Source organism: Strongylocentrotus purpuratus, unplaced genomic scaffold (genome assembly GCF_000002235.5).
Source record: "Strongylocentrotus purpuratus isolate Spur 01 unplaced genomic scaffold, Spur_5.0 spur5_scaffold_13, whole genome shotgun sequence".
Classification (NCBI taxonomy): Eukaryota; Metazoa; Echinodermata; class Echinoidea; order Camarodonta; family Strongylocentrotidae; genus Strongylocentrotus; species Strongylocentrotus purpuratus.
Window position 1 is genome coordinate 22,194,329 of NW_022145598.1, and position 72,089 is coordinate 22,266,417.

At 36.9% G+C, this 72,089-nt stretch overlaps 3 protein-coding genes and 2 long non-coding RNA genes across 6 annotated transcripts in view; 1 reads left to right on the forward strand and 4 right to left on the reverse strand.

Annotated features, from left to right (window-relative positions):
• The window catches only part of LOC115917930 (putative RNA polymerase II transcriptional coactivator), a 2,924-nt gene extending 2,156 nt beyond the window's left edge, over nucleotides 1-768 (reverse strand). For both annotated transcript variants that reach the window (XM_030983163.1, XM_030983162.1), the window contains exon 1: nucleotides 1-768. This exon is cut by the window's left edge and continues 387 nt beyond it. The gene's annotated coding sequence lies outside the window, so the exon portion shown is untranslated.
• Nucleotides 769-15,474: 14,706 nt separating this feature from the next.
• LOC100889229 lies at nucleotides 15,475-18,654 on the reverse strand. The gene is made up of 2 exons (XR_004063854.1): nucleotides 18,564-18,654; nucleotides 15,475-15,820 (listed from the first exon to the last, which is right to left on the reverse strand). It is a non-coding gene; the product is annotated as an uncharacterized LOC100889229 (long non-coding RNA).
• A 3,036-nt stretch (nucleotides 18,655-21,690) lies between these two features.
• On the reverse strand, nucleotides 21,691-26,571 carry LOC115923323. Its single transcript, XR_004063855.1, has 3 exons — nucleotides 26,328-26,571; nucleotides 25,447-25,530; nucleotides 21,691-21,717 (listed from the first exon to the last, which is right to left on the reverse strand). It is a non-coding gene; the product is annotated as an uncharacterized LOC115923323 (long non-coding RNA).
• Nucleotides 26,572-41,892: 15,321 nt separating this feature from the next.
• Nucleotides 41,893-52,488, forward strand: LOC105444479. The gene is made up of 8 exons (XM_030983616.1): nucleotides 41,893-42,043; nucleotides 43,286-43,531; nucleotides 44,103-44,186; nucleotides 45,748-46,047; nucleotides 46,831-47,052; nucleotides 49,030-49,128; nucleotides 49,385-49,484; nucleotides 52,086-52,488. The coding sequence occupies exons 1-8, from the start codon at nucleotides 41,962-41,964 to the stop codon at nucleotides 52,486-52,488; spliced, it is 1,536 nt and encodes a 511-aa protein (XP_030839476.1). The 5' UTR covers nucleotides 41,893-41,961.
• Nucleotides 52,489-58,680: 6,192 nt separating this feature from the next.
• Nucleotides 58,681-65,539, reverse strand: LOC575050 (adhesion G-protein coupled receptor G2-like). The gene is made up of 8 exons (XM_030983617.1): nucleotides 65,491-65,539; nucleotides 64,347-64,468; nucleotides 62,913-63,098; nucleotides 62,142-62,257; nucleotides 61,001-61,290; nucleotides 59,759-59,825; nucleotides 59,154-59,412; nucleotides 58,681-58,969 (listed from the first exon to the last, which is right to left on the reverse strand). Exons 1-8 carry the CDS (start codon nucleotides 65,537-65,539, stop codon nucleotides 58,859-58,861), a joined length of 1,200 nt encoding a protein of 399 aa, XP_030839477.1. The 3' UTR covers nucleotides 58,681-58,858.
• Between the last annotated feature and the right edge of the window lie 6,550 nt (nucleotides 65,540-72,089).

A 72,089-nucleotide genomic window follows, 5' to 3' on the forward strand; every position in this document is an offset into this window, starting at 1 on the left:
GCCCAATCACCACCAAGCATGGGTCTTCTTTCACCAATCAAAAGCAAGACGATTAATTGAAATCATCCATTCGCAGCGTCTGAAAACTTCCGCTCTTCTGACAATCAAAGAGGAAAAATTGCTAATTCAAGATGGAAATGGGGGAAGGAGCTCTTAATTAGTCTATTGTTCTTTTAATTAATGCTAATTAGCTATGAATGGCTCATGCATGATTCACTAATTTAGCGCTGATGTCTATGATACAAAATGGTGCGAATCCTCCGACGTTTATACCTTACCTCACCCCTTAGGTTACGCCCTCTCAGTCACCCCATCCTTTTTTCCTCATCCAATCACAAGCACGCACAATGGTGACGTCACTCCAACAAGAAGGATACTCGCATTCTCATTGGTCGGAATACGTACCTGCGTACAAGCAACATAACTGGCACAGGCCCATTGTTTTGGTCATTTGGTCATTGCCCGTCCTATCAGTAACACGTCCATCCCCAGACCTCTCCCATGATGATGACTCCATGATGTAAACACTTCCTCCAGAGGAAAGACCCTCATAATTCAAGTTTTATGACCCAGATGCCCCCCTTTCCATGAAAAAAACTACCTGCATTAATTCACACACATCCTGACAGGAAATACCTGCATTAATTAACACACATCCTGACCGGAAATACCTCGTTAAATTTCATTTCCTCTTCCCTATTGTTTTATGGAAGTCATTAAAAAGGATTAAGGATTAAAAGGGATTAATACCCCCGGATTAAAAACTCCCTCAAAGGCCCTATACAGCTGCTGTAGTATCAATCACCTCCCATAGGCATAAGACGCATATTAAGCAAAAATCTAATGACGTCATCAAAATGAATAAATATTGGTAATAATCTTGTGAAGAATTGTCTCACCTACAACAATTTAGAAGAAAATTGATCAATATTTGCAGAGATACAATAATTTTCCGTAAACATGTTGACGTCATAATATGCAAATTCGTATTTTGAGTTCCAAGGTCAATATGATTATGTAAAAATATACTTCATGGCCAAATGAGACATGAAGTCATATCTCCAACTCATACTATATCTAAATATGAAAAAAAAATGGCAGTCCTTATTCATCCCGATGTACTTTTTATAGGCATGTTTTTGCCCATATATGCTCTGTAATACATGAGCTCGCACGCACGGATATTTATCTTCAACGGACGCTCATTCCGTTATTAATAGTGATAAAGAGATACAAATGGTATCAACTTGTTCAGAAAAATATGAGGAATATCCTGTCAAAACAACGAGGAATTATTTTTCGTTCGGCCGTGACAAACGAAAACGTGCAAAAATGCGTGTTTTGCGCGATTTTTTATGAAATGCTTATAATGGCCTAAAACGTATGCAAATTTTTTTTAAACGATTTAGAGCAATTTAAAATTTTACGCGCGCGTTAACGCGCGCACTTACGCGTACGCGCAGTTTTGCGCGCATTTATTGACCTGAAATTGACCGGACGGATATTGACCTTGTTCATGATAAATATGAATGAGAAATTCCTTTCCGTTATGAAGATATGATCATAAGTTGATTTTCACAAAATGGCGCCTGGATGACGTCACGATAATTTTGACTCTCTAAAAAGTCACGCAGTTCTAAGTTAGACTAAGATCTATCATAGTGGCAAGTTTCATGATAATGGCTTTATTCAGTCTTGAGATATCCTGCGAACAAATTCGAGGAAGAATAATAATAAATAAATAAATAAATAAATAATAATAAAAATCTTGACGAAATCAAAAGGTGATACGTATATTTCATACGTATCACCTAACTAGACTTTAATTCGTCACTTAGACGAATTAGGTGATACGTATGATAATGGTTTACATAACGAATAATGCATTACACGATATATTATTTTGTAAAATGCTTCTCCCATTTATATGCTTCTCCCATTATGATCTATTCATATGTCAAGATTAAATTGTGTCTCCTTGATCATCATGGATCTAGGGAAGATAGATTGAAACAATATATGACCTTTGACCCTGTGCAGTAACCAGTTACACATTTGACTCTAATTTACATCATGAAGAACACCTTTTGACGATTTTATCTTATTCAAAGAAATGAAAATGTGATTGATAAATGATTATCATCATTATGATAATGATGATCATGATGATAATGATCATGATCATGAGCGCGATCATGACATCTTATTGAAAAAATGAGGGTTGATTTAGATAGCATATAGTCTCAACTACAACTTACTCAAAAGTCAACAAAATCCAAGCAGAAATAACGGCGATATTGCTCGCAAAAGACAGGAATGTAGACTCCAGATTTGAGAAAAAGTCATCTCCCATAGAGATTACACGCAAAAAGTAATGGATTAAGTGAAAATAGGGTAATAATAAAGTAAAAAGGGTTGTTTGTGACATTATTTGCGATTCTACGTGTTTTAATAATCAAAGGAGATGGTACAGTGAAGGTCAAAAGGAAAAAAAAGTGAAGAAACAAATTGTTGGAGACACCCGGACTCGAACCAGGGATCTCGAGATTGGAAGTCAAGTGCGTTACCGATATACCAAAACATTTCCCATAGCGATTACACGTAAACGGGAAATGGAATTCTGAAATCCTACTTTGCAAGTGAAATATGAGCATGATCCCGGCATCTAATCGAAAAATAAAGGGCGCACTTGTGATAGCTCATTGTCTCAGCTACAACATATCCGAAGTTCAGCGAAAACGAAGCTAAAACAACAGAGATTTTGCTCGCGAAAGACAGGAGTGTAGAATCCAGTTTTGAGAAAAAGTCATGTCCCATAGAGAATACACGTAAAATGTGAAAAATTGACATGCCTTCTTTGATTGCAAAAATACGCCATGATGCCTTTGTCAAAATGGAAAATTGTGGATTATTTATTTGTAGAAAATTGTCTCAGGTAGAACATATCAAAATTTAAAAGAAAATCAATCAATATTTACAGAGATACAATCAATTTTCCAAAATTATGCTGACGTCATAATATGCAAATTGAAATTTTGAGTTTGGAGGCCATTATGATGACGTTATGAGTTAATTGAGGGTCAAATGAGACATGAAATCATATCTCCAACTTATAACCTATCTAAATATGAAAAAATATAGGGAGTTTCTATCTATTCTGAAGAGTTACAAAGAATTTTGTATAGACATGTTTTTGCTCATGTATTGTGGATAAAGATAACGCAGGTCCGCGCGCGCTGTCAACTTTGACGGACGCTCATTGCGTTATTAAAAGGTGAACAAGTTATCAAAATGCTTGGAAAGATGTACCAAATATGATGATAGAGAACATTCGGCGATTCTATGTTGCAAAATGCTAGTACGCGCAAAAAACGCGCGCGCATGCGCGTTTGCGTGATTTTTTGTCAAATGCTCCATATGGCCTGAAACGTATGCAAAAAAAATTTGGGATGATTTGGAGCATTTTAATTTTTTTCGCGCGCGTAAACGCGCGTACGAACGCGCACGCGCGCATTTGCGCACGTTTATTGATCTGAAATTGACCGGATGGATATTGATCTTCTTCCTGATAAATATGAATGAAAAATTCCTTTCCGTTATGAAGATATGATCATAAGTTTATTTTCACAAAATGGCGCCTGGATGACGTCACGATAATTTTGAGTCTTTGAAAAGTCACGTAGTTCTAAGCTAGACTAAGATCTATCATCATGGCAAGTTTCATGATAATGGCTTTATTCAGTCTTGAGATATCCTGCGAACAAATTCGAGGAAGAATAATAATAAATAAATAAATAAATAAATAAATAACTAGACTTTAATTCGTCACTTAGACGAATTAGGTGATACGTATGATAATGGTTTACATAACGAAGAATGCATTTAATACACGATATCATATTATTTTATAAAATACTTTTGCCATTATGATCTATCCATATGTCAAGTTTAAATTGTGTCTTTCCCTTGATCATTATGAATCTAAGGAAGATAGATTGTAACAATTTATGACCATTGACTCTATGCAGTAACCGGTTACACCTTTGACTCTAATTTACATCATGAAGAACACATTTTGTCGATTTTATCTTATTCAAAGAAATGAAAATGTAATTGATAAATGATTATCATCATTATGATAATGATGATCATGATGATAATGAAGATGATCATGATCATGAGCGTGATCCTGATGTTTTATTAACAAAATGTTGGGTGAATTAGATAGCATATAGTCTCAGCTACTACATCCTCAAAAATCATCAAAATCCAAGGAGGAATAACGGCGATATTGCTCTCAAAAGACAGAAATGTAGAATCCAGATTTGAGGAAAAGTCATCTCCCATAGGGATTAGACACAAAAAGTAATCGTTTAAGTGAAAATAGGGTAATAATAAAGCAAATAGTTTATTACATTATTTGCGGATCTACGTGTTTTAATAATCAAAGGAGATGGTACAGTGAAAGGTCAAAAAGAAAAAAAAGTGAAGAAAAAAAATTGTTGGAGACGCCCGGACTCGAACCAAGGACCTCGAGGATAGAAGTCAAGTGCGTTAACGATATACCAAAACAATTCCCATAGCGAATACACGTAAACGGAAAATGGGATTCTCAAATCCCACTTTGCAAGTGCAATATGAGCATGAACCCGGCATCTGATCAAAAAATAAAAGGCACATTTGAAATAGCTTATTGTCTCTGCTACAACGTACTTGAACCTCAGCGTAAACAAAGATAAAACAACAAAGATATTGCTCGCGAAAGACGGAAATATAGAATCCAGTTTTGAGAAATAGTCATGTCCCATAGACAATACACGCAAAATGTGAAAAAATGACATGCCTCCTTTAATCGCAAAAATACGCCATGGTACCTTTGTCAAAATGGAAAATTGTGGACACTGCATTTGTAGAAAATTATCTCAGCTAGAACATATCGAAATTTAGGAGAAAAACAATCAACATTTACAGAGATACAATCAATTTTCAAAAAATATGCAAATGTCATAATATGCAAATTTAAATTTTGAGGTTCGGAGACCATTATGATGACATCATGAGTTAATTGAGGGTCAAATGAGACATGAAATCATATCTCCATTTCATAGTTTATCCACATATAAACAAATATTGGGAGTTCCTATCTATTCTGAAGAGTTACAATGAATTTTGTATAGGCATGTTTTTGCCCATGTATTGTGGATAAAGATAACGCAGATCCGCGCGTGCTGTCAACTTTGACGGACGCTCATTGCGTTATTAAAAGGTGAACAAGTTATCAAAATGCTTGGAAAAATGTACCAAATATGATTTCAGAAAAAATTCGGCGATTCTATGTTGCAAAATGCCAGTACGCGCGGAAACGCGCACGCATGCGCGTGTGCGCGATTTTTTTGGGAAATGCTTAAAACGGCCTGAAACGTACGCAAAAAAAAATTTAAGACGATTTAGAGAATTTTAAATTTTTGCGCGCGCATTAACGCGCGCACGGACGCGTACGCGCAGATTCGCGCACGTTTTTTGATCTGAAATTGACCGGTAGGATATTGATCTTATTCATGATAAATATGAATGAAAAATTACTTTCCGTTATGAAGATAATATTATAAGTTGATTTTCACAAAATGGCGCCTGGATGACGTCACGATAATTTTGAGTCTTTGAAAAGTCATGCAGTTCTAAGTTAGACTAAGATCTATCATCATTGAAAGTTTCATGACAATGGCTTTTGCCATTCTTGAGATATCCTGCGAACAAAAATTGAGGAAGAATAATAATAATTTCCTCTATACAGACACAAAATAAATACTAGACTTTAATTCGTCACTTAGACGAATTAGGTGATACGTATGATAATGGTCTACATAACGAATAATGCATTACACGATATATTATTTTGTAAAATGCTTCTCCCATTCATATGCTTCTCCCATTATGATCTTTTCATATGTCAAGATTAAATTGTGTCTCCTTGATCATCATGGATCTAGGGAAGATAGATTGAAACAATATATGACCTTTGACCCTGTGCAGTAACCAGTTACACATTTGACTCTAATTTACATCATGAAGAACACCTTTTGACGATTTTTATCTTATTCAAAGAAATGAAAATGTAATTGATAAATGATTATCATCATTATGATAATGATGATCATGATGATCATGATCATGATCATGAGCGCGATCATGACATCTTATTGAAAAAATGAGGGTTGATTTAGATAGCATATAGTCTCAGCTACAACATACTCAAAAATCAACAAAATCCAAGCCGAAATAACGGCGATATTGCTCGCAAAAGACAGGAATGTAGACTCCAGATTTTAGAAAAAGTCATCTCCCATAGGGATTACACGCAAAAAGTAATGGATTAAGTGAAAATAGGGTAATAATAAAGTAAAAAGGGTTATTTATGACATTATTTGCGAATCTACGTGTTTAAATAATCAAAGGAGATGGTACAGTGAAAGTCAAAAGGAAAAAAAAGTGAAGCAAAAAATTGTTGGAGGCACCCGGACTCGAACCAGGGATCTCGAGGTTGGAAGTCAAGTGCGTTACCGATACACCAAAACATCTCCCATAGCGATTACACGTAAACGGGAAATGGAATTCTCACATCCTACTTTGCAAGTGAAATATGAGCATGATCCCGGTATCTAATCGAAAAATAAAAAGCAAAATTGTGATAGATTATGGTCTCAGCTACAACATATTCGAAGCTCAGCGAAAACTAAGCTAAAACTAAGGAGATTTTGCTCGCGAAAGGCAGGAGTGTAGAATCCAGTTTTGAGAAAAAGTCATGTCCCATAGAGAATACACGCAAAATGTGAAAAATAGACATGCCTCCTTTAATCGCAAAAATACGCCATGATGCCTTTGTCAAAATGGAAAATCGTGATAACTATGTTTGTAGAAAATTGTCACAGCTAGAACATAGCCAAATTTGGAAGAAAATCAATAAATATTACGAGAAATACACTAAATTTTCAATGAATATGCTGACGTCATAATATGCAAATTGAAATTTTGAGTTTGGAGGCCATTATGATGACGTCATGAGTTAATTGAGGGTCAAATGAGACATAAAATCATATCTTAGACTCATAATCTATCTAAATATGAAAAAATATTGGGAGTTCCTGTCTATTCTGAAGAGTTACAAAGAATTTTGTATAGGCATGTTTTTGCTCATGTATTGTGGATAAAGATAACGCAGGTCCGCGCGCGCTGCCAACTTTGACGGACGCTCATTGCGTTATTAAAAGGTTAACAAGTTATCAAAATGCTTGGAAAAATGTGCCAAATATGATGATAGACAAAATTCGGCGATTTTATGTTGCAAAATGCTAGTACGGGCAAAAAACGCGCGCGCATGCGCGTAAACATAATTTTTTGTCAAATGCTCCATATGGCCTAAAACGTATGCCAAAAAATTTTGGGATGATTTAGAGCATTTTAATTTTTTGCGCGCGCGTAAACGCGCGAACGAACGCGCACGCGCGCATTTGCGCACGTTTATTGACCTGGAATTGACCGGACGGATATTGATCTTAATCGTGATAATTATGAATGAGAAATACTTTTCCGTTATGAAGATATGATCATAAGTTGATTTTCACAAAATGGCGCCTGGATGACGTCACGATGACTTTGAGTTTTTGAAAAGTCACGCAGTTCTAAGTTAGGCTAAGATCTATCATCATGGCAAGTTTCATGATAATGGCTTTAGCCATTCTTGAGATATCCTGCGAACAAAATTGAGGAAGAATAATAATAATTTCTTCTATACAGACACAAAATAAATACTAGACTTTAATTCGTCACTTAGACGAATTAGGTGATACGTATGATAATGGTTTACATAACGAATAATGCATTACACGATATATTATTTTGTAAAATGCTTCTCCCATTCATATGCTTCTCCCATTATGATCTATTCATATGTCAAGATTAAATTGTGTCTCCTTGATCATCATGGATCTAGGGAAGATAGATTGAAACAATATATGACCTTTGACCCTGTGCAGTAACCAGTTACACATTTGACTCTAATTTACATCATGAAGAACACATTTTGACGATTTTATCTTATTCAAAGAAATGAAAATGTAATTGATAAATGATTATCATCATTATGATAATGATGATCATGATGATCATGATCATGATCATGAGCGCGATCATGACATCTTATTGAAAAAATGAGGGTTGATTTAGATAGCATATAGTCTCAGCTACAACATACTCAAAAATCAACAAAATCCAAGCCGAAATAACGGCGATATTGCTCGCAAAAGACAGGAATGTAGACTCCAGATTTTAGAAAAAGTCATCTCCCATAGGGATTACACGCAAAAAGTAATGGATTAAGTGAAAATAGGGTAATAATAAAGTAAAAAGGGTTATTTATGACATTATTTGCGAATCAACGTGTTTAAATATTCAAAGGAGATGGTACAGTGAAGGTCAAAAGGAAAAAAAAGTGAAAAAAAAAAAGTGTTGGAGACACCCGGACTCGAACCAGGGATCTCGAGGTTGGAAGTCAAGTGCGTTACCGATATACCAAAACATCTCCCATAGCGATTACACGTAAACGGGAAATGGAATTCAGAAATCCTACTTTGCAAGTGAAATATGAGCATGATCCCGGCATCTAATCGAAAAAAAAGCCACACTTTTGATTGCTCATTGTCTCAGCTACAACATATCCGAAGCTCAGTGAAAACAAAGCTAAAACAACGGAGATTTTGCTCGTGAAAGACAGGAGTGTAGAATCCGGTTTTGAGAAAAAGTCATGTCCCATAGAGAATACACGCAAAATGCGAAAAATTGACATGCCTCCTTTAATCGCAAAAATACACCATGATACTTTTGTCAAAAATAAAAATTGTGAATACTACATTTGTAGAAAATTGTCTCAGCTAGAACATATCAAAATTAAAAAGAAAATTGATCAATATTTACAAAGATACAATCCATTTTCCAAAAATATGCTGACGTCATAATATGCAAATTGAAATTTTGAGTTTGGAGGCCATTATGATGACGTCATGAGTTAATTGATGATAAAATGAGACATGAAATCATATTTCCGACTCATAATCTATCCAAATATGAAAAAATATTAGGAGTTTCTATCTATTCTAAAGAGTTACAATGAATTTTATATAGGCATGTTTTTGCCCATGTATTGTGGATAAAGATAACGCAAATCCGCGCGTGCTGTCAACTTTGACGGACGCTCATTGCGTTAATAAAAGGTGAACAACTTATCAAAATGCTTGGAAAAATGTACCGAATATGATGACAGAAAAAAATCGGCGATTCTAAGTTGCAAAATGCCAGTACGCGCGAAAACGCGCGCGCATGCGCGTGTGCGTAATTTTTTTATCAAATGCTCCATATGGCCTGAAACGGATGTAAAAAAAAATTGGGATGATTTGGAGCATTTTAATTTTTTTCGCGCGCGTAAACGCGCGGACATAAGCGTACGCGCATTTTTGCGCGCATTTATTGACTTGAAATTGACCGGACGGATATTGAGTTTAATCATGATAAATATGAATGAAAAATGGCTTTCCTTTATGAAGATATGATCATAAGTTGATTTTCACAAAATGGCGCCTGGATGACGTCACGATGACCTTGACTGTCTGAAAAGTCACACAGTTCTAAGTTAGACTAAGATCTATCATCATTGAAAGTTTCATGATAATGGCTTTATTCAGTCTTGAGATATCCTGCGAACAAATTCGAGGAAGAATAATAAAAATAAATAATAATAATAAAGAAAAATCTTGACGAAATCAAAAGGTGATACGTTGACTTCGTTACGTATCACCTAATAAAAATCTTGACGAAATCAAAAGGTGATACGTCTACGTACGTATCACCTAACTAGACTTTAATTCGTCACTTAGACGAATTAGGTGATACGTATGATAATGGTTTACATAACGAATAATGCATTACACGATATATTATTTTGCTTCTCCCATTCATATGCTTCTCCCATTATGATCTATTCATATGTCAAGATTAAATTGTGTCTCCTTGATCATCATGGATCTAGGTAAATAGATTGAAACAATATATGACCTTTGACCCTGTGCAGTAACCAGTTACACATTTGACTCTAATTTACATCATGAAGAACACCTTTTGACGATTTTATCTTATTCAAAGAAATGAAAATGTAATTGATAAATGATTAGCATCATTATGATAATGATGATCGTGATGATCATGATCATGATCATGAGCGCGATCATGACATCTTATTGAAAAAATGAGGGTTGATTTAGATAGCATATAATCTCAGCTACAACATACTCAAAAATCAACAAAATCCAAGCCGAAATAACGGCGATATTGCTCGCAAAAGACAGGAATGTAGACTCCATATTTGAGAAAAAGTCATTTCCCATAGGGATTACACGCAAAAAGTAATGGATTAAGTGAAAATAGGGTAATAATAAAGTAAAAAGGGTTATTTATGACATTATTTGCGAATCTACGTGTTTAAATAATCAAAGGAGATGGTACAGTGAAGGTCAAAAGGAAAAAAAAGTGTTGGAGACACCCGGACTCGAACCAGGGATCTCGAGGTTGGAAGTCAAGTGCGTTACCGATATACCAAAACATCTCCCATAGCGATTACACGTAAACAGGAAATGGAATTCAGAAATCCTACTTTGCAAGTGAAATATGAGCATGATCCCGGCATCTGATCGAGAAATAAAGGGCACACTTGTGATAGCTCATTGTCTCAGCTACAACATATCCGAAGCTCAGCGAAAACGAAGCTAAAACAACGGAGATTTTGCTCGCGAAAGACAGGAGTGTAGAATCCAGTTTTGAGAAAAAGTCATGTCCCATAGAGAATACACGCAAAATGCGAAAAATTGACATGCCTCCTTTAATCGCAAAAATACACCATGATACTTTTGTCAAAAATAAAAATTGTGAACATTACATTTGTAGAAATTTGTCTCAGCTAGAACATATCAAAATTAAAAAGAAAATTGATCCATATTTACAGAGATACAATCAATTTTCCAAAAATATGCTGACGTCATAATATGCAAATTAAAATTTTGAGTTTCGAGGCCATTATGATGACGTCATGAGTTAATTGAGGATCAAATGAGACATGAAATCATATCTCCGACTCATAATCTATCCAAATATGACAAAATATTAGGAGTTTCTATCTATTCTAAAGAGTTACAATGAATTTTATATAGGCATGTTTTTGCCCATGTATTGTGGATAAAGATAACGCAAATCCGCGCGTGCTGTCAACTTTGACGGACGCTCATTGCGTTAAAAAAAGGTGAACAAATTATCAAAATGCTTGGAAAAATGTACCGAATATGATGACAGAAAAAAATCGGCGATTCTATGTTGCAAAATGCCAGTACGCGCGAAAACGCGCGCGCATGCGCGTGTGCGTAATTTTTTTATCAAATGTTCCATATGGCCTGAAACGTATGCAAAAAAAATTTGGGATGATTTAGAGCATTTTTAATTTTTGCGCGCGCGTAAACGCGCGGACGAGCGCGCACGCGCGCATTTACGCACGTTTATTGACCTCAACTTGACCGGACGGATATTGATCTTAATCATGATAAATATGAATGAAAAATTATTATTCGTTATAAAGATATGATCATTAGTTGATTTTCACAAAATGGCGCCTGGATGACGTCACGATGACTTTGAGTCTTTGAAAAGTCACGCAGTTCTAAGTTAGACTAAGATCTATCATCATTGAAAGTTTCATAACAATGGCTTCGTTCAGTCTTGAGATATCCTGCGAACAAATTCGAGGAAGAATAATAATAAATAAATAAATAATAAAAATCTTGACGAAATCAAAAGGTGATACGTCTACGTACGTATCACCTAACTAGACTTTAATTCGTCACTTAGACGAATTAGGTGATACGTATGATAATGGTCTACATAACGAATAATGCATTACACGATATATTATTTTGCTTCTCCCATTCATATGCTTCTCCCATTATGATCTATTCATATGTCAAGATTAAATTGTGTCTCCTTGATCATCATGGATCTAGGGAAGATAGATTGAAACAATATATGACCTTTGACCCTGTGCAGTAACCAGTTACACATTTGACTCTAATTTACATCATGAAGAACACCTTTTGACGATTTTTATCTTATTCAAAGAAATGAAAATGTAATTGATAAATGATTATCATCATTATGATAATGATGATCATGATGATCATGATCATGAGCGCGATCATGACATCTTATTGAAAAAATGAGGGTTGATTTAGATAGCATATAGTCTCAGCTACAACATACTCAAAAATCAACAAAATCCAAGCCGAAATAACGGCGATATTGCTCGCAAAAGGCAGGAATGTAGACTCCATATTTTGGAAAAAGTCATCTCCCATAGGGATTACACGCAAAAAGTAATGGATTAAGTAAAAATAGGGTAATAATAAAGTAAAAAGGGTTATTTATGACATTATTTGCGAATCTACGTGTTTAAATAATCAAAGGAGATGGTACAGGGAAGGTCAAAAGGAAAAAAAAGTGTTGGAGACACCCGGACTCGAACCAGGGATCTCGAGGTTGGAAGTCAAGTGCGTTACCGATATACCAAAACATCTCCCATAGCGATTACACGTAAACGGGAAATGGTATTCAGAAATCCTACTTTGCAAGTGAAATATGAGCATGATCCCGGCATCTAATCGAAAAATAAAAAAACACTTTTGATAGCTCATTGTCTCAGCTACAACATATTCAAAGCTCAGTGAAATTAAAGCTAAAACAACGGAGATCTTTCTCGCGAAAGACAGGAGTGTAGAATCCGGTTTTGAGAAAAAGTCATGTCCCATAGAGAATACACGCAAAATGCGAAAAATTGACATGCCTCCTTTAATCGCAAAAATACACCATGATACTTTTGTCAAAAATAAAAATTGTGAATACTACATTTGTAGAAAATTGTCTCAGCTAGAACATATCAAAATTAAAAAGAAAATTGATCCATATTTACAGAGATACAATCAATTTTCCAAAAATATGCTGACGTCATAATATGCAAATTGAAATTTTGAGTTTGGAGGCCATTATGATGACGTCATGAGTTAATTGAGGATCAAATGAGACATGAAATCATATCTCCGACTCATAATCTATCCAAATATGAAAAAATATTAGGAGTTTCTATCTATTCTAAAGAGTTACAATGAATTTTATATAGGCATGTTTTTGCCAATGTATTGTGGATAAAGATAACGCAAATCCGCGCGTGCTGTCAACTTTGACGGATGCTCATTGCGTTAATAAAAGGTGAACAAGTTATCAAAATGCTTGGAAAAATGTACCAAATATGATGACAGAAAAAAATCGGCGATTCTATGTTGCAAAATGCCAGTACGCGCGAAAACGCGCGCGCATGCGCGTGTGCGTAATTTTTTTATCAAATGCTCCATATGGCCTGAAACGTATGCAAAAAAAATTTGGTATGATTTAGAGCATTTTAAATTTTTGCGCGCGCGTAAACGCGCGGACGAGCGCGCACGCGCGCATTTACGCACGTTTATTGACCTCAACTTGACCGGACGGATATTGATCTTAATCATGATAAATATGAATGAAAAATTATTATTCGTTATAAAGATATGATCATTAGTTAATTTTCACAAAATGGCGCCTGGATGACGTCACGATGACTTTGAGTCTTTGAAAAGTCACGCAGTTCTAAGTTAGACTAAGATCTATCATCATTGAAAGATTCATAACAATGGCTTCGTTCAGTCTTGAGATATCCTGCGAACAATTTCGAGGAAGAATAATAATAAATAAATAAATAATAATAAAAATCTTGACGAAATCAAAAGGTGATACGTCTACGTACGTATCACCTAATAAGATATAATATCATTCAAAAACTAAGTATAATCAACACTGTGATCAACACTATGACAATATAGACTGGATTAATTTTTGACATCATTATTAATAGTACATTAATATTACCATCTGCATACTACTAGAAAGTTCATCTGTTTTTTATTTAGGTAAACTTGCCATTCACATAAATATTGTAATTGTTCTAACCTTAAGAAATAGGCGTGGATTAATAATGTGCCGGGGACGCCAACTTAATCTTTACAAGAATCTTGACACCCAAAAATAGACAATATAGACTGTATTTTTTTGTTTTCATGATTAGATGTAGAAGAGTATATCCCGCGTACTAAGAATCTTACAATCTGATTGGTCAAAACGAGGTCACATGATCAATGATAGATAAGTACTATCTCCCTGCGATAGGCCTTCTGTACAGATTTTTTTTGCTGCTGCCCCACTTGCCCATTGAATAAGCATAGCAAAGTAGGTTACGCGAAATGGCGATGTCAAATGAGCGCGCATCGACTTTATTACATGTATGCATGTTGTGCTTTGTAAAATATAGCTGAAGATAAACTGTCTGCAGAATCAGTTCTTTTAATTATGTAAAATTCACTTTAAATAGACCTTATTGCTGATGTGGGATATAAAAAAAATATTAACCTCCTTTTTGTACTCGGGCAATGGATACAAATCATCGCCTCGGTGATGACTGTTTGTACCATTACCCTCGTAATCGATAACCATCGGCATACTACTAGAAATAACACCTGCAGTTCATTCAAGTATACTTATACTATACTACTATACTTTACGTGTAAGGACCATCTCAAAATATAAAAGCGACATGAACTGATCATTTTTCTGCCCCATCTCAATGATCTCGAAAGATCACACTTCGTTTTGGAATGTTTCGGGCTTGGCATTTCTGCCGGTAAAGCGTAGTTGCCCTTGGTAACATCGCGGTCAGGCTCCGATTTGGCATTTTTTGGCGTGTTTGGAAGACAGTGTAAATGGTCGACTTACCAACAGTGCGTAACCCAATATCCAATTAAGCGGACGGAGGACTCGATGCGAGAACCAACAGCGCAGCTAGGGAAGCAGCGACTGACGCGACCATACCGCATAACATCAAAGTGCAATTTTGCTTTGGCTATATACTATGATGATATACAATCAAACTCCCTCCTTCGAGATCAGTACTAATAAAACTAATCCTACTCTTGTTTATCACAGTTGTAATCTCTATCTTATCCGAAACCTTGATATTTTACAGGCCTAGCGCTCCCTATATACTATTCATTATAAAAAGGATGAACAAAATTAACAAAAACAACAACAATTAATATTCTCAAGTAACGGCCTATAATATTATGACAAACTCGCTACATGTATAACTTCATATAGAGCTCATGCTATAGAGTCAAACTTGTCTTCGTGGCCACCTCTCTATTAAGGCTCCCTGTCTGTTATGTATTGGGCTATTGGCTATGTATTTTGTCTACCTAGAAAAGGACAAGTGTGTTGTAGAAGCTATCTGCAGCTAGTGGCCGTTTTGGGGTTTACAATGAGTGACCATTCTAGACAGGTATGACTGTACTTAAAACTCGTTCTGTGTCCTACTTCATGGAATCAATTTTAATTCAGCATCTCGTATACCGGCTCAGTATTCTCATCGGCCCCTCCCAAGTTTGATTTCTTGACTTTAGCTGTTTGCTCCACTATTCTTTGATTTTCATATTCTACCCCCTCGATTGCATTTGTGTGGCCTCTATTTCCGTGTCTAGTTGCTTTGATGTCCTCGTAGGCTGGTTGCTTCATAGTTGTTGTATCTAAGGACGTGTAGGGATCGAGTTCCTGGCCCTCCCTTTCACATACTGACTGCCTCAGAGCGATGTTAGAGCGTCTGAAATAAAAGAAATAAAGATCATTAGTGTGGTATAGCGTTGTATCCTCTAGAAATTAAAAGCGCTGTATATACAATAATCATTAGTATTACTTATTTTACTAGCAGTAGCAGTAGTAATATTATGATGATGCTGATATTGATGCTGATGATCTCGAAGATGTGGAAAAGGTAAGGCACGTTTCCGACGACGTCCGAAAAGCGAAAGTCGCGATGTCGTAGATAAGAGTCAGGTTTAGACCTTCAAACGACGAAACGAAAATCGAAGACGCGGAAGGAAAGAAAGAGGTTCTTACCTTCAAAGTTCAAACGTTGATACGCAAGTCGACGACGACGACTTGTGGATTGCGGCGCTGACGAGTGACCTGTGTTGCTGATGAGCGGCAGGCTTTCGCTTTATAAATAGACTACCCTTTTATATTATTTATATGTGATTGTATTTGGAATATTTCCAGGCTAGACTTCATCACGGTTTGAATAAACGCTCATTTAAATTATATATCTTGTTCCACTGTTGTCTGTCTTGTCTCTCGAAAATCACAACAGAAAAAAGCAAGACTTGGATTGTGTTGTTGGTGATTATCAAACCATCAACACCCCTAATCAACCTTTTGCTAAATTTGAGACCGTGCAGGATCCCGACACAAGGGTCGCTGGTGGAAATAAAAACTTGAGTTCGTGAAGACTGAAAAACAGAAGGCGAAGGTCAAACAACCAAAGTAAGGTTTTCAGCAAAACAGCAAAATAGAAATGATGTGAATGGTGGCGCTGACGAATGGCGTGTTGTTGTTAATGACGAGTGGCAATGTTGTTGATGGATGATGGCGCTGACGAATGGCGATGTTGTTTTTGATGACGAATGGCGACGTTGTTGCTGGATGGTGGCGCCGACGAGTGGCGTGTGTTTCTGATGATGGACTACTGATGATGCTGATGAAGATGATGCTCTATACGTGCTCTAAACGTGTGTATGTAATTGGTTCATGTGTCTCTTTCCTAGTTTTGCGCAAATTGTGTATAAAACTGTCAATAGCGCGTATTCCACCTTCTTTTAACGGTTTTGTTAGTAATTCCCGAAAATGGCGAAATTCATTACTTCCCAACAAAGTATGATAACGTCTTCCAATTTATATCATGAAGTAAGGAACTTTTTGGTCTACATGTGCATGCAATAGGTTCATGTCTCCAATTCCTAGTTCTCGCACAAATTGCAATACCATGTATAAAACTGTCAATAGCACGTATACCACCTTTAGACACGTTTTTGTTATTTTGTTCCCCCAGATTGCAAAATGCATAACTTCTCAACATTGTATGATAACGTCTCCCAATTCATATCATGATGTAAGGAACGTCGTGCTCTTCGTGTGCATGTAAATGTAATAGGTTCACGTTTCCCATTTGAAGAATTGCGGAACTTGCAATAATATGTGTAGAACTGTCAATAGCGCGTATACCAGCCGCCTTTTTAAGACTGTTTTGTTATTTTTTCCCAAATGGCAAAGTGCTAAACTTCCCAACAAAACATGATGACGTCTCCCAATTCATACGATGATGTAAGGCATGTCGAACTCTACGTGTGCACGTACATGGTTCGTGTCTCCAATTCCTAGTTCTCGCGCAAATCGCAATACCATGTATAGAACTGTCAAAAGCACGTACATGTATACCGCCTTTTTTAAACGTTTTTATTAGCTCTTCCCCAAAATGGCAAAGTGCATAACTTCCCAACATAGTACGATCTCTTCTCATCTCATCTGTCCCGTAGTCTGGCTGACCGTTGGGACACCACTGTAGATTTTACAACCAGCTTCCTCAAATCCTCGTGGTTCTCAGCTTTCCGCCGTATGATGTTCCAGTCAAGGCCAGTCCATTCTTTGATGTTGTCTTCCCATCGTTTCTTCTGTCTGCCTCTTCGTCTTCCTCCCTGTACTGTTCCCTGTAGGATAGTCTTGGCCAGTCCAGATGATCGTGTAACGTGCCCGTACCACTTCAGTTTGCGTCTTTTTACTGAAATGGCGTTTTCAATTCTGGTTTTCGCTACCTCATGAGTTATGTGATCTCTATACGAAATACCGAGGAGTTTGCGGAAACTTCTCATCTCCAGTGCCTGTATCCTTCTTCCAATGTCAGCTGTTATGGTCCAGGTTTCACATGCATACAAAAATACGGACATGACCAGGGAGCGCATCAGTCTGATCTTGGCAGGGCCGTAGCCAGAGTTTGATGTTTGGGGGGGGGACACATACATGTATTTTATCGACGTTCTGGGGAGGGGCCTAACAAAATACAACCGATCTTGGCTACGGGCCCGGATCTTGGAGCTGATGGCAATGTTTTTGTCTGTCCAGATGACTTTTAGTTTGGTCACTGCAGCTGTGGTCTGGGCTATCCTGGAGAGTAATTCAAGATTCAGAGTGTGTATGTACGAAAACGCTTATCGACAACAACAAAAAGAAGTGTGATAACGTCTCCTAACTCATATCATAATGTAAGGCTTACCGTGCTTTACGTGTACATGTAAATGGTTCATCTCCCAAACAATTCTATTTTAATATTCACGTCTTGGACGTAAAATACAACAAAATTGTTGCATGGGTAAAGGTCAATTTTATTGATTTTCACGTCTTGGACGTAAAAGACGAAACCAGCACGGTGCGATTCAGCACACCAAAACGCGTACAAACATGTACAGCATTAAAGGCCTATTATGAGACATCATAATAATAATAATAAGCTTTACCTTCTACGTCTTTTGCAAATAACGACCACGACAATGATGGCGATGATGAGGAGGAGGCCAGAGACGATGCCAATACTGATAGATATGATGACCTGATCATGACCTAGGAAAAGACAGGAAATTATAAGTGTGTTACAATTTGTAAGCCGGTATGAGCCACATGAATTTTCTAAATGGCAATTAGTTACCACTGCTATAGTCCACAGTCATTTCAAATACCATACAATGATTTTCCTAGGGGGCACGGGGCACGAAGACAGGACCCTTTCTTTCTCTAGTTTTACGCTGTTTTACATACTAGTACAAACAGATATACCGAGTATAGACTGTAGTAGTTGTAAGCAACTTAAAGATAAAGTTTAGTTCTGGTCATGAGATTGCATTGTGAAAGACACAGTGTGAAATCGATCAGAAATGTTGATCATGTAGCATAAATATAAGTATCGGTGTGTACTGCAAGGTTCTGGAGACATGAAAATGATGAGAAATTCGGCCCAGTCTTGGTTAAGTAACAAGCACTGTTCACAGAAACATGTATAAGGGACTACACGCACATGTGGCACAAAAATTGGACCTCATTTTTAAGCTGTCACTTGTCATATTTAGAATATGAAAGCATTTGAAGACCCATGATTTTCAGGGAACATTTTTATCCCTGATTTTCTTCCACACTTGCATAATGAAAATGATAATGCTCACAAAATATTTTTCACCTCTCCCCAGAACTCAACCTATACCAATATGATGTGTGGTAATTGAGGCTATCATGAAAAACAGTTGTATTAAATACCAGAAATACATGTACTGATAATCCTTTCTTTTTTTAATTCATCATTCTCCTTTTCACACTTTTTATGATAAAATCGTCAGTAATCGCTGAAACATTTGCATGTAACCAATGATCAAGGGTGATTCTTGAATGATCAGTTATTTCAAGGGGAGTTATTTCAAGGGAATACCAATTAATTTGTATTTTACCTGTTTATATGCTTGTGTATTTATCTATTTTGTTTTTGATGCTGTTATTTGTTTTTATTATTACCAAACAGGGCCTCATGGAAGACCACCAAATTGGTGATATGTGCCACCCTGTATAAATATCAGAAATAAATAAATAAATAAATAAATAAATAAATAAATAAGAAGTATTTACCACTCTGCTGCTCTTGGTCAGTTGACCCACTGAATGTCATTTGGTTAGTTAGCCCTCGGCTCTTGGTAGTCGCAGAAGAGGGTGTAGTCGAACTGAATCCTGAACATCATGGTAAATAAAGATGTTAAAATAGTATATATTGGCCAATCAACAACAAAAAACATTTTGTTCACCAGTAGTTTTAAGATAAGTTTACTCGGTATTTGATTTGAATTGTATTGTATGTATATAGTCCAATTCTATCCATTTCTTTATCCTCAAAATTAAAGTGCATAGGGACTGAATAGTGATATGAGATATATATAATTAGAGTTTTGAATTATAATTATTATCATATTTTGTATTTATCTTGTTGTTGTTGTTGTTATTTAAATTATTATTAGTAGGAGTGTTATCATTATTATTGTTACATATTGATGACGGCATACAATGACCCACAATGGTAAAGCTGCGCATGCGCCATGCAAAATAAACTTGCTTTGGAATCTTATACCAGGAGTATCAAACGTGTGCTATTATCTGTCTCGAGTAATCATATGTGTACATTTTAATTAAGAGTACATAACAACTATCATAACGATTATTAGCTCACATCAAGAGCCAAACATTTGCAATGATTGATACACTTTAAAGTCGTTCTAGACTAAACAAAACCTACATCTACTCATGGAAAATTAATGTCGTGAACCAAAATATGATAATGTAAAAATACTTGCCTGTACACTTCGGAAGACCTTGGTTCCACATAACGGCATGGGTGCTGTTAGCAATGCCAACATTATCTCTGCGACCGTACATCTGCACGCACTGGATAACGCCAGGTCCTTCTAGTGTGTACCCATTGGAGCAGTTAAAATATATCTTGCTGCCGTAGCGCAGAGAGCCCGTTTCATTGTATCTGAATCCGTTTTGAGGTGTGCCGGGGTCTTCACAAACACTTAGGTCAACTTAGAAACATAAATTGGATTGACAACGGATAGTATGATATATTTTGAGAATTTCAAACATTATAACATGTGCAATTAACAACTAAACAAAAATAGATAAGCTCAATATCTTTAAAGATAAAGTTGAGTTCTGGTCATGCGATTGCAATTGTGAAAGAAACGATGTGGAATCGATTAGAAAAGGTTGATCATCTAGCATAAGTATTGGTGTGTACTGCAAGGTTCTGGAATCATCAAAATTATAAGAAATTTGGCCCAGTCTTGATAAAATTACAAGCACTGTACACAGAAAGATGTATGTGGGACTACACACTAATGTGGTATAAATCAGAACTCCCATTACTCAACCTTCTCTTTAAGAAGAGAAAATCGAATTTCGTTAAAAGCAATTCATTGGCAGGACAATATAAAGTACATTATTTTATTGTTCATAATTAATAATGATGTTTTATGCAGGCAAATTAGTGCGGAAAATGAAGAAAGTTATTTTCTCTAAATGACATTGTTTGCAGAAGTATTTCTAGGGTTCTGAACTAGCTTGTCAAAATCCTCGTAACAAGCTTTACCTATTAGTGTTCTTCTAGTGTTTTCTTAGGGAGGGGGTTAAAAACACCATCGTGAGAAACATGTAAAACATTTTATTTATTTTTTTAATGCAAGAACCCTGAACACCCTCTCTAGCCCCCTATGTCCCTCCCCAAGAGTGCCACACCCAAATGAAAAATTAAATAAAATCTCGAATCGCTCTTTCCTTTACCTCGGTAGATGCCGATTCTATCTGAGCCCCCGCATGATTCAAGGCGATCTCCAGCACAAAGCATATTACATTCCCCATCCGAAGCGTTTCCATATTTGGCAAAGTTTTCATCTTGTCCTCCGCAGAAACAGTCGTTCCCAAACTCCACACCTGCGTAGAAGTATCTTTTCTGTGCGCATGCGTTGATGCACAGGTCAATCGTCATATTTTCATATTGATGGGGACCATCAGAGAGCACACGATCTCTGCCGGGCCAGAAAAAGTTGAAAGCCCTGAAACATCCAATATAACCTGGTTCTAAATTTTTTTTTAAAAATGAAAACGATAACAACGAAACACTTCCCACACAATTCAGCTAGACTTCAAATGGAACCTCGTGTTATTGCAATGACGAATATCGTCATTGCCTTGTTTACGTACACATTCTACCCTATTAATATTCTTCTCCGTGTTTTCCGTATTTTCGTCAGAAAATCGCATTCGTTTTGCACGTAGTACGTGTTATCACTAGTTATGCCCTTTCCTCATGTTCTTTTCCTTTCAAATTTTATAGGCATAGTCTCTAGCATTTCATCAACGTTCTTCAATTTTCGAAATCACTCATGCATAACCGTCCAGGCGCCATTTTTCCGTTTCTGGTCCGTTTTAAGGCCTTTCTTTCTTCCTTCCTATCTCCACTATCTTAGATCCTACAGAGTTCTAACAAATTCCTCCAAACATTCCAGGATATGTTCTTTCATCTGCGACGCATAGCCTGACCTTCAAAATGCCATCTTCGTAGTGCAAATTCAAATCCGAAACCGACTTCGTGAAAAATCTCAATTTTCTTTTTGAAAAATAGACCCCTACAAATCTAAAAATGCCTTAAATTTCTCATACTTTCGCCTCAATTTCTTGCAGTATCTTTATCTCATAATTTCACAAAGCCACGCTGAATTAAACTCTCCAATGAATATGCAACAAATTAATGGCGCCCTCTTAAGTTCTGGGGATTGTCTTTCTTTCTGTGGCCGTATCTTCATCGTTTCTGGCCAACCCGTACCCTTTTTTAGATTTAGATACTTGAAGATATGCCCTTTCCAGCCAAATAAAAAATAAAAAATATCCTAACGCTGACCAAATTTGAGAAAATTACCCTCCAAATTCGCCATTTTCAAGAAAATTGCGAAACAACTTCAACTTGCTCTTAAATGATGATCCTTATACCTACGTCATAGAAACATGGGATACACATGTATCCGAGCACGTGACAACTTTCTGCCAAGTTTGGCAGAATTTGATGACGTCAGCGTAAAATTATTGCCAAAATGATGATTTTACTATGCATTACATACAAACCAGTATAATGCGTACAAGACATTGCACGCAGATGGCAATGGTGTCAAACTGACCGCAATGAAATGCTCTTTCGAATGATACCAAATATGGTTCACGCAGAACATTTTGAGTAAATCGAATTTGAAAAAGGGTCACTATACGACTTCTGATGTTATTCCGCCAATTTTTTTTTTCTAATTATTTTATTTAGGTTTTATTTCAACATTAACTGCATATGAAAAGAATTTACAAAGTAAGGCATATACAAGGTAACAAAACATGTGCATAGTATTAGATAGATACAACAGTAAAAAATAAAAAAATAAATTAATGGCAAGTCATTAAATACAAATGATTCTAACGATAATCTGTGTCTTACAACAATTTTATCCACGTTCTAAAAATAGCTCTTGACGAGTGTATTCAGACCTGTAGAGAGATTCAACATTTCTATTTATAGACATGAACCAATTTAGCAAGATTAAGTAAACTTTGAATTTTGCAGTAAACTGGACAGTGATCTGATATGTCAGACAGTATGATGCCAGATTCAGTTTGTAAATGATCAACATTTACAAATATATTATAATTATAACACGTATCGGCCATGACGTCATTTTTCAGACTGCTTTTTGCCCCCTTAATTCCCGTCCTGTTTTTTCCTGGAAATTTTGCAGTGATATTCCGAGTTGCGATACGCAGTGCACCTCGAAGTCGGATTTTTGAAAATCGTCAAGGGGGACAATTAAGACGCCAGTTTATACTCTGCATGGTTGTGTTAGTATGGGCGGCTGTTTGTGCCACATGTTCATCATGAACCAAATCCCGTTGGATTTGCACGCAGTGCTTGCGAGCCCTTTCTAGGTCCCTTCCGGCTTATGCCGAAAGGATGGGTAGCGTTTACGTCGCGTCGCATTGACTTGAACGCGCCCATTCGTTCAAAGCCCCCCACCCCCCGGTTTGGTCGAAAGGGTGCGTTGTTGACCGGAACGCAACCATTTGTCCAAAGGCCCCCCCCCCCCTAGTTTGGCCGAAAGGGTGCGTTGACTAGTCTTCCACATCAGTCAATTCTATTATAAACATCTGATGTGGAAGACTAGTCAACGCACCCTTTCGGCAAAACCGGAGGGGGGGGGGGGGCTTTGGACGAATGGTCTACTCTATTCCAATTCCCTTTAAACTTCGTAGGCATAATCTCTAGCATTCCTTCATGGTCACTGTATTCTTCGTTCTCCAAAATCCCTCATGCATGACAGTCGAGGCGCCATTTCGTCCGTTCCCGTGGCGTTTCTTTCGCCCTACCTATCTCAACTATCACAACAGCTACAGACTTCTTACAAATTGCTCTGGATAGTTCGAGCGAAGCTCTTTCGTTTGAAACGTAGAAACACGTGTGTCATTGCACGCATATCGTTGTGACACGATTGCATGTTTAGTATTTGTGTTGCAGTTATTCCCCAAATTTTTTTACCTCCTATGTATTTAATATATTGGAAGTTTCATGGACTACCGGATAAGTCCCCGGAATACGAGGCACAATGTACGGAGAGTCCCTGTCATTGACACTTATGTTATTTGCCAATACACCAATCTACCTTATTTAGCCACTCTCCACCAATACTGTATGAAAATGCATGGGTTCCCGGTAAAATGAAATTCCTAGAGTGCCAGAGCGCCTTATTAGGGTAGCTCGATCGGCAATAGCCGGGGTGATAATAAGTACAGCGCTTAGAAACATTTTTATTTAGCGCTACATCAATCGAACTTGTATTATTAGTAGTAGAAGTATACTAGCAGTATATATACGTCTACTTTGATTATTGATATGTAAGTTATAGTAATAATAGTTGGGATTTAAAAAGCACCGAATCCACTTGTAAATGAATGCTCAAAGCACACTTGTGTAACAAAAACAAAAAAGATATCACATAGAAGCATTTGCATTATAAACAAAGGAAAATGAATAAGATAGAAGTTCTATCTGTTTAATTCGGCATATAATTCAATGTTGTTCGTGTAAGTATGTTCAATATACTAACACGAAAAAATAATGAATTATATGTTGAAATAAACAGATTTTTTAATATCATTTTAAACACTTCAAGTTTGAAACATAAACACACCGAGGTTATGACATCCATGAGATACAGTAATATATATTATGACCAGCAAGGGCAATGGAGGTACCTTATTTAACTGAGTCTTGGAACAATACAATACAAATTCACATTTTGTAAGATTTAGTATCACTTAATGTGAATGTAACCGATTATGAACATCCTGTACATGAGCCTCAAGATTATGGATAGCGGTGACTGCATTGCGTCGGTTAGTTTCGAATGAAGTGATTTTTTTTTTTTAATTTCATCTGCATAAATATGATATCAAAAAGATTGGTGTTGAAGAATACTTTTCAGACTAATTAGATAAAGTAAGAACAGGATGAGCCCTGTTCAACTCCACATGTCAGAGACAAAACAAAATGTGAAGTAAAACTATTTACCAAGGCAGACAGCCATCCATGCTATGTGAACAATCGTATTATTATTTCGTCACTATGAATGTATTAACCAGTGCCAAGAATAGTCATGTGGACAACCAATATTTTGAAAATCAGCACTAACAACAGGATCAGCATACATGCATATTACGTGAACTGTATTAAGTGAACCAGCTAGAAATGATAAGCAGACATCACAACCGTGTTACCTTTGCAGGAAACGGCTGCTATCATATAGTTGAAATTACAGCTACCACCTCCGTTGTTCGTATCACATTGCATGTTCGGCCCATCTGAAAAATGATTAATTGCAATTCCTTCAAATAAATTGTATTTCCATATGTACATGCATTGGGTAATATGGGACTAATTGATATTATTATTATCATTATAATTATTATTATCATTATAATTATTATTATTATATATAAACAAAGATTTAACCTCGGGAAGGAAAGTCGATCTGATTAGGGATATACTTGTGATAATACGGTGTAGGTTCAAGATGAAGTTTAATTCTGGTCATGCGATCGCATTGAGGAAGAAACTGTGTAGAAGCGAATGTATTAGGCTGATCAAGCACCATCTAAGTATTAATTTGTGTGTACTGTGAGGGTGTGCTATTATCAAACCGATGAGAAATTGGCCCAGTCTTACTAAAGGTCACATGTGCTTTACAGAGACATGTGTTTATAGAACTACACAAATATGTGGAATGAAACCACAACCACAACGGTTAGCTTTTACTTTGTATATATTGAATACGAGGGCGCACTTGAAGAGCCATTCTTTTCAGGGGACATTTTTTCCATATTATTATTCCACACTCACATAAAAAGAATGAAAGAGTGTGTGCACGCTTGTAATTGTTATTATTAGTATTGTTATTAGTATGATCATTATCATTATCATTATTATTATTTTTTTTTGTTCCTGTTATTAGAGTTTTTATCATTATCATTATCATCACTTTGATTATTAATATGATTATTATTACTTCTTATTGTTACCATTAATATTTTGGGGTTATTATTATGATTATCAGCATTGTTGTTACAATTGGTACACTACAGTTTGATAGTACACTTACTAACTGAACAGCCTGTAAAATATGTTGATATATTATTAGTTACTGACATCGACCACTCATCTCCGTCGTCGAAAAAAACTGCCGTAAGATGTCGAGAAGTTCCTGGAAAGTTTAGCTGACGACAAGCTATACTTGCTAGTTCGAAGTTCCAATTGTTTTGACAAACGAGCCCCCATCCGATGTCCTGGTTGAAAACCTCAACGATGCCGGCATTTGGTCGATCTTTGGTGATCAATCTGTAGTCTGCAAAAGTTATTGAGATTATGCTTAAGTAGATTAGGTTGTGTATTCGTTCGTTTGTATAATAATGATAATATTGATCATATTGCTGATGATGATTATGATAATATAAATAACAATAATGATAATAATAGTAACAATAATATTAATTATTATAATAATAGCTACATTTATATTGCGCACGTATCCATCTAAGGGGGTGCTTAAGGCGCCAATATATAAACGTAGCAGTGGGAGCACCGTGGTATATTGGTGAAGGCTCTTAAATCTCATACCAGAGATACCAGGTTCGAACCTTCCTCGGGGCTTGCATCCTTAGACATTATGTTTTGCCCACAGTCCCTCCGTAGGCCTTTTTCGCCTCAAGTAAATGACAGATGAAACACAACTTCTTAACACCTAATGAACAGTGAATGTCATGGATATCTTACTTCAGCACGCTTATAGGAGTAAGGCAAATAAGACCCTCTCGCTCCCCTTGAAAATAAAATAAAACTAAACATATTGTCTTCAACACAAAGCATTGAGGATTTACACACAAAAAGAAATAGCTTACAATGGGCCTATGCATTCCCATACTTCCTCATATCTGCATCCAATGCTACACCAACCAATAGTCCTTTATGATTTGCTATAAATGCTACAAATTCATGTAATTCGATCTGCGAAAATATTTCGTACAAACTTACCTGAAATAGTAAAGATCGCCAGACAGGGACTGACAAAGACAATTAACAGTAAAGACACGGTTGAATACAGGTTTTGGGCCATATTCCGACGTATTCATGACGGCGTTAGATTCCTATTAGCACTATTAGTTTCTGTTTGCAACCGATCTTTGTGAGAGTAGAGCCTGCTTTGGGAGAGGAAGTCCTTGAAACATAATATGTCACTTTATACACGCAAGGCTATACGTCATATAGTGTGTTTTACATTAAAAACATTTGATGAATATTTTTCCTTTAAAAATAGATTCTCAGATAAATCCTAAGTATCATTTTGTATTGACTATGTTACAGTATTGCTTGATGTACCAATAAACATAGGCCTAGCCAGGGTGGGGGTACAAGGGGTTAATGGCCTCCCTATTTATTCACTATAAAAGTAGAAGAAGAAGAAGAAGACGACGAAGAAGAAAATAGACGAAGAAAAGGATGAAAGAGGAGGAGGAGAAGAAGAAGAAGAGGAAAGAGGAGGAGAAGAAGAAGGGATAGGAGGAGAAGAAGATTTCGGCACGTATTCCCCCCCTCACTTTCCCTCTGTAGCAACACCGCTGGCATTGGTTATTTTGATAAAAATAAAATTTGTGGTAAAAAATAGGAAAGTACAGAGACCACTGAAATAGGCCACTTTCGTAATGTTATTAAATCTAATGCGTTCGTCTTTACTAGGTGCTTCTTTACATTCATATTTTCATTTTCATATATTCATGTTAATTTTCAAACTTATCTCATTGTGATCCATTCAAAATTGTATGTAGTAGGTTTCCCTTTGTTATATACTTGTATGCACCTTGAGCACTTCTTTGGATTAATTTTTTTTTAGATGGATTCTCTTTTATTTGCCCTGAAATGATATTTTGAAGAAACATCAAATATTGCTCTTTATATACCTCACTTAAGAAATCCAGCCATCTGATTGGTCGAATTGCATTCATAAACTTCAACTGTTCCTGTAAAATTCCCGGTAACCATGCATAAAACATTTCAATATTTTTAATAACCATGGTTATTAAAAAAATAGGTCAGTCTCCATGGTTACCCCATAGGTTTACATGTTAAAAAATGGTTTGAGCGATGGAGGATACCATACGTGTGCGAAAAATTGGTCGGCAATTTCAATACAATTGAATCTCGATCGATCTTACCGACAATTTTATCTTGCATTGTTGACATGAAGACGAAAATTAACTCTCAAAAACAAAAAAACAACATCTGCCGATAGATCTTGATCTAAGTTCGTGCCAATATGCATTGCAAAAGTAAAAGAAGAGTCCGTATATGGAGCTTTTGCGAAGCATTCATCACACGCGAAGCCGGTTTCAATCCATTTTAATGTATATATCGTACAAAACTGCCAAGCATTTTGAAAGCGCGCGATGGCCGAGAGGTCTGAGGCGCTGACAGAAGATACAACACCTTTTGTACGCAAGAGTTCGAATCTCATCTTCGACCAAAAAAAAAAGATTTTTTTATTTTTTATTTTTTAGTCTATTTTTTTTCGGCATATAAAAGTATTAATGACTGCTTTAATATTCGAGAAATAGTTGTTTTCATACGCTCTCGGGAAGGTTACAATTGGGCTATTCCCCTCGGCAAGCCTCGGGGAATAGCACAATTCTAACCTTCCCTTGAGCGTAATAAAACAACTATTTCTCTCAAAGCAGTCATTAATACTATACTAATCCCGCTTTTGAATGATGAACGTAGACTGCTGTGCAGACGGCCTCATCTGTTGACCAGTTCAAGAAATTACTCAAGTCCAGTAGCGTACGCAGGATATTTTTTCGAGGGGGGAGGGTAACATTTCGCAACGACTCAGCCAGCCGGTGAATAAGCGGGGGGGGGGGGGTAAGAGCACATATTTTTTCTTTTTTGTCCCGTAAAAAAATTGAGGGGGGGGGGTTCCTCCCAAACACACACATTAAAAAAAATATGATAGGGGTTAAACCACCAACGTCCCCTCCCCCCCCCCCCCCCCCATGCGTACGCGCCTGCTCCAGTCACATGTATTCTGCTAGTAATTACTTTTTTACCAGCCTACATATACTTGACTGATCTCTAACTTTTGTTTTTAAGTGGCCCAAACATTGTGGAGCGTGTGTGCAGCGCTTTGTAACTGCAAGGAAAAGGCGCTATATATTTGGATTGGATTGGATTGGACCCATTCCAGCTGTTTAAAATGCATCGTCTTAAGCGCCGTTCATCCTCCTTACAAAAATTGATTTAGTATATAACAACGATTGAAAATGATAAGTTTTCAACCATATCGTCAGGGGTTCCCCTGATTTTCTGGACCCATTTAGAAATGGCCTCATAATATGTCTTTATCATGGATTTCGAGAGTACCTACTGATAGCTCAAACAATGGTTATCACGAGCGCCATCTCATGCTTTAAACATACCATTCAAAGGCAGACCAGCACTATAATACCCCATTCACAGTGGTTTTGAAATTTGTAGCGGCGTTGTAGCGGAGCGGCGACACCGCCATAACACCGCTACAAATGCATTCACAGTAGAAAAGTTATCCCGCTGCAGCAGCGGGATAAATATCATGTACCCATTCACGCTGCAGCGGGTGATTTTTATTACCTCCGTAACAAACACGTGTATGCATGGCTCATGACCCGCGAGTGACCCCGATATGACCGGAAATACTTCAGCGCGGGGTTTTCGATTGCTTACAATTGCGCGCGATCATATTACTTTTTAAAAAACTAGCATTTTTATTGCTTCCAGTCAGAATATTTTAATTTTTTGAAGTGTGAAATATTTTTATTTGGATAATTATAATATCTACATAATAATAAAATCAATTTGAATCCACTGGTTACTTTATTTCTATTTCACTTTATGTTCCCCATTGCTGGAGAAAAGAGGTCAGTGATAGGTAAGTAAACAAATCACACGTGTTTGTCGCGGTGTTATAGCGGAGAACCTTCACACTGAGTAAACACCACGACAGCAGCGGGACTGTCCCGCTGCTGTAGCTAGGCGAACCTAGCGATAGTTTGTCGCGGCGTTATCGCGAGGCGGTGTTATCCCGCGATAGTTTATAACGGGTCCGAGCCTTCACACTGAAGACAACACCGCGACAGCAGCGGGACAGTCCCGCTGCTGTCGCGGTGTTTGAGGCCACTGTGAATGGGGTATTAGGGAGTTTACAGATAGCACATGGTACAAATGACCCCAAATATCCACAGATCTTTCACACATGGAGAAGTTCCACTTTGAGCATATTAGAATAATAACTGCCAAAGTCCTAGATGTGCTTCATGAATACCTTTTGTTTGCCCTCTTGAAAAGAAAACTTCCACCTGCGTATCATAGAATGTACCGTTGGTACATAAATGAATAATGTTACGTAACTTTCATGAGCGCATGTCCAGTATTCATCTCTGTGGGTTTTACCTTTTTGGTACAATGAATGACCTTTATCTGCCCATGCGCAGATTGTATCTGTAAACTCCCTTATTCCTTACATCACTCTACCCCCCCCCCTCTTTCTTTCTCTCTCTCTCTCTACCTTTCTCTCTCTCTCACACATACGCCACCCTTCTCTTCTTTTCTTTGGTCTTACTGTAAGATTTAGAAAGTTTTCTGTCATGACGTCGGTTCAGATTAACCATAATTTCATTTGGTCGTAAGAGGGCGTTTGTAGTTCGCCAGCCTAAAAGTCACGAAATTTGAAATGTTTTGTGGACAGTGATTCCATCAGTAATCCCCGACAATCGAGACAAGCCCAATGTTGTAAGTACTATAAAGCTGTTATTTGTATAAATCAATCTTTAATTGTTTGTATGAGGCCAAAAATGGCACAAGATATAAATCTAGTTTTCTGTAATTTTAAGATGAAAAGTATGTTAAAATGTTGTCTGTGCATGTAGCACCACATATAGACAAACGTAGGATAACGTGTGTGAATGCACAATTTGTGCATATATCAGTTTGTGTTGAGGATAATCTAGATTTGTGTGTAATGAGTGATGATAATTGACATGAAACAAGAGTATGAATTGTTTTCCTTGGTTATAAAGAATGTCAAGGGTGTAGAAGCAAATAGGAATTTAGTTCAGGAACCAAGTAAAGAGTGTAAGATAGAGGCAGGAAATAAGGCTGGTCGAGGGTTTATTTGTGTATGACGTTAACCTACAAGATAGAGAGGTATGATTTGTAAGGGTTATATTTGTAAACAAAGGTAGAATTTGAGACAGTTCATTAGAATAAGATAAATGAGGCAGTTATACAGTTTGTGTTTGCACAAGTGAGCTTTACTCACATAGTTTATTCTTGAAGGTTTTCTTTACTCAGTTATGCATATTAAGGTCATTTATGGCAAGCTAGTTGTGCGATACAATAGATGTTTGTTTATTCATGTGAATTTGTACACATGCTTATGATTGCTTGTTTGTTTTATTGATATTACAGATGAACTGCATTTTATGCACGTATCTCAACTTGGATGTCGTCGTCCTTTCTTTAAGCCTACTGTTGGGGTCACTTCAGCAGAATTTAACGTCACACTTACTTTGCCTCTTTTCTCTCTGCTCTTAATACCGGTATTCCTGCGAAAAGGTGCCCCTCCTAGTGATCGAACGCCCCTACTGCAATCTAAAAGGGTGCTTCCCTATCTCGGTGTAATGCGCCCTTGCTCTTATACCCTGTCATGAAAAACAGAATTTCCTGTCATATATTTCTAGGGTCAAATTTCCATAGTTAGTTTTAAAAATGTTTCCTCTCTCTCTCTCTCTGTCTATCTCTTGCTTTAAATAATTCATCATCTTTCAGTATGAAGGGGTAAATTACCTTCATTCAAATAGATGTGCGATGGCTTGGGTGCGGATTTTTGCACGAGTGTACTATCTAATCATTTGCAATGTATTCATTTTCAGAGAAGAAGAATGAAAATAGAAGTGTGTCATATTTAATGGACTTTAATCTGGGCTCATACATTCATGCTTAATTGATATGTTTCTCTAAATATATGTACTTAATTATTTTTGTCCTCTTACTATATTTCCTTAATTCTCTTTCTATAATTCGTTCATATTCTTATCTTTTAACAAAATCTTTCGTCAAGTCATTGCATTGACAGTGTCGTGGACATTTGGAACATTCGGTTCTCTCGGCCAGAAGTTATTGAATGTTCAACACCCTTTGAATTGTAAAAGCCACACATTTTGTTTGAAGTTTTGAATGCAAGGTATCCAGTTAGAACAATGTTTTTCAGTTCCGAACGCACACGCGTTCCTGGTGAGAATCAAGGACTCACATGTATGTTACTTAATATCCAAAAACATACCCTTTTAGGAATTTAAGGAAAGGTGTGAAATTTGCTGTATAACCGAGGACCTATCCCTATCCCTTAAATAAGGGCACGGAATTAAAAACACTTGCATTTGTTAATAAACCGAGGACGTACTTGGGTCTGCTTTATGTCCTCTAAGTGAATGTACAGTTCTCATGTGTGTGCTCGGTTTGGTCTCCTAGACTTTTTTTCCCATTTTTTTAAATTGATTCCTTGACGGGATTACACACACACTCACACATACACACCTATATACATACCCACACAAACGCACACGCACACCACACAGACACACACGCCCACACACATTGATATGCGAGTTACTCATGAGCTTCATGACTCGTGTTCCATTTCCCTGTTTATTCCTTAGTTTTGATAATTGATAAATGATAATTGGAATCGCCAATAAAATAATGTTCAGTTAATTTCAAATTCAACCACCCCCCCCCCCCCATTCATACAGAACTCCGCCAGTCATCAAAGGTTTATGCACCTTCTCCTGTTTTGTAACACCTGTTCAGTCTTTAAACAGAGATTGCTGAACTTGAAGGGATTCAACTTTCAACCATTTCTCAAAGGAGCCAAATTCAAGTTCAAGTTCAAGTTCGTTTATTTATTTTATTTTCATAAAAAAACACAGCAAATGCAAATAAACATACAAGTATATATACATACAAGGAATGGTCAGTTATTACAATAGTTTAAAATGAAATTGGAGAACAAAGGAAAAGCCCATGGTGGCTTTGTATAAAAAGTTCCCCGAATATTATAATTTATATTATTTATATTATTCAGCATAATGAGTTAAAGATATCACAAAGTACAGCGATAAACACAATATAAAGACAAAAAATACAAAAAAATGTATGAAATAATTTAAAATTGGAGGAGGGCAAAAAGGTTTGAAAGGTAAATTTAACGATACTCAGAATAAAAGGCCAGTTTCAACTGTTTTTATATGAGCTGAGGACTTGAGGTAGAGTGTTTCATATGTTTGGCAAAGTATTTCTTACAGATATTTTAGAGAATTAGCTTTTTACTTTCCATAAATGAAACGTGTTGCAAAGCCGAGTATTGTGAGAATGAATTTGATTATTGATCGAAAATATGGATAATATTCTTTTTGGAAGTATATTTTGACAAAAATAAAAACCAATTAGTGCAGTATGGTATTTGAACAAACAAAAAACATTTAGGGTTTTTAAACTAAGAAATAAAGGAGCAGAATGGGCATAATAATCACTACCTGTACAAATACTTAACAACAACCTTATACTATCCACTTTTCAGAGCCTATAATTCATGAAATATTCTTGTAGTGACGAGGAAATACTACCTAAAAGACAGGATGAAATCGTTGGAGATCAAAATGGACATATTGTTTAGGTTTATGATGTTTTGTTGTAATTATTGTTTTCTATCCAAAAATGCCAAGATACAAACGATAATTATACAACATTTAGTAAACAAATGATAAATGAGCTCCAAAATACAACAGTATGTTAAGTTGGACATTTTTTACTTCCAGTGATTTTTCTCAAGATTCAATTCAATTCAATTCATTTAAATTCCATTTACAACAAAAAGATAAACAAAGTTATTACATGTTTTATTACAGAAAGTATGAAACAAATCTATGTACATATTATTTTTTTCTTAGTAATTACACAAATACACTTTACAGATTGTACAGGGTATTCCGATACAAACATGTATATGAGTTGAAAAACATAGTAGTATGACTTATGAAGGAAAATGGTGCATGAAGGAATTTGTAATTATTGAGCATGAATTGTTTAAAAGAAACAATCAATTTACAGTGAAAATAGAAGAAAAAGAAATACTATTGAAGGGAAAAGGAGAGAGAGAGAAAGAGAGAGAGAGAGAGATAAAGATAAGAGGGAAAGAGAAATGGAGAATGTAGGGTATCGCAAAAATTACCTGCAGTTGAACTGCACGAAGGCACTAGTACAAGTCATTGGAATGACAAGGGGCTTGTTGTTTATGAATATTCCTATTAATTTGTTACCTTTATCAGGTAATAATACATTTAAATTGTTGTGTATTGATGTTGTTCGAGTGATAAACTGATGCGTTCGAGTTTTTGAAAATTCATGAAATAAAGTTTGACTTTTCAATTTGTCTCTATTTTCTTTTCAATTAGATTACTATTATTACTCATATTCCAATTAAATGGTTTTAAAGAGGTTTATTCATAATAGGTTTGGTTTATTTTGGTTTGTTGTCACTTTCCTCATATAAAATATAATATACACACAATTTACAACTGAATTATTCATACCCTTACCAAACTTTTCTAAGTTTGTAAGTTTGTAAAAAAAAATATTTATCCCGATTCATGTTTCTTTACAATGTAACAAATTAAAGTTTACATCTAAACGTGTTAAATAAAGGCCTTAATTTAACCAGTCCACCTCTCATTCTTGAGTAACGATAGCAACAAGGGGTATGAATAAATTAGTTCTTAACTGTACATTATGAAGAAAGAAATGCTTATTGTAATACCCCTCCCCCCCCCCCCCCCCAAGAAAAAATAGATTTCCTATTTCGAGCCATTAAAGATACTATGTCCCTTTTGCAGCCATCCTCAAATTATGTAGAACTTTGCAGGAATTATGAATATGTCATGTATGTCCTATCTGTGAAATTTAAACGTTAGCAGTGTCCTAATATTCAAATTATGCAAGGAAACCCGTTTACTTGCTAGACTTCGCTGTCAGACACTATTGTTAAATGTCAGTATTGAGTGACTGACTGGCTTTTTCTTCTTCTCTGGTAATAACATCCATAAAATGAGCTGTAAAGGATTTGTCTACATCAATAGCCCAGTTCTTGTAATGTCCAAAATCAAACTGGTTGAATCTTTGTGCAGCATAAAACGTACCACCATACGGTACAATGGTCTGAAAATCAAGACTATTACTTATTGGCTCTATAGCTCCTAAGTCAATTTGACAACTAATAGTCGTTATTTTCCCACTTAAAGACATTTTCAAGCCCCATTTTTTTTAAGGGTAGTTCTTAATTAGTATTATCTTTCAAATGCCATTGGAATTTAACCTTTTCATTTTTTTGGCCTACATAAGGGACATAGTACCTTTAATACGAAGGCTTTGTCCTAGATGACAGGCATATATTCACATCATCAGATAATTTTCGCTATTCAGATATGTCATTTGAATGCATTAGGATCGAGGTATCCATCTCCATCCAGCTCTTGTTCCCCATGCAGTATTGGCACATTTTTTTTCAAATTGGTCCGGGCATTCGGGAGAACATACCCAAAGGCATCAATGTCAGGGTCCCCAAAGTGGCCAATGTTCCTGTCATCACTGCTTGGTGGAATGGTCTCGTAGAATGTTGTATTAAGATTGGTTTCCGATTCTTTTTCACCTGGTTGTCCTACCGTCTCATACGGATGAGTGCTTGTCAGAGCTGGTGCCAAGGCGCGGCCTATAGGTGACGTTACTGACACATTTCCCTAATTTCTAGGACTACTATCTCTCATGCCCAGGTATGTGTGGATTATCTGTAAAGAATGTGAATTTCGCCAAATGTATTCTTATCAATATGGTTATTGAAATGACATGAGGGTAATATAACAACTTTTTATAATACATAGGCATACCAACAAAAGTGTGACAGGATCATCATACCAAATACCTGTCGCGCACTAAATAACCTGGCTCCAGAGTAAATGTCATCCCTTGTAACACTCTGGTTTACGTTTATTTAGTATCATTAGGCTTAAGGGAATCCGGAGTAAAAGAGATTGGGATGGAAGCGTTTCCATCAGCAGCTTTTTTTCAAACAGCCAAGAACCTACAAACTTTCAAAGCCATACTTAAGACTGAACTTGACAGGATCATGCTGGATAGTTACAATGTATAATGAAGTTTCCCTTTCTTAGAGTTCAACTATTAGTTCATTGTCGTTATATGTTTTATCGATTCACCTTGGAGCTTATGAATTTAAACCGTTTTGCAAGCGGCTTGAATATCTTTAAAGATGGGTAATGCATTTTATGAATATTTTCCTTGTTGTTTTTACTATTAACGTTATTATTATTAATGTATGTGTTTTGGGAAAAAATATCCCCCAATGATGTATATTTATGTTAATGTTTTCAACATTTCCATGTTTCTCTGGCATTCCCAAATTTCCCTACCTTCTCTAAAACAAAATGTTTAATTTTCTCTAGGTGCCATTTGCCTTTAGGACCCTTACCTACCTGTGAATCACTCTCAGGGTTTCTTGATAAGCGCTTCCTTATCCGAGGGATAATCCACCTTATCGTCACGGCAAGAAGAAGCAGAAATAAGACCACTGTCGATGCGATCAGTATTGGTGATACGATGTTTCTACGACTGTCTAGGATTGATACAACAATTATAATTAAACAATAAAAGAACATTTGAATAGTGCTTACAAAATATAGAACACAAGCAATCAAAAATAAGATGTGCTCTAAGCGCTTGATACTGTATTAAACTAGTAAAATCATTGCAACGGTTTTAAATATATTATATTCTTTGTATAATTATATAAACATGAAGGTGTTACATTTTTGGGGTTAAATTGTAAACATGACTGATAAACGGATCGATGGAAAAGCCATTGACAGATAGATTCTTTTTTCTTTTTTATTTGACATCACTCTTGAACACGAGATACAATGCCAAACAACAAAGAAAAAGTATATAACCTTGTTTTCAGTTTCACAAAAAGCTACAAGACTGCTTAATATTTTACTTCGATTGAACAATATTTATGAAAAAACTAGTGAAAGTGTAGTTGAAAATGTCACTGCTTTGAAGATTTTGTAATATGTATGGCTGATATCAAGGTTATGTTTAAAGGAAGTAGACCATAATTATGAAGCCGAAGAGGGGAAACAATTTTTTCGCAAACAGAACTCTCAGTATAACCATTCACATGAGAGCTAGAAAAAGACCACCAGAAACTATGGATGCTTTAGACAAAATAATGCATCGTGAAATATAGATTAGGATATTTTGGGGAATGTGCAGATGAGGTTACAGTTTCTTTAAAAATGCAGGGTTCCTTTTAGTTTTGTGGTCCGAATCTAAACCAAATCAGTGCAAACATTATTCAAAGGAATCTATAAGCAAAACATCGATTATAACGTGCAATAAAAAGTGAATGATAAAAGTGTATCATTAGTTGTTAACTTACGGAATTTCCGTAATACGATAACTACGCATTGATCATTGATCACACACACGCACATGCACACACGCTCTCATTTCAGCATTCTTGTGGGGTTTTATGTGCGCTTCACATACCCCTTGTGAGGCATTTTTACTTTGTGGGGTATTTTTTCAGGACCCCACAGAGTAAAGTCTTTCAAATGACTGTATATTCGGTGTCCTATGCCCTGCGGGGCATTAGAAGTGGTACCCCATAAATGACTTTTTGTGAGCGTGTGCTAAAACTTGCACACTTTTTCATGGTAACATCGTAAGCACACCGCCGGGTTGTTATCGCCAGGTTGTACATACCCCACTAGTAGGGGACCACAAGGTATATCTGGAACGCACAGAAATACCCCACAATCAGGTGCCCCACAAAGGCCCTGATGTGAGAAGGTGTGTGTCTGTGTGTGTGTGTTTGTATGCCCTTGTCTAGTAATCTATTAAAAACCAAACCGAGGACACACATGAGAACTGTACATTCACTTAGAGGACATAAAGCAGACCCAACGTCCTTAGTATCTTAACCAATGCAAATATTTTTAATTGTATGCCTTACGGGATAGGGATAGGTCCTCGGTTGTACAGAAAAAGGGTATGTTTTTGGATATGAAGTTAGATACATATGAGTCCTTGATTCTCACCAGAAACGGTGTGCGTTCGGAATAGTATACTTACTAAAAACATTGTTCTAACTGGATACCTTGCATTCAAAACTTCAAACAAAATGTGTGGCTTTTACAATTCAAAGGGTAATGAACATTCAATAACTTCTGGCCGAGGGAACCAAATTTTACAATTATCCACGACAATGACAAAGCAAAGACTTGACGAAATATTTTGTTAAAGCTAAGAATATGAAAGAAAGAAAGAAATTCAGGAAATAGAGAAAAAAGTAAATACCTTAGTATATATATTTAAAGAAAGAGATAAATGTATAAGCATGTATCTAAAAAGGAACACTACAGTCCCGACTCCCTAAAGATAATGATTAGATAGTAGAACTTGAGCAAAATCCGCACACAAGCCATCACACATCAATTTGAATGAAGTTCGTTTTTGCCCTTCAAACTAGGCGATGATGTATTGATTTTGGGTGTATAATCACATTTGTGGACGCTGTTAAAAGTGTATGAATGACAATTTAATGAACGATGGAACGAGCAAAATTATTGAAAACAAGAGAGAGAGAGAGAGAGAAAGAAAAGGGGAAGGGGGAGGGGGTGATATAAGGAATAGTGCTGGTCTGCCTTTGAATGTTATGTTTTGAACAAGAGATTGCGCTCGTGATAACTATTGTTTGAGCTATTAGCAGGTACTCTCGAAATTGATGATAAGGACGTAATTACGACGCCAACTCTAAATGTGTCCAGAAAATCAGGGGAAGCCCCTGACGACATGGTTGAAAACTAATCATTTACAATCGTTGTTATACAGAACAATGTTTTTGTAAGGGGAACAATGGCGCTTAAGGCGATGCATTTTAAACAGCTGGAATGGGTCGCAATTGGTTTCAATGGAGACCTACATTCATCAGTAAAAAAGCGGGAGTACAGAGCGATATTTGATGTTTCTTCATAATATCATTTCAGGGCAAATAAAAGAGAATACATCTAAAAAAAAATCAATCCAAAGAAATGCCCAAGGTGCATACAAGTATATAACAAAAGGCAAACCTACTACATACAATATTGAATGGATCAAGATGAGTAACTGAAAGAATTGGACATCAAAGACAAAGACGAATGCATTAAGTTTGATTACATTACGAAAATAGCCTTTGCCACTGGTACTATACTTCTCTCCTTTTGACCACAGATTTTCAATTTAGCCTTAAAATGGCAGGATTCATATGTTTTGTAAAGCCATGTATATTTTATGGGGAGAATGATAGCAACATTTTCACATTCTAAGATAATGGTAAATGCTCATTATCTCAGGTTATAGATACTAATTTAATTGCTGTTATATTGTTTTTGAAAATCTTTAAAAATAATCTAAGATAAGCAACTGTAATCTGTTTGTAATCATCATAGTTCTAAGCTGGCATTACTGGCGTTGATAAAATGTTACGAACATTCATTTTATTTCGTGCATGCACATAGCAGTTCTTTTGTTATGCATCCTTAATAAACTTTTATTCAATTGTCATTTAGATATTAGAGGTGTTGAAATGATTTTAACAAACACAAAATTATGGCTATTATTATTATTATTTGTTAGGCAAATCATAAAAGCACAATACAATTACATTTTGACGGATCATGCAATACATAAACCATACAAGAGGATAGGGGAGGGAGCAACGTGTGGGACAGGGCTCACAAAAGTGAAATTTAACACTATTACCCGGAGGCATGTGAGCCCTCACATGTTCCTCCTAAATCAACTTAGATATAGGCATAACATTGACATATACGCACAATATTGCACATTGTTAAAGTAAAAATACATCTGAACCCCCCCCCCCCCTCCCTCCAAAAACCAAAACTAAAATGACATATTTATTACATATCGCATATTCCTACAAATAAGGATATCATTTAGATGTACCAAGGAAGATATAATCATTATGATACAAGCAGCATTATATGAAAGTAATGAGGAATTAAAGAGTAAGGGAAGCTGGTATATGTTTATGGGATGACAAATGTGATGCTTGGCAGCCCATGAAGCAGTTGACTAAACCCACCCACTTGCATTAAGACTAGACATGTTCAGCCGTTATGTATGCATGTCTTTTCTTCCCTCTTGTATCTTATCATTTCAATTTGAACATACTTAGTGGTGACTACTCTGATCACTATTTTAAAGTATACTATTATATTCAGGAAAGTTTACGAAAGTGAACTGTGTCTCTCGTGAATATCGTTCCACGGTTACTGATGTGTACTGAGTAAGACAAGAAAGAAGAAAAGAATATACAATTACCTACTGAAACATTTTTTTCAACAGAGTTATCAATAAATTGTGATTTATGTGATAGCCAGTGATCCCTTTTTAATTGATAAATTGGCGAGAAAGGTGGAAAGAGAAGAGAGATAAAGTGCAAGAGAGGGGAGAAAGGGAGGGAAAAGACAAGAGAGCACAAGAAAGAAAGAAAGAGAGGAAGAAAAGTGAGAAAGAGAAGAGAAGGAGGGAAGGTATGTGAAAGAGAGAGAGAGAGTGAGAGAGAGAAAGAAAGAGAGAAAGAGAGAGAGAGACTGAGAAAGAAAAAGGGGTGGGGTCGATGTTACCAGGGAGGTGAGACAGTCTCACCTCCCCGATGTTACTTGTAACCTCCCCTTTAGTGTAATGTTTTTAACATGAGATGGCGCTCCAGCAAACCAGGGGAAGTCCCTTCAGACTGTATCAAAAATGGTGGCATGGTGGGGAAATAGTTATCTGGGACCATTGTTATTTACTAGACCACTAATTTTGGTGTGCGAGAAAGGAGTATTATTGGCGCTTTAGGTGATGCAATATACAGCTGGAGTGGGTTCTACTTGATTGTCATGGATACCTACATTCATCAGACAAAGCGGCTGTAGTAGACAGCAATATTTGATCATGTTTCATCCTAGTCTCATTACAGGGCAAATAAAAGAAAGTCCATCAGGAAAAGTCTATCCCAAGAAATGCTCAAAATGCATAACACTAAAAAACAGAAACGAAATTTAAGAAATTTCATAATGCAAATCTATTTCATATAATATTGAATGAATCACAATTACAAAAATATGGACATGAACTGAAAGAATTGACGTAAGGTTAAGTATGTAAAGACGCAGTTATCGAAGATGCATGCATTTGATTTGGTTGCGTTGCGCAAATGGCCCATTCCACGGGTCTTTATACTTTCCTCTTGTTGAACACAGATGTTTAATTTGATTAAAGTATCCAATACCGTTTCCCAGACAATACAAAACAATACGTAGGATTTATCCGCGAATTTTTTTCAAAGGAATTTTTTTTTCTTCAAATGAATTCATGTGAAACACATTAGATGACGTACGTATAACACTGCGTGTTCATTGGAATATTGTGTTTCAAGAACTTCCTCTTCCAAAGCAGGTTCTACTCTCACGAATATCGGTTGCAAACAGAAATGCTTATAGGAATTCAACTCCGACATACATACGTACACCGAAATGGCCGTAAGTTTGTATTCAACCCTGTCTTTACTGTTTATTGTTATAAGCAGTCCCTGTTTGGCGATCTATACTATTTCAGGTAAGTTTGTACAAAATGTGTTTTTTCTCGCAGATCGAATTATATTAATTTGTAGCATTTACAGCAAAGCATAAAGGAATAGATTCTTTGGTATAACATTGGATGCAGATATAAGGAAGTGCAGGGTACATGTCTATTGCATGCTCTCACTGTTTGGTGTGTAAATCCTCAATGCTTTGTATTGAAGGAAATATTTAGTTTTCTTTTTTCTCAAGGGGAGAGAGAGAGGTTTACTACTTAGCTTGTAAATAAACTGCATTATACCTTTTCATTTTATTATTGTCACTATCTACATTGTACATGTATATATATACTTTGTGTTTTAATAATAGTTGGTTCATTGTTCATGTTTGTACTTTCATACACTGTATACCTATTATCGTTTGTATATTTTATCATCTACATGTATGTATAATTTATAAGAATTGTATTCATAAGTCATGCATTGCTATTCATATTTTTATGTTTGTTTGTACTCTCATACCCCGAGATGGGGTCAAAGAGTCAATAAAATTCTACAAATTCTACAAATTTGCCTTACTCCTATAAGCGTGCTTAAGTAAGATATCCATGACATTCAATGTTCAATAGCTGTTTAGAAGTTGTGTTTCATCGGTCCTTTACTTGAGGCGACAAAGGCCTACACGTAGCTAGGCATATCCGGTACGGAAATTCTGTTGATTATCAGGGGCGGCGATTTTTTTTTGTCGTGGCTGGGGGCGTGGAGGGTCAACACGGGGGGGGGGGGGCTTTTTGATTTGGCATATTATTATCATTATTATCATCGGTAGCATATTATTATGTTTGTCCTTGTTACAAGAACAAATGAAAATGAATGTTTGATGTTGGATATTGTTACCACTCTTCTTAATCTCCTTTTAAGGATACTGTTTATATTGATGAATTTTTAGAAGTCACGGAAAAGAGTGAATAATAGACATATCGATATCAGGAATTCCATTATCTGGACTTGTAGGAAAATGTAATTAAATGAACGGATGCAACCCCGTTAAAAAAACTTTGTTCGGTCTTGTCAATGACTGATTCCTAGTGATGGCCCTGTCTTCCCTGAGGCTCTGCCATTATTAATACCCCAGCATTACCAGTTAGCCATTTAATACCCCTGGGTCGAGAGGGAATGTGGGCAAAACACACTAAGGACATAAGAACGAAGTATTAGTATACAAACGCACAAATACACAAACAACTTTATGAATAGAATAATCTCAATAATATTTGCAGACTACAGATTGATCACCAAAGATCGACACAATGCCGGCATCGTTGAGGTTTTCAACCAGGACATCGGATGGGGGCTCGTTTGTCAAAACAATTGGAATTTCGAACTAGCGAGCTTAGTTTGTAGTCAGCTAAACTTCCCAGGAACTTCTCGTGATCTTACGGCATTGGATTTCAACGAGGAGGAAGATGAGTGGCCGATGTCAGTTACTAATTATACATCAACATATTTTACAGACTGTTCAGTCAGTAAGTGTAATAATAAACCCGAACAGTACTGATTGAAAAATAGATTATACAATAACAACAACTGTTTTCTGCATATGCTTTATATGTTTCCTATATTGTACATGTTGTATATGTATTGTACACCCTGCCAGTGACACAATTGTCTATTGTATACTACATTGTGTTATGGACCAAGGTTCAAATGTTTTTACTTCTTTTTTATTACGCTGCATAAAGATGATACATATATGTATATAATGAAAATAATAACATTAATATTAATAATAAAAATAATAAAAATAATGATAGTAATAATGTAAATAATACAAAGAAAACAGGTAATACCAATACCCTCACTAATACTAATACTACAAATAATGATAATAATAATAATAATGATATGAATTATTATAATAGTACTGATGAAAATAATGATAACAATAATGATAATAATAATGATCATAATAATAATAACCCCATACTAACTACGATCTGGTATCCCAAACACCCACATACTCGAATCCCAAACACCAACATACTACAGATGGAAATAGAATTTACTTGAAGGAATTGTAATTAATCCTTTTTTCAGATGGGATGAATATGCGATGTGAAACGTGCAACAGTGAATGTTTCTGTGATCTTTATACATCGATAGGAGCTGTTTCTTGCAAAGGTAACACTGTTGCGATGTTCGCTTATCATTTTTAGTTTACTGTTTAATGTGCATGTATGCTTATAATGTTGTTGGTTTTGATTTTTTTTAAATATTTGTTGTCCACATGATTATTCTTGGCACTGGTAAGTACATTTGTAGTGACGGAATATAATACGAATATTCACATATGGTTGGCTGTCTGTCTTCATAAATAGTTATACTTCATATTCTGTTTTGCGTCTGGCATGTGTAGTTTAACAGGGCTTATCCTGTTCTTACTTTATTTGATTGGTCTGAATAGTATTCTTCAACACCACTCTTTCCGATATCATATTTATGCAGATGATATCCGAAAAATCACTTCATTTGAAACTCACCCAAGCAATGCAGCCACCTTCATCCATAATCTCTATGTTTCTGTACAGGGTGCTAATAATCGGTTAAATTCACATTCAATGAAACTGAATCTTTCAAAATGAGGCCGCCATTCATCTCCAGCCTAACCGCTCACGATGGTGGTCTCCTTCCGTTCTAAATTACCTCTCTAATTTATTGAACAATATTTACTATATATTTCTTATCTTATTCGTATGCTTCGTAATGTTAATTATTTGATATAATTGTATATGATTTCTATTTAATAACTTTAAATTTGTAAACATTTTATTCAATGTATATGTTATTGTTCAAATTCATGTACTATAAACTTGAATTTGTACCTTTTTGAACGCGGAAATAAAATTAAAAAAACAAACAAAATGTAAATTTAAAGTGGATTGTTAAAATACTCAGTTAAAAAGGTATCTTTTACTTATATTGTCCTTGCTGGCCATAATATTACTGTATCTCTTAGTGTCATAACCTCGGTGTGCTCATGACTCAAATTTGAATTGTTTAAAAATAATATCAAAAATCTGTTTAATTCGGCATATAATTGTTTCGGGTTTATGTTCTATCTTATTCATTTTCCTTTGTTTATAATGCAGATGCTTCTTTGTGATATTTTTTTTTTGTGGGGGAGGGGGGGGGGTAACAAGTGCCGATTTCTGACGGAGTCGGTTTCGGATTTGAATTTGCAGTGCGAAGATGGCATTTTGAAGGTTAGGTTATTGTGTCGCAGATGAAAGAACATATCCTGGACTATTAAGAGGAATTTGTTAGAACTATGTATGATCTATGAAAGATAGTGAAGATATGAAGGAAGGAAGAAAGGACTTAAAATGGACCAGAAACGGAAAATTAGTGCCTGGACGGTTATATGCATGAGGAATTTCGAAAATCGAAGAATGTAGTGACCTTGATGATATGTTAGAGACTATGCCTCTGAAATTTGAAAGGAAAAGAACATGAGGAAAGCACCTAACTAAGAATAACAAACATTACGTGCAAAACGAATGCGATTTCCTGACAATAAGGATAAGGAAAATCCGGAGAAGAATATTAATGGGGCAGAATGTGAACGAAAACAAGGCAATGACGATATTCGTAATAGCAATAACACGAGGTTCCATTTGAAATCTAGCTGAATTGTGCGGGAAGTGTTTCATTATTATTGTTTTCATTTATTTCTTTAATTCAGAACCAGGTTATATTGGATGTTTCAGTGATTATAACCGTTTAGGACCCGGCAGAGATCGCGTGCTTTCCAATCGCCCCCGTGACTCTATCGATATTCTCACGATTGACCTGTGCATCAACGCATGCGCAGAGGACGGATACTTCTACGCAGGTGTAGAATGGGGGAACGTATGTTTCTGCGGAGGACAAGATGAAAACCTTGCCAAACATGGAATCGCTTCGGATGGAGAATGTTATTATGTTTGTGCTGGAGATCACCTTGAATCATGTGGGAGTTTAGATTTTATCGCCATCTACCAAGGTAAAGCCAGGAACGATTCGGGAATTAATTTATTTTTCATTTTTATGAGGGTAGGGCACTCTTGGGGAGAGACATAGGGGGCTGGAGAGGGTGTTGAGGGTTCTTGCATTAAACCAAAGAATGAGTTTTACATGTTTTTTCGCGATGGTGCTTTTAACCCCCTCCAAAAAAACACTATAAGAACACTAATAGGTAAAGCTTGTTACGAGGATTTTGACAAGCTAGTTCATCAGAACCCTAGGAATACTTCTGCTAAAAAATTAATGCATTAACTGTCATTTAGAGAAAATAACTTTATTCATTTTCCGCAATACTTTGCCTGTATAAAACCTCAATATTAAATATGAACAAATAAAATAATTTACTTTACAATTCCTGCCAATGAATGGCTTTTAACGAAATTCGATTTTCTCTACTTAAAGAGAAGGTTGAGTTCTGGGAGTTCTGAGTTATGCCACATGTGCGTGATGTAGTCCCATATACACCTTTCTGTCTACAGTGCTTGTAACTTTACCAAGACTGAGCCAAATTTCGTATTATTTTGATGATTCCAGAACCTTGCAGTACACACCAATACTTATGCTAGATGATCAACCTTTTCTAATCGATTCCACATCGTTTCTTTCACAATGCAATCGCATGACCAGAACTCAACTTTATCTTTAAAGTTATTGAGCTTATCCGTTTTCGTTTAGTTGTTTATTGCACATGATTGTTATAATATTCTCAAAATATGCGACATTATTCTTTGTCATTGCTACTTATGTTTCCAAGTTGGCTTAGGTGTTTGTGAAGACCCTGGTACGCCTAATAATGGATTCAGATACAAGGAAATCGGCTCTCTGCGCTACGGCAGCAAGATATACTTTAACTGCTCCGACGGGTACACATTAGAAGGACCTGGCGTCATCCAGTGCGTGCAGATGTACGGTCGCAGAGAAGATGTTAGTATTGCTAACAGCACCCATGTCGTTATGTGGAACCATGTTCTCCCAAAGTGTACAGGCAAGTATTTCCATTATCACTTTGAATGATATTTTGGTTCGCGAAAGGTTTTTTTTATCAATTTCCGGAACCCAAGGCGGACTTGTTTCCGAACACGCCGTTTGACCTAATATTTTATGTTCTTCATACTCTTCAACCATAGAAAATAAAATAGAAGAATGTCTGGTAAACCTGCTAAAGGTTGATTCTACACATTTTAGTTATACAAGAATGATTATGTGAGTGATTGGTACACTTCATTGCCACCATTAATGATGATGATGATGATGATGAAGATAATAATAATTGTTATGTACTCTTAATCAAAAGGTACAGAGATGAATACTCGAGACAGATATTAGCACACGTTTGATAGTCTTGGTATATAAGATCCCAAAGCAAGTTTATTTCGCATGGCGCATGCGTATCTTTACAATTGTGGCTCAATGTATGCCGTCATTAATATGTAACAATAATAATGATACTGCTACTACTAATACTAATTTAGATAACAACAACCACAGCAAGATTAATACAAAATATGATAATAATTCTAATTCAAAACTTTAATTATATCTCATATCACTTTTCAGTCCCTATGCACTTTAATGTTGAGGATTAAGAAATGGATAGAATTGGGCTATATACCAACAATACAATTCAAATTAAATACCAAGTAAACTTATCTTAAAACTACTGGTGAACAAATGAGTTTTCAGTCTATTTTTTGTTGTTGATTGGCCAATATTTACTATTTAAACATCTTTATTTTACCCGTGTATCATGTTTATTTACCATGATGTTCAGGATCCAGTTCGACTACACCCTCTTCTGCGACTACCACGGGCGGAGGGCAAACTAACCCAATGACATTCATTCAGACAACTGACCAAGGGCAGCATAGTGGTAAAAATATAATTATTACGTCACAAGTCCTGTACGATTGTGGTAATATAAATGCAAATGAAAGGGTTACATGCAAATATTTCAGCGATTACTGACGATTTTATCATAAAAAGTGTGAAAAGGAGAATGATGAATTAAAAACAGAAAGGATTATCAGTACATGTATTTCTGGTATTCAATACAACTTTATTTCATGATAGCCTCAATTACCACACATCATATGGGTAAACATAGAGTTAAAGAGAAGGTTGAGTTCTGGGGAGAGGTGAACAACTCGGGCCGGCTGGTTTTAGTGCGTACTATAACCAACATGAAAAAGTCAAACAAAAGCCAACATTGGCATTGGCCAGAATAAAACGTTTAATGTGCTATTTCGTTTTTTCAACGGCTGGTTTAAAATTATCGTATATATTTTAAGGGCCCCATAAGTATTAGAAATTGTTTTATTTATGGATATTTAAGCCGTTTCTGAACCTATTTTGATCAAGCAAAGATGATTTTGTCATTTAAGTTGTATGCTGTTTCAAATTTGACAGTTTTTTTTCATTATCTCACAAAACAATTATTTTTTTGTAACGCCCTCTATACCAAAACTCAACCATCCCTTTAACCTATAGAATACCTGGTAAACCCGTCAAATGTTTATTTTGCACCTTTAAGTAATACAGAAAGGATAATTTAAGTGATTGGTACACTCCAATGTCACCTATAATGATGATGATGCTGTTGGTGATGACGATAATATCAATAATAATAATAATATTCATAATGGTTCCAACAACAACAACAACAATAATGATAATACAAACATTAACAATAATTATGATAAAACTTATGTATATAGCGCATTTAATTAGGTGTGCTATTGAGCCCCTTTACGCTTAGGATTAAAAAACGGATAAAATTCGACAATATACCGAAAGTACAATTCAAGTCATTTACCAAGTAAAGTGATTTAAAAAGTGCTGGTGAAAAAAGTTTTCATTCTGTTTTTCGACCGGCCAATATATATATATATATATATATATATATACACACTGTATAAACATCTTTATTTACCATTGCATCATGTTTATTCACCTTAATATTCAGGATCCAGTTCGACTACATCCTCTTATGTGACTTCCAAGGGCGGAGGGCTCACTAACCGAATGGTAGTTATTGGGACAGCTGGCACAGAGCAGCAGGGTGGTAAATAAATTCTCATTAAGTCACAATTTTCGAGCAATTGTGGTAATATGGATGCAAATGAAATGGTTACATGCAAATATATCAGCGATTACTGACGATCTTATCATAAAAAGTGTGAAAAGGAGAATGGTGAATTAAATAAAGAAAGGATTATCAGTACATGTATTTCTGGTATTTAATAAGCATATATAAGCATACGTAGAGTTGTTACAAAAATTGTAACAACACTTTTAACAATTTCTTGTCTTTTTCCTAGGTCACCAGGTCATCATTTATATCAGTATTGGCATCGTCTCTGGCCTCCTCATCATCAACGCCATCATTGTCGTGGTCGTTATTTGCAAAAGACATAGAAGGTAAAGCTTATTATTATTATTATTATTATTATTATGTCTCTTATTATAGGCTTTTAATGCTGTACATGTTTGTGAGTGTTTTGATGTGCTTACTCGCACCGTGCTGGTTTCGTCTTTTACGTCCAAGACTTGAAAATCAATAAAATTGACCTTTACCCATGCAACAATTTTGTTGTATTTTACGTCCAAGACGTGAATATTAAAATAAAAATTGTTTGGGAGACATGAACCATGTACATGTACACGTAAAGCACGGTAAGCCTTACATGATATGAGTTGGGAGACGTTATCACACTTCTTTTCTTTGGTCGATAAGCGTTTTCGTACATACACACTCTGAAGCTTGAAGTACTCTCCAGGATAGCCCAGACCACAGCTGCAGTGACCAAACTAAAAGTCATCTGGACAGACAAAAACATCGCCATCAGCTCCAAGATCCAGGCCCGTAGCCAGGCGCGTACGCAGGATTTTTTCAAGGGGGGGGGGGTTAACATTTATAAATCGGACCGAAAATTTCGCAACGACTCAGCCAGCCGCGTAATAAACGGGGGGGGGGGGGTGGGGGGGTGAGGGGTAAGAGGACTTTTTTTTTTTGGGGGGGGGGGTCTCAAAATTTGAAAAATTTGACGTTTGGCTCCGTTGGGGGGGGGGGGGGTAAGGTCACCTTTTTAGGTCAGCCATGGGAATATTTTTGTTATTATTTTTTTTAATTTTTTTTTATAATTAAAAAAAATAAAATAAATAATAATCCAAAGGGGGGAGGGGGTGTTAAGGGGGATGATGGGGGGTTTACACATATACAAATACCAAGGGGGGGTTAACCCCCTTACCCCCCCCCCCCACCCCACTCTTTGTACGCGCCTGCCCGTAGCCAAGATCGGTTGAATGTTTTAGACCCCTCCCCAGGACGTCGGTCAACATGTATGTGCCCCCAAAACATCAAACTCTGGCTACGGCCCTGCCAAGATCAGACTGATGCGCTCCCTGGTCATGTCCATATTTTTGTATGCGTGTGAAACGTGGACCATAACAGCTGACATTTGAAGAAGGATACAGGCACTGGAGATGAGATGTTTCCGCAAACTCCTCGGTATCTCGTATAGAAATCACATAACCAATGAGGTAGTGAAAACCAGAATTGAAAACGCTATTTTTTAAAGTAAAAAGACGCGAACTGAAGGTGTACGGGTACATCACACGATTATCTGGACTGGCCAAGACTATCCTACAGGGAACAGTACGGGGAGGAAGACGAAGAGGCAGACAGAAGAAACGATTGGAAGACAACATCAAAGAATTGACTGGCCTTGACTGGAACATCATACGGCGGAAAGCTGAGAACCGCGAGGAAATGAGGAAGCTGGTTGTAAAATCTACAGTGGTGCCCCAACGGTCAGCCAGACTACGGGACAGATGAGATGAGAAGAGATCGTACTATGTTGAGAAGTTATGCACTTTGCCATTTTGGGGAAGAGCTAATAAAAACGTTTAAAAAAGGCGGTATACTTGTACGTGCTTTTGACAGTTCTATACATGGTATTGCGATTTGCGCGAGAACTAGGAATTGGAGACACGAACCATGTACGTGCACACGTAAAGTTCGACATGCCTTACATCATTGTATCAATTGGGAGACGTCATCATGTTTTGTTAGGAAGTTTAGCACTTTGCCATTTGGGAAAAAATAACAAAACAGTCTTTAAAAGGCGGCTGGTATACGCACTATTGACAGTTCTACACATATTATTGCAAGTTGCGCAATTCTTCAAATGGGAAACGTGAACCTATTACATTTACATGCACACGTAGAGCACGACGTTCCTTACATCATCGTATGAATTGGGAGACGTTATCATACTATGCTGAGAAGTTATGCACTTTGCCATCTTGGGGAAAAAATAACAAAAACGTGTCAAAAGGTGGTATACGTGCTTGACGGTTTTATACATGGTATTGCTCGAGAACTAGGAATTGGAGACGTGAACCTATTGCATGCACATGTAGACCAAAAAGTACCTTACTTCATGATATAAATTGGAAGACGTTATCATACCTTGTTGGGAAGTAATGAATTTCGCCATTTTCGGGAATTACTAACAAAAACGTTAAAAGAAGGTGGAATACGCGCTATTGACAGTTCTACAAATTTGTGCGAAAACTAGGAGAGAGACACATGAACCAATTACATGGACACTTTTAGAGCACGTATAGAGCATCATCATCAGCATCATCAGTATAGTCCATCATCAACACACGCTATTCGTCAGTGCCATCATCCATCAACAACATCGCCACTCGTCATTAACAACACGCTATTCGTCATTCATTCGTCTTCAATTTTCGTTTCGTCGTTTGAAGGGTTGACTCTTATCTACGACATCGCGGCTTTTGCTTTTTCCGACGTCGTCGGAAGTCGTCGGAAACGTGACTTTCCTTTTCCACATCTTCGACATCATCAACATCAATAATAGCATCATAATATTACTACTGCTACTGGTAGTAATAAGAGTAATACTAATGATCATGGTTGATACAGGGCTTTCAGTTTCTAGAAAATACAACGCTATACCTCACTAATAATATTTCTTTCCTTTATTTCAGACGCTCTAACATCGCTCTAAGGCAGTCAGTCTGTGACAGGGAGGGCCAGGAACTCGATGCCTACACGTCGTTATATACAACAACTATGAAACAACCAGCCTACGAGGACATCAAAGCAACTAGACACGGAAATAGAGGCCACACAAATGCAATCGAGGGGGTAGAATATGAATATCAAACAATAGTTGAACATACCTACACATCCTTAGATGCAACAACTATGGAGCAACCAGCCTACGATGACACCATAGCAACTACACGCGGAGATAGAGGCCAAATGAATGCAATCGAGGGGGTAGAATATGGAAATCAAAGAATAGTTCAGCAAACAGCTAGAGTCAAGAAATCAAACTTGGGAGTGGCCGATGAGAATACTGAGCCGGTATACGAGATGCTGAATTAAAATTGATTCCATGAAGTAGGACACAGAACGAGTTTTAAGAACAGTCATACCTGTCTAGAAAGGTCACTCAATGTAAAAAATAAAAAAAATGGCCACTAGCTGCAGATAGCTTCTACAACACACTTTTCTGTTTCTAGGGAGACAAAATACATAGCCAATAGCCCAATACATAACAGACAGGGAGCCTTAATGGAGAGGTGGCCACGAAGACAAGTTTGACACTCTAGCACGAGCTCTAAATGAAGTTAATAATGTAGCGAGTTTGTCAAAATATTATAGGCCGTTACTTGGGAATCTTTGTCGTTGTTGTTGTTCATTGTTTTCATTCTTTTTATAATGAATAGTATATAGGGAGCGCTAGGCCTGTAAAATATCAAGGTTTCGGAAAGGATAGGGATTACAACTGCGATAAACAAGTGTGGGATTAGTTTTATTAGTACTGATCTTGAAAGAGGGAGTTTGATTGTATATGTGTCATTACTGTTTATGTGGGAGTGTCGTGGTCGAGTGGTTTAAGGCGCTTGACTTGGAGATGCGAAGGTCGAGGGTTCGAATCCCGACACGGCACTAATATCCTTTGTCAAGATAATAACCTGCACTTGCTACTCTCCACCCAGGTGTTAAATGGGTACGGTAGGATGCGACCGTCATTGTTGGTCAAACAGTTTTTGAGCGTCATGTAACGCCTGGCTGGAATGCTCCCCAGGGAGTGGAGATTGTGCACACATCGTGTGCAGGCAAGCACTGAATCCAATGACCGGTGTAATAGTATATTTGTAAAGCGCTTAGAGACATTTGTATTAAGCGCTATATAAAAATTAAATATTATTATTATTATCATTATATAGCCAAAGCGAAATTGCACTTTAATGTCATGCAATGTCACGTCACTCGCTACTTCCCTCGCTGCGCTGTTGGTTCTCGCATCGAGTCCTCCGTCCGCTTTATGTGAATTGGATATTTGGTAAGTTGACCATGAGGTGGCAATAAACAGCAGGCTGGGGCAGAAAGTTAATCAGTTCATGTCGCTTTTATATTTTGAGATGGTCCTTACACGTATAGTATAGTAATATAGTATAAGTATATTTGAATCAAATGCAGGTGTTCTTTCTAGTAGTATACCGATGGTGATATTAGTCTACTATATCTAATCATGTCATAACAAAATAAAAAGTCTCTATAGTCTATTTTGGGGGTGCCAAGATTTTTGTAAAATGTATAAGTTGGCGTCCCTGACTAAATATTAATCCAGGCCTATTTTTGGGAGAGTAGAATAATTACAATATTGATACTAATGGCAAGTTTACCTTCATGAAATACAAATGCACTTTGTAGTAGTATGCAGATGTTCATATTAATTTACTATTACTATTAATATTGATGTCCAAAAAAATCCTGTCTATGTTGTTATAGTTTTGATCACAATGCTGATTATACTTAGCTTTTGAACGATATTATATCTTATTAATTTTATCTTTTTATGTATTCTCCTACGCTTAATGTAATAATTGTTTTAATATTGCTACTTTGTTCATGTGCTTTTATTTTAAACTGAATGTAATTCAGCTCGTGGGCGGATAATTTCAGTATTTGTAATAAACCATTCAATGAACTTGAAAAACAAACAAACACTTGTTTGGGAGACCAAGATTCTTGTTAAGATTTCATTTCAGGGTAATTAAATTCAACTTCTTTAGAAGCGTTCAGGGACTTTATCTCGTAATGTGATATACCCTTTTCAAGAACGGTTTATCATTATTTCTCTTATTGTCATTATTTGTTATCATAATAATAATTGTTATTATCATCCTTAAAATCAGTGTTCTCATTATTATCCTTACAATTATTTTTATTAATACTTTAATATTGTTATTTTTATATTATCATTATTATTATTCTAAATTCCCCGACATATTAATGAGAAATGAAAAGGGGCAATTAAAATGGCACTAATTAGAAAGGATAAGGGAGCAAGTGTCAAAATGAAAAGGGGCACTAATCAAAGATAAAAAGGGGCACTTATTATAAAGTCAAAGGGAACACCTCTCAGATTCGAATAAGGTCACTCAGCGAGGATTAAAAAAAAGGGTTTTTGTGAGAAAGGGAAGCGACTCTTGTTAAAAAAAGAAGGGGCATTTATCAGAAGTAAAAGAAAAAGGAACTTATTAGAAAGAAAAGGAGGGAATGTGTCAAAATAAAAAGGTATCATTCATCAGAGGAGAGAAGGGGCACTCATCCAATATGAAAAGGGGTCCTTAACCGAAGGGGGTAGAGGCACTTATTACAAAAGAAAAGGGCATTTGTTAAAGTACATTGGGCATCTCTCAGACGTGACAAGGGGCACTTATCAGAGGCGGTAAGAGGCACTTATAATAAGAAGAACGGGCACCTCTAAGAAATAAAAAGGGCACTTATCTTAAGTAAAAGGGGACACCATTCCTATGTAAAAAGGGACACTGTATAGATACTTAAAAAGGTAGGGGCACTGTGCCCATCCACCCCTCTGCCTACTGGCTCCGCCGGCACTTGATGATGAAGATGCATGGTGATGGTGGTGGTGATAGCAGTGGCGGTGCCGGTGGTGGTGGTGATGATGATGATATTGATGGTGGTGGTGGTGGCCTGTGGGAATGGTGATAATGATGACGGTGAAATGATCATGAAGATGACGAAGATGTTGGTAGTTATGATTATGACCAGGCGCGTACGCAGACGGGGGGGCGGTGGGATTAAGGATTAACCCCCCTCAAATTTGTTTAATGTTCTGGTATCAGAGGATAAGCCGACCCTTACTTTTTGTCAAAAAATAATCTTTTAAAAACAAAACAAAACATTGTGTGTGTTTGGGTAAAAAAAAAAAAAAATTGTCCTTACCCCCCCCCCCCACCCCCCCCCCCCCCCCCCCCCCCCCCCCCCCCCCCCATTGAACGAAATATCGGTCGGCCTAATTTCCCAATTTTCGGGACAAAAAAAAAAATCAAACGGATCCGGGCTAACTCGGACCAAAGACAACGCAGCCCAGCTGCAAAAACGGTCATTTTTTGTCATTTTGCACTAACCCTTAAACCCTAACTCTAACCCTTACCCTAAACCTAACCCTAAACCTGCAAAAAACTGACCGTTTTTGCAACTGGGCTGAGTTGTCTTTGGTCCGAGTAAGCCCGTGTTTTTAAAACAGTCGACGGATTGTGCATTATGTAGATTAGAGGGTAAGTTAAACTTTGGCTCCTCTGAGAATTGGTTGAGTGTTGAATCTCTTCAATTTTATTCAATCTCTGTATAAACACGGAACAGGCGTTACAAAAACATGAGAATGTGCATAAACCTTTGACGACTAGCGGAATTCTGTATGAATGGGGAAAACAATGATATAGACATTTGCATAATTCACACTGATGAACATCGGTAAGGAAAAATTAATAAAAAGATGTTGAATTATTAAGAGGAGATAATGGCACTCTAAAAAGGTATTATTTGAAATTGACTGAAAATTGTTTCATTGGCAATCCCATTATCAAAGTTAACGACTAAACAGGGAAATGGAACTCGAGTCATGAAGTGGTCTGCGTGTGCGTTTGTGTGTTTTGTGTGTGTGTGTGTGTGTGTGTGTGTGTGCCTGTCTGCGTGTGTGTTTTTGTGATCTCGTCTAGGTATCGATTTTAAAAAAATATGGAAAAAAAGGTTTAGGGTACCAAACCGAGGACACACATGAGAACTGTACATTCACTTTAATAGTGGACACCAAAAAAAAACCAACGTCCCCAGTTTCTTAACCAATTCAAATGTGTTTAATTTCATGCCCTAAGGGAAAGGGATAGGTCCTCGGTTACACGGAAAATTTCACACATGTGCTTACATTCCTAAAAACGTATGTTGTTGCATATAAAGTATTAAAAATACACATGACTTCTCGATTCTCACCAGAAACGCGTGTGTGTTCGAACACGTATGCCAAATAAAAACACTATTCTAAAAACCAGATACCTTACTTTCAAAACTTCAAACAAAATGTGTGGCACATTAAATTGAAAGAGGTGAGCACTTATTCTATTGCAGTAGGGGCGGTCGATCACTAGAAGGGGCACCTTTTCGCAGGAATACCGGTAAGGAAGGGAAATTATGTGAAAGCCTGAGGAAAAGAAGAGAAGGATGGCGTGTGTGAGAGAAAGAGAGAGAGAGAGAGAGAAAGAAAGAAAGAGAGAGAGATATAGAAGGAGGTGATGTAAGGAAATAGTACTGGTCTGCATTTGAATGTTATGTTTTAAACAAGAGATGGCGCTCGTGATAACTATTTTCTGAGTTATTGGTAGGTACTCTCGAAATCGATGATGAGGACATATTTATGAGGCCAATTCTAAATGGGTCCAGAAAATCAGGGGAAGCCCCTTTTAATCCTATTAAAGATGATGACATGGTTGAAAAATAATCATTTAAATCATTGATATATACTAGATCAATGATTTTGATATGCGAGAAAGAAGGATCAGCGGCGCCTCAAGCGATGCATTTTAAACAGCTGAAATGGGTTGCACTTGAATGGTTGAACACTTAATGGACAATATTCTGAATAGTGTGTACCGGTATTATGTGTACATGTACATTATAATCATTTTAATATGTTGTTTAAGGGATATCGTCTGCTTTGATATTCAAGGACTGGCTGATTCTATAGTGGCTCTCGGGAAATTCATGCGCGCCGAGGGTTGATATAGCAGCGGAGGCAAATTTCCCTTGAGCGTATAAAAACAGCCAGACCTCTCGTAGCAGTCGATATCTCTATGCTATTCTCTTCTTCCAATTTAATGATTTTAAGGCTAGTCTTAATGCCTAACATTCACACAGTTAATTGAAACAGTATTTCTCCTGCGGTTATTAATTTCGTCATTTGTGAATGTGTCTGCGAACATGTGCACCTATATATTTTTGTCTTCCATTCGTATTTCTATACGTACATTCCTGTCATGACTATTACATAAAATTTCTTCATTAATTCGTGTAATATACAGTAGGCTTGTGGGTGCACCATGTGATAGAGAGGATTAAGGAGTCCTGAAAGTGTAAGTTAATCATGTATAGGGTTTAGAGACAATTAACTTTGAGCGCTGTATGAAGGTAAATTATAAATTAATTTATTAGTTTCTCTTTTGTGTGCACATTAACCAAGATTAATTCAGGATCAGTGAGTAATTTAATGATAAACTTGGGTGTCCTTTTTCAGGGACATCGTGAACAATGAAGTTTATGCTTTAACAAAATTGGTAAATAATACAACACAAATAATCTACAATAAAGTACATTTTTCTGAGTAAAATATAGTGATATCTATTTTGGCCGAGATACTCTAAATTGAGAAGCACGTAAAACTAAATAGACAGTATACAAGTTTACTTCAAGAACACATATATTTTTCATTATTTTACAAAGGGTTAAAGCCAAAAAATTAGTATATTTTGTATCTCCTATTATTTTTACATTATTTATTATCCACTTGTCTCTTTCCGTCAACCATGGCACATGTATGTAAATTGTTCCATGAGATTTGCCAAATCTGTCGGTCAATTAAATCTGGTATCACCGAGGCCACTGGCCCGTCTCTGTGATCTCGTGGTAAAGACATTGTCGTTCTCTGCCAGTGACACGGTTCGATTCCCGGGGGAGACAATTTTGTTCAACCTTTGCAAAGAAATTAAATAAGAGGATAGCAATGGGGACCTTGCATTTAAGTAACGCAACCATTAATATTGAATTTCCGCTCGTTATATACATAATTATATATATCATTTAATGACTAAAAATTATTAAAATGAATTGAAAAATACCCATCGAACCATCATCATCACTATCATACTTTTTTAACAATGAAAAGACCTATTCTCTGAGTAATACACCAAAAAAAAAAATTAATCATCTGATCATAAATAATTCGATAAGGTGCATACAAATGGACATATATGATTTCGTCATTGAAATATAATAAAGATGATAACCATTAACAATCACTTGTTTGCCCCAATATGTGGTGACGGAATATTGGTAATTGCGAAATACTCGGAGAACAGGGATGGGGGGTTCAACCTACACCAAGGCCACTCCTCCCCTGCCTAGTGTACCAATGTAACATCAGGTTCTCTTAATAAGATCTTCTTCTTGCTTAAGAATAAGTGAATAAAAACTCGATTACATTTTTAAAAAATCAAGTAAGAATGAGTGCTGAGCTATAGTTAAAACCTCAACTGTGCCATTGGCCTTTGAAAAATTGGTGGTGTAACTAGCATCTACATCATTCCTCTCATTGTGTTTGGTGTCATCCTCTGCATCCTTAGGGAGACTGGCGGCAACATCATTGTTGGTGTAATCAACCTGATCATCATTAACAAGTTAGCCCCCATTTCTTACGGATGTGAGGCTTCCGGACGCAGTAGAGTAGAAAGATGAAAAATCCTTGGAAGGAGTTCAGGACGACGAAGATTGGCTGAGCCACCTGTTAAACGCAAATGTTTCAGAAATAATAATTAGGTATATGGCATTCTCTGTCATGTTCAAAAGATACTAAACATCTAAAGAGGTAATGCTATTGTGTGTAGTTATCATAACTGAGTTCTCAAGATATTTCTTAGAAGAGATAGATACCGCAATGACTTATTCCTGAAGCTAGTTGGCTTTACCTGACTGAATAACGGGATCAAAAGCAGATATCCGGTGACCCAGGTCAGACCGAGCAGGAGCAAGATGCAGATTGCATTCTGGACGAATTCGATAGCCTCTTGGCGTTCTACCTTAGCCTCTCCTTTCATCCGACCAGCGATGTTGGCAGATCGGATCAATTGTCGAACCACCAGGATGAAGATGACAATGTTGATGAGGAGGATGATGGACATGGGAATCAGGAGACCACCGATTTGAGCCCATAATTGTAGAAAGCAACTGTTGATAGTAAATATGCATTTTATAAAGTGACTGAATTAAGTCAATCAGTACTGACTATCCTAGCCATAGTTATACAAAATGTCCATGGTCCTTGAAACATTTAACTCGCCATTGTAAATGATTTCCCATTATTTATTCTGACAAGTCCAAGCTTTGTCATCCATAAGTTACCAACAACATCAGAGATTGTAATACTCATGAGATACCAATATACCCAATGCCTAAACACTAGAATAGAGTACAGAAACTTCATCTTGCCGAATCCGAATTTTGAAGATCATTAGGTATACCCTAGGCTAGGCAATCCAATGTTCCAGCTTGACTTTCAAACGTTACCACTTACAGGTCATCATGGGCGTAAGAGTCTCTAGCAATAGCTTCAGTAAGAACCACGATAAGTGCAGGAATTCCTGAAATGACATATGTGTTTAAGGAAATACAATGTTTATAGTCATTCCCAATACGCCTAAATTGAACATGTGCCTAGCTCATTCATTTCTCTGTTTCTCTGATAGACCTACTCATGTTATCGCTGTGCTGTCCAGCTCACAAGTTATTACCACGGTTATGGCGACGCTATTATTATTTATACAATAAACTAGATATCCTGATGTTTATACTCTCTGGGGTTTAGGGTCTTCTTTGTACAAACCACATGAAATGCCGAGTACCATTTAATATTAATAATTACAATGAAGAAATTACACATAAATGGCAACAATGACGAATTCATGTGCATTGTTAGATAATGCCTGTCTGACTATAATCCGTCTTAAAATGATCTTTCCATAACTATTGGCTAGTATGGTTAATTGAACATAATACACTACCAGAGTTTTGGAATTATTTTATTCATTAGAAAACAGAGAAAATAAAAATTTCCTGTGTTAAATTAATAGTTAAAGAATTACGTTTGATCGCCCATTCATTATTTTTTTTATTGCTGAGAGTTGGTTGCAGCATAGCAGGTTGCCGCACCTTGCCAAACTCATTGTTATGCTAATACTGTCAGTACCTACATCTACCCTGTTGGTCATAATGGTGGAATAATTTTGTTCACCCCAATTTATGGAATCATTTTGACAATGATTTATTCCTGATAGATCTAGATAACAGTATATACAATCTTGGATTTCATTGAATAACATTTTGCGAGTGTTTTTTTTTTTTGCGTGACTGCTATATAAAGCATGCTTATCAACTAGGGGACCTACGTCCTTAAGTCATAAATAACAGTAAAGAGGATTAATGCCTCACAAAAGGGCACTAATATAGCACATCGACACAGTTTTGATCCTGGGGACTCACAGTAACGAGGCCATTACGTTGCCACTGAATCATGAATGTACGCTACAGGGGCTAGGGTAGGGGGTAGCCCCCACAAATAATATTTGTTTAAAGAAATGCCATGAATTATCAATAATTCATTGCATTTTCTCACGGTCCCCAACAGAAACAAAAATCCTCTGAGTGCCCATGCCTTGAACCATAATGCATGGCCGTGCAAAGGATTTTTTCCTGTTAGGGACCGGGGTGGATGCAATAAATTATTGATAATTTATTGGAACGGAAAGAAATATCTTACCCCACGCAGCGAAGAAAGCCTTGATCATGAAATTCTGGATGTAGGTGTTAAAGATCTTCACAATCATGAGGTAGGTATTGTACCCTTCCACACCCATCCATGCAATGGAAGACAAAACAAAGTAGTGAACTAGAGCCGTCAGTAACCCACAGGGTCCAGCCCGGACCTCACGATAATATCTGATAGAATCCAGAGAGATCATGACGACAAATGTTGTGTAGAGACACAGCAAGGTCAGGCACAGACAGATGAAGATCTGACTAGTCTGTTTGGTCCTCAAACCCAAATCCCTATCAAGATTGTAACATTGAAATGAGGTTAGGAAAGCAAAAGCGTCGAAGCTAAAGTGTACCATGCATTTTACAGGCTTGCCATCACTTCATAAGCAACACAGAATAATATAAATGTCAAACAACAGCAACAACAAAGAAAAGAAGGAGATTACGTGATTGTGCTTTACTTATTTATCTCTTCTATTAGTGGGGAAAAAACCATAAGAATGACGACGCGTGCGGAATAAAACTAGTCCGGCTGTAACTATTCACGACGATGTCAAATGGGAAATATACGTACTAAAAAAAAATCGATATAAATACGCTTCCTATTCTATGCAAACAGAACACCATGAGGCAGAGGATGTGATCTACGAAGTTGATAATATATCAATATACGATATCGATATGATATAAACAAATTAATATTGTAACCTATTTATGAACCTCGTCACGCCCTACATCACTAAGCAACTAATGATTTTACGGCAGTTTCTCTTCTCCTTTTTCCCCTCCTCCTCCTCCCCCTTCTCTTTCTCTTTTTATCACGAACTGTACATTGTTGAGAGTAGTTCTCAACTGCCCGGCTATTTCAAACAGAAGTGATACCGAAGAGAACTGTGCTGTAGGTTTACACGTACTTCACAAGTCATTCGATTACGAGATAATTTCATCAAAAAAGGGGGAGGGTATTTACATTTGCATGATTATTTACTAAATTCTATAAATGCATCTTTTTCACAGTTTATGTGATATTCTTTATTCAAATGCTACCAAATAAAATCGAAGATAAAACGACTAGAGTATAGTATGTATTCTGTCTTCTTTGTATTACATTAACAATTGCATGTTTTTTCCAATGAGCTCACTTGTTCCACAGGTAGGTTGCCAATGTGACAAGAAGACTGAAGATAGAAATACAGCATCCAATGTAAGTCAGGATGTTGTATGCCTTGATAAATGAATCCTCCTGTCTATGGATATCCTGTGACATGAAGAAAAAAAATCAGCCCAAACTAAAACTTCTTCGAATGCACAAATGAAACTGATTATTTGCCCAAGAGCTCTCATAAAGTCTATACATAGACCATATTATATTCTCCATCAAAAAATTATTGGCTTGGTTGAGAGCTCGTCACATGACCAGAAATATTTCAACTATTTTAAGGTTGCTCGGAAAAAGTACTATTTGGGAGTACTATTGGGTTAACATTTATAAATCGGGCCGAAAATTTCGCAACGACTCAGCCAGCCGCTGAATAAGCGGGGGGGGGGGGGGGGGGGGGGGGGGGGGGGGGAAGAGGACACTTTCTCCTTTTTTTTTGGTCTCGAAATTTGAAAATTTGACATTTTGCTTTGGGGGGGGTGAGGTCACCTTTTTAGGTCAGCCATGGGGATTTTTTTTTTTTTTTTTTTTTTTTTTTAATAATTAAAAAAAAAAAAAAAAAAGGGGGGGTTTAGGGGGGTTATGGGGGAGGGGGGGTTTACACACAAAAAAATACCAAAGTTTAACCCCCCCCCCCCCCCCCCCCCCCCCCCCCATGTGTACGCGCCTGACTTGGACATGAAATTCTTCATTTTAGTATACTGGTGGAAATCAAATTGTTTTTTCATAGCCTATGACATAAATCTAAAATCACCTTTACGGCTACACTTGGCTGCTGAATGTTGAGCAACCCGCCATCGGCAACCTCCACACGATTGATTTGTTCCTCAAAAGCCTGGACAAATTTACTTATTGCCCCACCTTCTTCCTCTGCGGCTTCAAGTTCCTCCGTTTCTACCTGAGCTACATTGCTCACAATACTCGTTATAGACTCTGTTACCTGTCAATTCAAATACAAAAGAAGAAGATGATTTAAAATATAATAGGAGAAAGTTGCCTAATCTCGGAAATCAAACTGAATGACGATGGGGTATTGAATAACATGATAGCCTTAGCACAGCTATTATTTTAAAGCTGTTACACAACTTCTGGAAGAAGTCAAAAAGATATGAAAGGACAGACCTAAATCTCTATTGGAGCAAATACAATATTATATCAAAAATTCCAAAAAGAGCCTGATACGGGGTTAGGCTCTTGTAAATTCATCATTCATAACTAGTTTAGCTTTCAGGTGTCCAATGTTGTTGAAACCGGTTATGGGATTTACCTCATTCACATCTATTACAATTTCATACATGTATCGGAGGGAAGACATCGTTTTTTTCCCCAAGAGATAATTATCGGGACATAATAAAATTCGTCAACCACATCGCAACTTCATGTTCAATAGGATTGGTCTGGTATCGTGCAGAATACCTCTTCACTAGTCAGATTTTGCTGCACAATGCTAGATGTTATCTCTGCCACAAGATTGATGTCATTTGATGTGATATCTTCGATGTTGGAAGTTACAGATGATACTTGCTGGCTCACTTTACCTGCGTTTTTTTTCACCTACGATTACCTAAAATTTGAGGGGAAATATCATTACAACACGTAAACGTTGATTAAGGTAATATGAAATTAGCGAACATGTCTTCCTTACAATACTGCAATGACACATAACTGGGTTCCTGTTTCCATATACTGTACCATCTTTATTATAATAATAATAATAATTACAGTGCTTATATAGCGCCTAACACTTACTTAATAAGAACTTTACAAACAAATGCTAAGAACTCAAAATCGTCCAATGCATTTGTGAATGGAATGACATTTAAACAATCAGTAGAATTGATCGACCGTGGGCTATTCATTACCTGTTACGCTTGATTTTATACTTTTAAATGTAAAGTAACGATACATTCAAAATAAGAAGTTCTGTAAGAAAGGAACTTGAATATTTTTTGTGTAAAATTGTACACAATAGTTGGTAAAAAATAATGTACCAAATTGGTTGAAATCTACTCAATGATAGATTATTTTATTCTTATCTGCTTTAAAAAGAAAAAATTATCAAACTTTTTTGTTCAGGTTATCATGATCAGTGGTATCTACAATATACTAAACACAATTGCATTACATATGAAAGTTATTAATAAGCCTCTTTTCAACGATCGAAATTTGAAAAGAAAATTCCAAAAACCTTTGCAATTTCGGTGAGAATGTCTGTGACATTTCTAAATGGTCCGCAATTATCCACTGGCTGCCACTGGCTCTTGGTAATACCATCGCCGATACACAGAGCCCGTCCAATAGGTTCATTGGCTGTTCGGTATATTAAAAAAAAGAAAGGAACATACCTTTATATATGATCACCAGAACGCTTGCAAACAATTATTACCATATACGAAGAAAGAAGGAGACATAAATAAAGTAAAGATGTATCGGATATGATTGAAATTTTCTCAAGCTATTCATGACTCTTGAACTATTCAATACGTTCAACAACACGAGCGGGTCTAGAATATCAACTGAGGCCCGAGGGCTGGGTGCTTGGGGTTCCTGCATTTATTTTCTACGTGTCCCTCGCTTAAATTCATTTTTATTAATGAAACAGTTTGGGGGCTTGGATATCTATAGGGAGGTGCTTTTAGACTCCAAGCCCCTATCTAGATCCGCTAGTGTTCAATAATGAAGTGAAAACGCACTACATCTGTTGAACATCATGATATCAAGGCTATTTGGGAAATGATATTGCGAGTAAATGAGTCGTTTTCGGTCGAGCAGTTGCCATTCATCATTAACACTTTACAGGAAAGAAAACGCGGCGGTTTTTTTTTTTTTTTTTTTTTTTTTTCGGTGGATTACCGCGCCATATCTGAACATGCCACTAGGGAAATGATCATATTGATCGTGCTATCCTACCTAATCCCCCGTCTACATCCTCAAATTAAAAATGAATGAAAAATCATCAAAACCAACCTTGAGTAGTGTTGAATGGACATATTCCTGTTGAATTTGCCCATGTTCCGTTCTCACCCACCGGAAATTCGACTTTTTCAAACCGAGGAGATATCCATGAGATATTCTGGCAAAAAGCTTGAATAAAAAGTATTGAAAATAAAATCCCCTTAACAAATCATAATTCCATGTTAGTTGTTACTTTGTTTATCTACTTTAAAGTGGCTTGCTGCAAATTGTGCAGGTATTCTTTTTTCAAAGATGTGTCAAATGCTAGGGATAGTTAAACATGCAGCGAGAAGGCGACTGGTTTAACTATTCAAGGCGCCATAATTTAAGTAGAGAAAGCGAGTTGCGTGTATGAACAACTCGCCAAGGCGCCTTGCTTAAGCCGAGAGATGTCATCTCGTCTTGGCTACTTTCAGCAACTCGCATTCTTGTCTTCTCGGCCTGAAAGCGCTCTGATGAGTTTTATCTATTACGGGCCTTTTAGCATTTTCATCTTAAGCATGAGGCCTTGGTGACTTTAACAACTCGCTTTTGTCGCCTTCTAGGCCCTAGCAAGGCCCATTGGCGAGTTAAACAGATCGCCTTCTCTCTGCACGTTGAAGCTTCCGTACAATTCAGAGAACCTGATCACTATAAACAAGAATGAAAATTAAGAAGTACTTTATTAAATTAAGGGCAGAAAGGCCGCAGAAACACACAAGACCCACGCACAAAAGAGCACACACAAACAAACAAGCACGCACACGAACACACGCACGCCCTCCCCCCCCCCCCACACACACACACGTAAGGGATTTTACAAAACATACTTTCTTCAGAAATAAATGTTGGTACCTTCGAATTCAAGATGAATTCAAGGCTTCTAACAATACGATATTTTTGTCATGCTATGACATTATATTCATTTAAATTGTTGGTGAATTATCCCTTTAACATTGTGATCGAACCATTTTCCCGATACTTATTTTTTAAAGCAACTGTTTAAAACAGGAAATGCAACAGCCGGCTAACTTCCGCTGACATAGCAATATTTTATTCGAAGATATTAAAACAGATAAAGATAGTTTTTAATTAGTTTCACTTTCGACACTTACATAAAATAGTATTGGGAGCACTTCTCTTAAGATTATTTTTTTTAAATAACTGTACGATGTTTAATCACAGTTCAGCCCACCAATTTATGTTGCTTTGTCTAATTAGGATTTTATATGTTACCATAAGAAGAAAAGAAGAGAAGTAGAAGAAGAAGAGGGAAGAAGAAAAACAAAAGTAGGAGGTTGCGAAGAAGAGGGAGATGAAGAAGAAGAAGAGGAAGAAGAAGAAGAAGAAGAAGAGAAAAGGAAGAAAGAATAAATTATAGAGAAAATTGGGAAAAGAAAGGTACACTTTAAACACTTTAAATAAAACGATATTGATCTGATATCAGGCGGCCTGGATTAAGATGTACCAAAAAACACCTTTTTCCCGATGTACCATGAAAACTTGGCGTTTACCAATACCGCGCAGTACACTTATTGTAAATAAAATACAATAGAACCAACGGTTTAAAGATTAAACACTTGACATATAATAAAATGTCAAGAGCTTTCTTTACATTCCTTTCGTGAAAAGATGATGTTTGATATGGATATTCTAAGAGAGTCATACAGGTAAGCGACAAAACAATTTCAACAGCCACCAAAGCAAACGTGTACAACTTTACAAACCCTTGATCTTTAGATGTTATCATAAACAGTGGCGTACGCAGGATTTTTTCAAGGGGCTGGGGGGGGGGGGTTAAAATCGGGCCAAAAATTTCGCAACGACTCAGCCAGCCGCTGAATAAGCGGGGGGGGGGGGCGGGTAAGAGGACATTTTTTTTTTTTTTTTTTTTTTTTTGGGGGGGGGGGGGGTCCTGAATTTTTACATTTTGACCCATCGACATTCCGTTCCGTTGGTCATAAATGTATCATCGTCGCGATGAGTACTTCAAAACTGCTTTAAACTATGACCAATAAATCGAGGAAATGTCTACCAAGGAAACATTTCTGACATGCATGAATAACTTTCAACATAAATCCAACTAACTTCTGATGGCAACGTTCGTGAACTATTTCGCCGGCATTAATCAAAAACATTAAAAACAGAAGAACAACTAAAATGTGTGAGTGTGTATGTCGAAAGTACTGGAACTAATATTAATGCACATAAAATCATTAGAAGTTTTGATGTGACGACATATTTATATGCGTACAATTTTGATGGGCACCATATATTTCGGTAACAAGTGAGTTTTACTCTCAAAGAGGCAGTTCTCAGCGACAAGTTATCTGGGCTTAATTTCGTTTGATTTGATTTACTTCGTTTTTATTATTCCTTTGACCCGTTCTATGTAAAATCCTTCTTCTTCTTCTTCTGATGCTACTTAATCTTCTTCTTATATTATTATTATTATTCTGCTTCTTCTTTACCTTCTTCCTCTACTTCTTCTACTTTTTCTCCGGTTCTTTTCGTCGTCTTCTTCTTCTTCTTCTTCTTCTTCTTCTTCTTCTTCTTCTTCTTCTTTTATGTCCTTCTTCATTTTTTTAAACGGATGTAGAGGGCATGGCTCCCTTGTGCCCCCTCTCCGGAATTGTGACGTAATACAAATCTATTTACCACTCTCCTGCACAGGGTCAGTTGTCTGAATGAATGTCATTGGGTTAGTTATACCTCCGCCCGTGGTAGTCGCAGAAGAGGGAATAGTCGAAGTGAATCCTGAACATCGTGGTAAATAAACATGATGCAAGGGTAAACAAAAATGTGTATATACCGTATAGTTTATATTGGCCAGTCAACAACAACAAAAGAGCCCGAAAGCTCATCAAATGTCCCTTTTGCAGCTAACATCAAATTCTGTAGAACTTTGCAGGAATTTTGCAGTTTAATAGCAGCGTCCTAAATCCTAATACTCAAATTATACTTGCTAGACTTCACTGTCAAACACTATTGAGTGGCTGACAGGCTTTTTTTTTCTTCTTTGGTAATAACATACATAAAATGAGCTGTAAAGGGTACATGAGCATCTGTCTACGTCCATAACCGACATGGCCAAAATTAATCTGATTGAAACTTTGCGCAGCATGAAACGTACCACCATTCGGTACAATGGTCTGAAAATCGAGACTGTTACTTACTGGCTCTATAGCTTTTAAGTCGATTCGACAACTAATAGTCGCTTTTTCCTTTTTTTAGGGAAGTTCTAAATAAGTATTATCTTTCGAATGCCGTTGGAATTTAACTTTTTCATTTTTTGGCCTGCAAATGGGACATAGTACCTTTAACAGGTTTACCAGGCATTCTATACATTCTATTTTAAACGGTTGAAGAGTATGAAGATAATCAAGAATGACATAAAACGGTGTGTAAGGAACCCACGGAGGGACCGCATTCATGTTCCTAAAACCTCCTGTAAAGGGGTATTTTTCACGCAAAAAAGTCCGGCTCGTAATACACACAAAAAATCGGCCCGTGTTGACTTTACACACCGGACTTAGGGGGGTGCTTTCAAAGGAAGGGAATATGCATACGCGTACCCTAAATAAAAGGGGGCGGAACGGAACCTAATCCGCCTAGCTTAAGCTAGGGTCTCAATTATGTAATTTATGTAGGCTAATTCACACCGGGCCATGCGTAGAGTTGCGTAGTGTTGCGTATCGACTACGCCGAGCGTACACTGCCCTACGCAGGCATACGTAACTAAACGCTGAGGGACGCAATGGGGTACGCGGGTACTTTCGGCGTAGACACTATAAGCGAAAAGTACGTATTTTGTACGCAAGTCTACGTAACACTACGCTATAGTACGCCAAGCCTACGCAATAGAGAATCAGTAAAAGCTTGCGGACACAGTAAGCAACCGTACGAAACCCTAAGAAACCTGTACGCCAATTGCATACGCCATAGGTACGCGGTGCCTTTAGGGTACGTAACCATACGCCATCGTATGCCATGAATTCGGTACGCCACACGTCCTACGCAACCCTACGCAAATCCGGTGAGAAAGAGTTTTAGGAAGGAATTGTGCTGTATAAAGCTATGGTCACACTGACCGATTTGTAGCATGGTCGGTCGCCGCTGGAATTTAGGCATCGCACGGCGATTTGTTTTAGATAAGTTGAGCAGGCTGTAGAGCCCCAGCGATGGGTGGTCGGTACATTGTCAAAACTAGGCGAAATTTGGGAGCTTTTCCGCGCGGCGTCCCGGCAGTGACCGACTGATGACCCACCGATTCCCGGGCGTTCTCCTACCCGCTAACGGTTGATTTAAAAGAAATTTTCCGTACCTCCTGCGGCCGGCCGCGCAGGGCTCCGCCGGGAATTTCTCATGGGCAGGCTCATTTTTCCCCACTTGCCCATTGGTTTTCTTGCTTTTTGGGGGCATTTCTTCAGTGAAACAAAGTAAACTTCGGGTAGAAATCTAGCTGTTGTGTCTTGTGGAGCGTGCTGATCGATCATTATCGTTATATGCATGACCGTCGTCGGGTGAGGACGTTCCTTTTATCCGCTCCGCTCCTCCCATAAGCTTACTGTTGTCTCTCTCCAATTCTACGTGCGCATGCACACATGGCGCATAAACAACCAAAACAAAACGCCAGCGTTCAAGCCCAGAAGGGCCCGCCCGGTCGAAGGCCAAGGACCAGCAAGGGTATGGATTGGATTTAGAGCTTCTTGACGAGAGACTGGATATCCATATGAATAAGATGTGGGACAAAATTCATGAAGAGTGTCGTGGACTGGAGAACAGAATTACAACAGAGATGAGACAAATAGAATCCAAAATATCTGATGTCATTGCTTCAGTCACTTTTAACGCAAACAACATAGAGAAAGTGATTAAGGATACAATTCCGACGCTAAGGAAGGAAATGAAGGATGACAAAAAAATGTTGGAGGAGGAAATAGATAGGTTGAACGCGTATAATTGCCGAGAGAACTTGGTATTTATTGGTATACCTGAAGAGGCGTCAGCAGAGGGGCCTGGTGGAGAAGATGTTAAAAAGACCTTGCAAAAGTTCTATAAGGATCATTTGAAGATGGACCCGGAGTTGGTGAAGGAAATGAAATACCAAAGAGTACATCGACTGGCCTCGACTTTGCGGCCGAGGCCAATAAAGGCCCGTTTTGTTTATTACGGAGATAGGGAGCTGATAATGAGCAACGCTAAATATCTAAAAGGCTCAAAGATGTATATATCAGAAGACCTACCAATCCGAATCAGGCAGAAAAGGAAAGCTCAGATGGAAGTTTTGAAAGTGGCAAGAGGAGCCGGAAAACTGGCTTACTTCTCCAGAAACGAGCCTTCGAAGCTCTTCGTAGATAGGGTTTATTTACCCATTGATAAGCAGGCCGAGTTCTTGGAAAAATGCAGAGGACCAAATCCCGGGCAGACCCCCAGGCCGACTTCCAGACCGTTTCCCGGACAGCGTGACCAGCAGCCGCAACCTCAGCCAGAGCATCAAGAAAGGCCAATCCAGCTACTTCCAGTTGCGTAATAAATTAGGTAAGAAGCCATCAAATAAGAGATAGAACCAATAACAATATCTTTGAAAAAGGAAAACATGATAGAAATGAAAGAAAGCTGAAAAGAAATATTATCACAGGTGTACAAGCAAGAGATGAATAAAAGCTACAAGAAAGATGCAGATGAAGAAATTATAGAAAAGAGAAGCAGACTATATAAAGAAAAAGGAAAACTACAGGAAAGATAACATTGAAGTAACTAGACAAGAGAGGAGCAAACTACATATAACTGTTCTGTCTTGAACTGTCTACTCTATGCTAACTTGTTTTTTTTAAAGAGTATGAAAATAGGATTTGATATACAGCTTTTGTCTATTTCATAGGTGTTACAGTTTTGGTTGAATTTATTTAGGAACCAATATTGTATTTGAGGCTATATTTAAGGCAGGCACCTGCTAGAAAATGGTAAGCTTGTCTTATATAATGTGAATTTCAGTTGGCAAGAATGGCATCTGAATAGAGTAATGTCAGGTTGACTTAGGCTTAAAAGAAAGAAAGAAAGAAAAATGAGTCTTAAACAGGATTTGATATTAGAAAATTTGAGGTATATTTCACTACTTCCCTGTTTTGTTGCACTTAGTTAGAAACCCTAACTGCATTTGTTTTCAGATAAGGTACATACTTGCTTGATAGCATGTTGTGATGTGCTATTATAATATGTAATTCTTTTTTTTTTTTTCCTTCAAAATCGAGTGACTGTTCTGACTGAAGTAAGGGTAATTTGGTTTTTATTCCACGTCCCTGTGTAGCAGACGAAAACAGAGTAAAAACAAATGATTGATATAATTTCTTTTTTAATCAATTTGAGTTCATATCAATCAGTGAGTTCATATTAGGTCAAGCTTTTAGACCAAATGCATTTTTTTTTCTTTCTTGTCTGCCCCTAGGGGAACAGAGATGCAAGATGTACAGTTATAAAAACAAAAGAGATTGAAAAGAAAAGAAGACCAATGATATACATAAAATGTATCTCACTAGAGTATGTTGGCAAATTTATCATGCCAGTTTCATATCAGTATAGAGTTACTCTCTATTTATCAAAGTGATACAGATAATTGAGGTTTATCTCACAGCGTGCCCAGTTTTGGGGTATTTAGTTTAAAACCCCTAACTGCATTTGATGCTACGTAAGGCAGGCACATGTTCAATAATAAGTTGTGATTGCTGTGTCTTTTATATAACTTGCAGTCTGATTGACTGCCTTGAGTGAAGAAATGTTATGTTAACCAAAGCTTTGATAATAGGTAACCATTGTAATATTATTGTAAGTAAAGGAATATGATGGAAAAGGATGCAGTCTCTGAACAGTGTGAGGGAGAAGATAAAGAAGATAAAGAAAAGATGAGAGTCTGAAAACAAAATTGATATATAGAACTGAGAGTATTTAACAGTTTTGGTTGTAATTTATGTACATCATGCCTTCTATAGCAGACCAA

What these genes read in the sequence shown, in the direction of transcription:
- LOC105444479 (XM_030983616.1), top strand. Translation starts at nt 41,962, where the DNA reads ATGGCCGTAAGTTTGTATTCAACCCTGTCTTTACTGTTTATTGTTATA. An exon ending in GGCGATCTATACTATTTCAG is followed by an intron (nt 42,044 to 43,285) that starts GTAAGTTTGTAC and finishes TAATATTTGCAG; the next exon opens with ACTACAGATTGATCACCAAA. An exon ending in AGGAGCTGTTTCTTGCAAAG is followed by an intron (nt 44,187 to 45,747) that starts GTAACACTGTTG and finishes TCTTTAATTCAG; the next exon opens with AACCAGGTTATATTGGATGT.
- LOC575050 (XM_030983617.1), bottom strand. Translation starts at nt 65,539, where the DNA reads ATGCGAGTTGCTGAAAGTAGCCAAGACGAGATGACATCTCTCGGCTTA. An exon ending in TCTTACGCCCATGATGACCT is followed by an intron (nt 59,413 to 59,758) that starts GTAAGTGGTAAC and finishes TACTATCAACAG; the next exon opens with TTGCTTTCTACAATTATGGG. An exon ending in TGATCCCGTTATTCAGTCAG is followed by an intron (nt 58,970 to 59,153) that starts GTAAAGCCAACT and finishes TGCGTTTAACAG; the next exon opens with GTGGCTCAGCCAATCTTCGT.